At 39.8% G+C, this 72,089-nt stretch overlaps 2 protein-coding genes across 2 annotated transcripts; both read right to left on the bottom strand.

Annotated features, from left to right (window-relative positions):
* Nucleotides 1-41,634: 41,634 nt before the first annotated feature.
* LOC142173918 (premnaspirodiene oxygenase-like) lies at nucleotides 41,635-44,313 on the bottom strand. The gene is made up of 3 exons (XM_075239849.1): nucleotides 44,053-44,313; nucleotides 43,319-43,703; nucleotides 41,635-41,852 (listed from the first exon to the last, which is right to left on the bottom strand). The coding sequence occupies exons 1-3, from the start codon at nucleotides 44,239-44,241 to the stop codon at nucleotides 41,830-41,832; spliced, it is 597 nt and encodes a 198-aa protein (XP_075095950.1). The 5' UTR covers nucleotides 44,242-44,313; the 3' UTR covers nucleotides 41,635-41,829.
* A 19,146-nt stretch (nucleotides 44,314-63,459) lies between these two features.
* On the bottom strand, nucleotides 63,460-67,095 carry LOC142173362 (zinc finger BED domain-containing protein RICESLEEPER 2-like). Its single transcript, XM_075238943.1, has 5 exons — nucleotides 66,921-67,095; nucleotides 65,198-66,538; nucleotides 65,045-65,113; nucleotides 64,000-64,085; nucleotides 63,460-63,522 (listed from the first exon to the last, which is right to left on the bottom strand). Exons 1-5 carry the CDS (start codon nucleotides 67,093-67,095, stop codon nucleotides 63,460-63,462), a joined length of 1,734 nt encoding a protein of 577 aa, XP_075095044.1.
* Nucleotides 67,096-72,089: the final 4,994 nt, after the last annotated feature.

Raw genomic sequence — 72,089 nt, 5'->3', positions numbered from 1 at the left:
GACGCGATGGAATAATAAGGACGCAACAAGAGCCACTAACATCCTAGAACAAAATACGTCCAGACTAGCTTCTTACAACCTAACCTACAACCCTAATGTTGTACTAAGGACACAACCTAACCACTAGCAACCTAAAATAAAACACTATCAGACTAGCCTCTTATCTCCTAACCTACAACCCTAATGCTCGACCTCCACAACTTCCTATCAAGGGCCATGTCCTCGGAAATCTGCAGTCGCACCATGTCGTGCCTGATCACCTCTCACCAGTATTTATTAGGCCGCCCTCTACCTTTCCACATACCCGTCAAGGCCAACAGTTCACACCTCCTTACCGGGGCATCCAGGCTTCTCATCTGCACGTGCCCGAACCATCGAAGCCTAGCTTCTCGAATCTTGTCTTCCATGGGAGCCATGCCCACCTTCACCTGGATATCTTCAGCCCTAATATTATCCAACTGAGTATGCCCGCACATCCATCTAAGCATACTCATTTCAACAACTTTCATCTTTTGGATATGAGAATTCTTGACTGGCCAACACTATACACCATACAACACGGTCGGTCTAACCACCGCTCTATAGAACTTCCCTTTAAGTTCTGGGGGCACCTTCCTGTAACACAAGACGCCAGACGCTAGCCTCCATTTCATCCACCCCACCCCTGTACGGTGCGTGATATCCTCGTCAATCGCCCCACCCCCTGGATAACCGAACCTAGATACTTGAAGCTCCCTTTCTTGGGGATGACTTGAGAGGCAAGCCTCACGTCCATGTACGCTTCTCCCGACCCGCCACTGAACTTGCACTCCATGTATTCTATCTTAGTCCTTCTCAGCTTGAAACCTTTAGACTCAAGGGTCTGTCTCCAAACCTCCAACCTCTTGTTAACACATACCATGGAACCACCCCTTGAAAATGATGTGTCAGTGCATCCATCGCCAGAGCGAATAAGAACGGGCTAAGCGCAAATCCTTGGTCTAACCCCATAACAACCAGAAAATGCTCCGAGTCACTCTCACTATCCTAACCCGAACCTTAGCTCTATTATACATGTCCTTACTCACTCTAATATAAGCCACCGGAACACCTTTCACCTCCACGCATCTCCAAAGAACTTCCCTAGGGACCTTGTCAAATACTTTTTCCAAGTCAAAATAATAATAATAATAATAACTATAATAATAATAATTAAAAAAAAAAACAACAACAATATATAGTAAATGAAAATTAGCATGGGAAATAAAGTGTTTGATGTAATAATAACTTAGAAGCTCAAGAAAATTAATTGGAAGAAAGAATGGACTAAATTATATTTCAGTAGTTATCATTTTGTCCCTATGATCGCAAGTTCTTTTCTACGGTCGTGATGAGTAAATCACTGGGCAGATTATATGTACTCTATTTCGAGGTCTTTTGATATTCTTTCACTTTTTGAGTTAGATAGCTCGAATTTGGGCGATTTTGGAAGGGATTTTCACGTGTTGGTTTAATGTAAGTGTCACGACCCAAAATCTCACCTGTCGTGATGGCTCCTATCTCAATACTAGGCAAGTCGACAATCTCAATAAACCACCACATCTATTAAGTTTGAAAATATAATAACTAAATTCAGCGAAAGAAATCTCACAAATACAAATATAAATATTTCCAAAACCCGGTGTCACTGAGTACATAAGCATCTAAATGAATACAAAGTCTGACTGATAAAAATTACTGTCTTAAATATATAACAGTACAATAACTAAAAAGGAACCGAAATTCAATCTCGACATCGCGTGCAAGTCATAATACCTGAACTGAAACTGCTCCGAAATCTAGTAGTCGTCGTATCTGGATGTACCTGGATCTGCACATGAGGTGCAGAGTGTACTGTGAGTACAACCAACTCAATAAGTAATAAGACTAACCTCTGGGCTGAAAATAGTGACGAGCTCCGTAGGTACAGTCCAGTATAAATAATAGTACAAAAATGTAGGCATGCTTTCAAGTTCAATAGTTAAACTCAGTACAAGTGAAATGGATCAATACTGCATGATATGAGGAATATGACATCTTAGTAGAAAGGCCTCCTGTAAATACTAGTCACAAATTATTCGGTCACTCAGTACTGTTTATGGCTAATCAAGCTGTCACAACTCAAAATCCAACTAGTCATGATGGCACCTAACCTAACCCGCTAGGTAAGCCAATTACCAACTATCCAATTCCAATGAATTTAATAAGGCAAATAATTAAAAGAAAATATATAAAACTAATACATTTCCCCAAGAACTGGTAGTACAAATCATGAGCTTCTAAGAATAGAGTATACAAAGCTAGTATGAAGTAATACATCATCTGTTAGAAAAGAACATAAACAGAGTTTTATGAATCTAAGGCTACCATGAACAAGAGGCAGCAACATCTGAAACGCAGGTACATCTTCAGATCCAGCTCCCAACGAACACAGCAACATCAGCAGCCTACATCTGCACGGAAGGTGCAGAAGTATAATATGAATACAACCGACCTCATGTACTCAATAAGTAACAAACCTAATCTTAGGTTGAAAGTAGGGACGAGCTTGTACCAAGGTCGGATACAAACTTCAAAAACCAACAATAGTTCATAATAACATAAAACAAGTAATACCAGAAGTAACTCAACAATTAAATGCTCAACAAAAATATGATTTCTGAAAATAGTTCTGCCTTTCAAGTACATCAATGAAAACACAAATCGTTTACCGGAGTTGCCAAAAATATGAGTAAGTTTGAAAACAATAATTTTCCCAAAATCCTTTCAATGATAATTAAGATGTCTCATTTTCTTTCCAGATAACTAGTGTAAAACAAATGCATCACTATGCCCATATGTCAACACGTGTGAGAAATCATGAATGGCATGATACCGTACAGCATGAGAAAAATACACCTCTATGTATGTATGTCATGTGTGCATGTCAATGCAATGCTGTATGTGATTGTCACGACCCAAAAATCTAACCTGTCGTGATGGCGCCTATCGTGGAACTAGGCAAGCCAACTCCTTTCCAAAGTAAAACGATAATTTCATTTCAAAGATAATTTCAAGTTTATTTAACATAAAACCTCCAAATTAAAGAGTTTAAATCAAAGAAAAACAGAAGTGCGGAAAAGAAAAGCCCGACATCGGGGTGTCACTAGTCATGAGCATATACTACGATCTGTCTAACAACGTCAAGGCTAACTCAGCCTGGAAAATAGCTAAATACAACTAGAGGAAGACAAGAGGGAGAAGAGCAGGGGCTGCGATCGCCAAACAGCTACCTTGCTATTTCCAAGAAAATCTGCAACCAGAACACTCAATAACCGCTACCGTGTCCAGCCACACCTGATTCTGCACACAAGGTGCAGGGAGTAACGTGAGTACGCCAACTCAATAACTAACAACAATAAATAAAGACTGAGCAGTAGTGACGAGCAATAAAACATATAACATTCATATCAGGAAATCTCAGTAAAATACCACATGCTTTTAAAAATCACGATTTGAATCAAACATCTCGTTTAAACCCAGTTCCAGTAAAAAAGAAAATCATTTAAAGACATCTTTCCAACAGTTTTTCAAACAAAGGCTCAATGCAAAGGTGAGCAAAAATGATGAAATCATAAACAGCCCCTCGGGCAAACCTCACAGTCACTCTTGCCACTCGGGCAAACCTCACAGTCACTCTTGCCACTCGGGCATACCTCACATTCACTCTTGCCACTCGGGAATACCTCACAATCACTCATGCCTCCCAGTCACTCATCACTCGGCACTCGCACTCAGTAGGTACCTGCGCTCACTGGGGGGTGTGTACAGACTCCGGAGGGGATCCTTCATCCCAAGCGCTATATCAAGCCAAATCATGGCATAAATCACTCAGGTATGCTGCAGGCGGGCAGCCCCGATCCACACTCATCCTCACAATTTAGGCCCTCGGCCTCACTCAGGTATGCTGCAGGCGGGCAGCCCCGATCCACACTCATCCTCACAAATCAGGCCCTCGGCCTCACTCAGTCATAAGTATCTCAAGCCACTCGGGCATTTCAGTAAAACAGGGCATTCGGCCCAAAACATTTATATGCATCAAAATAGAGTCACAAACTGAGTTACGCGGTAAACAAGCATAAACATGACTGAGTATAGATTTTCAATCGAAAATAATGAGAGGATGGTAAGAAACAGCCCCTAAGGGTTCAAACAGCATTGGCGCAAGGCCCAAACATGGCATTCAGCCCAATTTACATAAATCTTTCTAAATCATATAAGTATCAATGGTTTCAACAAAGTATGCAACTTTACAGTTGCTACGGGGTGGACCAAGTCACAAATCCCCAACAGTGCATGCCCGCACGCCCGTCACCTAGCATGTGCGTCACTAAAAATAGTAGAATGATACAAAAATCCGGGGTTTCATACCCTCAGGACTAGATTTACAATCGTTACTTACCTCAATCCGAGCAATTCTTTATTCCAATAAGCCTTTCCCTCGCGATTCGACCTCCAAACGCCTCGAATCTTAATCAAAATAATTCGATACAATCAACACGAGGTGTAGGAATCAATTCCATATGAAAATGCCAAATTTCACAAATAAATCCGAAATTAACTCAAAAATCAACAGTGGAGCCCACATCTCGGAACCCAACAAAAGTTACAAAATATTAACGCCCATTCAACCACGAGTCCAACCATACAAAATTTTCTAAATTCCGACTCCGATTCGGCCTTCAAACCCTCAAATCAATTTTTGAAACATTTCTATTCTAATCCCCCAAATCATGAAATAAGTGCTGGAAATAATGTTAGATTCATGAATAACGGACCAAATCAAGTTAAAATCACTTACCCCAGTCCAATTTGTGAAGTTTGCCTCTGAAAATCACCCATACCGAGCTCCCAAACTATTGTTTTGTCAAAAATGGCCAAAAGACCCGTTTATAGAGCCTCTGATGTTTTTGAGCGTCACAGGTAGCGTGGGGCGCTGCCTGTGGCGCACTTTCCAGTACCCTTAAATATCCCAGCGCCAGGGCTAGCGCCCCACGCTACCCTGGGCGCTCGCGGCGATGGAAAATCTTTTCCGATACGAAAATGGGCATAACTCTCTCATACGATATCCGAATTAGACGATTCTTTTTGGTATGGCTCAGAAATTTCAATACGGATCTAATTCTTCAATTAAATATTAATTTGGAACACATTTGCTTAATTTGATACCACTTATTCTCGAAGTAACAACGTCGAACGTTCTTGAAATGCCAAAATTAAATTTCATTGACCACCCGAAATTCACCCGAGACCCTCGGGATCTCAACCAAATATACCAACAAGTCCTAAAACATCATACGGACTTACTCGGGGTCTCATATCATGTCAAACGACGCTAAAATTACAATTCACACCCCAATTCGATCTTTTGAGTTTCCAAACTTTTAAATTTACAAATCTTGTGCCAAAACATGTTAAATGAATCCGGAATGACTTTAAATTTGGCACACAAGTCATAAATGACATAACGGAGCTATTCCAATTTCCAGAATCGGATTCCGACCCCGATATCAAAAAGTCAACCCCGTGGTCAAACTTCTCAAAAATTAAACTTTCGGCATTTCAAGCCTAATTCCTCTACGGACTTCCAAATAATATTGCGTACACGCTCCTAAGCCCAAAATCATCATACGGAGCTATTGGAATCATCAAAATTCAAATCTGAGGCCGTTTACACATAGGTCCATGTCCGGTCCACATTTCTAACTTAAAATTTTCAATTATGAGACTAAGTATCTCATTTCACTCCGAGTTCCTTCCGGACTCGAACCAACTAACCCGGTATATCATAATATAGCTTAAGAGGATAAAGGAAACAGAAATGGGGGAAACAGGGCTATAACTCCCGAAACGATCGGCCGGGTCGTTACAGTGATGCACCATGCTGACAGTTTCATCCTCGAACGTGCCGAGAGTTGTTCCAAAAGCCAAGAAACGGCTGTGTAACTCTCCCATGCACATACCCGGGGGTGATCCCACGTCACCCTATCCCATACAGGTCTGATAGCACAGCATAACTAAAATTCCTCAATTCAACCTAGCCCACAAGCCTTCGAATCAAATTTCCGACATCCGAAATTTCTTATAAGATTAGAAGTTCACATCTACATACCGTATAAGTCAGAACAAGCTGTACCAAAAGCCGTAACCATATCTCAAATACTCAAATTCAAATACCGCATAGCTCGAATGCTCGAAGCAATGATTTCAAATCACAGTATCGACTCAAATAAACCCAGTGCTGGTAATAAACCTCATATCAGACAAAACCTCGTTCTTAAACCTTCGTATACTGTTGATGATGAAGGAAACATACCGAATTCATAACCATTCATTAGACCAACAGGTCATGGAGCTCCCGTTCCTTTAACAAGAACTATAACCAATTTCAAAGCCGACTTCCAATATTATCCTCCCAATTATACCACAATCAAATCCGATAGCATCCCTTCTAGGCCCAATGACCTCGTCTCATCCCACACGACCACTCTAGTGACATGACACATCACTACAATCTAAATCCATAACTCGTGCAATCCGTGCACCAGATAGCAACATTCCAAGTGTACCCAATCGTAACACTGACCCAAACAGGAGAACTGTTCCGCAAGCTCGATGAGTACCACCCCGACGCAATACTAAGAACCCATCACACACCGCAGAACCATAACATACAAATCTTACACAAGGGCTCATATTTCTACATAACTCTGCTGCAATACGCGACCCTATCCAAATACTGGTCCATATGAAAACACCTCAGGCCACCCTGCTAAATCAATAACCATGCGCAAATCGACATCAAGTACCCAAAGTGCATTACCATAACCACAGAGAAGCAAACTACACCATGCCACATAAAACCCGAAAGAGCATAACCAATACGTCATCAACCAAGCAATATCCAATACTATTCTCGCTCAAATTCCGCTATAAGGCCACAATAAAGCCGCACCTTATGTGCATATAACCAATGAATCACAACTCCTCATAGCATAGAAGAGTAACTCGCAGATCATTTCAGAACACGAATAAGCTTCACATCAACCGAATGGCACATCCTTCAACAATAGTAGTATGGAGTCAATCAATCCGTCTCGGTGTAGAATACACATCCTAATTGGGCCTACCAACGGGCCCCCAAATCAACTATGGTCAGCCACCAATAGATAAACAACCTCCGAAAGTCCACAATGACGTAATCATAATACCTTCTATCATCTGGCAAGCTCCAGCCACAACTTCACAATCCAAAACCATGAAACAATCTGCTCATGAGAACTCCCAATCTTCAATTCCATAGAACACATGAATCACCCTATTTGATTCCACCTCCACTGCCCGAATGCCTAACACTTCTCTCATACACAATCCTCCCACGAGAAATACTTTGAAACTTCTTCCGTGCCACCTGGCAAAAAGTTTAATACCAACAGTCGATCAACCAGGAGAGTGCCGCAATACCAGTGAAGTACCCATAAATCAAAACACACTGCCCCTTCTGAAATGTACACTCTCATCAAGCTATACCAGATAGTAATATCATTTACCTAGTCATCGGATATCGTTCATGTTGCCTAAGAATTTATGTCCTTCCCTTCAAAACTGAACTGTGACCTTGTACATATAAATCCTATTCCCGCATAACACCATATCTAATATGCCATCACGTGACAAACATAAGAATTCTATTATCAACTCCGAGTCACTAGTAAATTACATACCTTATTAGTAAGAAACCTCTTTCTTGCTTCTTTCAAGGAGGAAATCATAACACACAACACGTTACGTACATCAGTTGAAAATATCCGGTTCAAACCATAGTAGAAACCATCATGAACACTTTGAAATCCATTTGCACTTAACCAAGCTATCTGAACTAAATTCCTCTAACTCCACCAAGCCACACAAGTTGCCAAATCCGAGAGCATTGCCACGAAACTCCACGTCATAAGTACCCAAGGAACCGATCATACCCATTACTGTGCTAACCCAACCTACTACCAAGCTGTCCTATTTCTCCAAGTCCTTTCCAAATTGCCTTCAAATTGTGATTTTTTTTTCATTGTTAGAAAACTACTATCCTTAACTAAAACTTGCCCCACGAACTCTAGCATAGAATCACGCCGCCCTAAGGCTTTTAAGCTGCCAAATTCCCTTTTTATGTATCCCAAAGGTTCCACAACCAAAAATGCTTACTCCGAAGAGACTTCATGTGAACCTAAAACTGTTTCCTTCACCTTCTTGATACTGAAATGCATAATTCACAATGATATAAGATTCCATGAGTCTCAACAATGTTCAATGCAACTCCCAGCTTTTTAGCCATATTTATAAATCTTGAATCCATTGGAACCATTCTCGAGAGTCATCCACTCTACTCAAATCGTGAATTAACCAACCAAACAGACCGAAACGACCTGTGCCCCATTAGCACACCAACACCCAAGGGAAATAAAGAGTAACACACACTCCTACGCAACCGAGCAAATTCCCGCTCCTCGTACACTACATTCTTCGTGAATAACCACTCAATTATTTTATGATCCTCCTATAACCATAGAGTGTAATACAACTTGTGTCCAAAAATTCCTTTACCCGAGTCATCCTCGATCTTGATCTCTGCAAGTCATAACTGATTCACCAGTATACCCCGAACCGAAACTAATACGACACATAACCGTGCAATCAACTCGTCGATAGCAGACTCCCCACTTAGCCCTAAGCTGCAATTATATAAAATTAGAGCCCGCAAGGATTTCTCCTTCTTAATTACCAAGATCTCGCACCGTTGATCTGCCAGACTTCTCGAAGTCTTTTATTAAGCTTTTCATGAACATTCTGACTCTCCAGCCAAAATCACACACGCGACCTCCTACCAGGTAGCAAGTAATATTCCTCGCAAAAGCTTCATCAACATCACGCCACCGTTAGCTGCACATAGGAGATAACTCACATGTGGAATTCCTTACTTGCATCTTCCAATGACACTGCACTGAGTGCAACGACCACTAAATCCGTAAATTCTCCTGAGTTCATGCTCGCCCACCATTTGTATGAGTCTGCACTTTCCCTATTGACATCAATTGTACGTCAACAATACCTTATGAACTCAAGTCATATTGCACCTGACACGATAATCAGATCTTCATGCCTCTATTCATTTCAAATACACTCCTTTCTGCCATATTCAATTTTTTTTTGAACACTAACCATTACTCCAAATAGAGTCTGCAGGACGATTCACATACTAACATGATTCCAAACCATTCTACACTCTCTCAATACGCACGACTACCCTACCATTGAATTCATATGCCAATCTACCACTCTTACTTCGGTTAAATCACCTCATTTAAGAAACTTCTCAACCTCTACTTCTCCCACTTGACCTGCTAGTACTTCAACGACCGCGAAATACTTCCCATCATGTCTTCCCTCATACTTTGCTACCCAACTGCTGCATCAAATCGAAAAGCATCTCTGTCGCACCTAAACCAATAAAATGTTACCGAATTTAAGTCTCTTCGAAGATCATCTTTCTCGAGCCATCAACATCAGAAATGCCCACCACAATTACTACACAATCAGTTACTCTTCTTGATTCCAAACTCATTTACAAGACATGAGAATTTAATTTGTCCCAAAATTTAACAACGTGAAAGATCCTATAAAACATTCACTCGAGACCGTATGTCACATCAAAATGAAAATCAAGCGTCCAATGGCGTTCCTTTACATTTCAAGGAAACACTTCTCGTCACATTCAAATCATCTTATCACATCCCGCAGTTACATCATACTCATCACAAAGCCATTCCACCGCTCATCGAGCCACAATTTCCACTCGTAGGGGCATTACCGGACATAGGAGTCCAAATGTATAGGTTACAACTGAAGCTACCGAGCCAAAGCTGTGGTCTAAACCTGGCCTCAAGTCCTCCAGACTGGCCCATTACCAAAATACATAACACATCTCAAACATCGTTCGTAGAATCACAAGTTGGCAATGTACAACTGATACCGAGCAATCATGTGCACATACGAGATGCGTGGAAGGAATTCAAAGAGTTATGTTTCAAGCTAAATCAATTTCGCACGATAGAATACAAGGAAGTGAAATTTTCCTAAGGGTTATGCAGCCTCCTGAAGATAAGCACAGACGTCTCTGTACCGATCTGCAAGACTCTACTAAACCTGCTCATGACTCGTGAGACCTATGTAACCTAGTCTCCGATACCAATCTGTCACGACCCAAAAATCTAACCTGTCGTGATGGCGCCTATCGTGGAACTAGGCAAGCCAACTCCTTTCCAAAGTAAAACGATAATTTCATTTCAAAGATAATTTCAAGGTTATTTAACATAAAACCTCCAAATTAAAGAGTTTAAATCAAAGAAAAACAGAAGTGCGGAAAAGAAAAGCCCGACATCGGGGTGTCACTAGTCATGAGCATCTACTACAATCTGTCTAACAACGTCAAGGCTAACTCAGCCTGGAAAATAGCTAAATACAACTAGAGGAAGACAAGAGGGAGAAGAGCAGGGGCTGCGATCGCCAAACAGCTACCTTGCTATTTCCAAGAAAATCTGCAACCAGAACACTCAATAACCACTACCGTGTCCAGCTACACGTGGATCTGAACACACAAGGTGCAGGGAGTAACGTGAGTACGCCAACTCAGTAAGTAACAACAATAAATAAAGACTGAGCAGTAGTGACGAGCAATAAAACATATAACGTTCATATCAGGAAATCTCAGTAAAATACCACATGCTTTTAAAAATCACGATTTGAATCAAATATCTCGTTTAAACCCAGTTCCAGTAAAAAAGAAAATCATTTAAAGACATCTTTCCAACAGTTTTTCAAACAAAGGCTCAATGCAAAGGTGAGCAAAAATGATGAAATCATAAACAGCCCCTCAGGCAAACCTCACATTCACTCTTGCCACTCGGGCAAACCTCACAGTCACTCTTGCCACTCGAGCATACCTCACAATCACTCTTGCCACTCGGGCATACCTCACAGTCACTCATGCCTCCCAGTCACTCAGCACTTGGCACTCGCACTCAGTAGGTACCTGCGCTCACTGGGGGTGTGTACAGACTCCGGAGGGGATCCTTCATCCCAAGCGCTATATCAAGCCAAATCATGGCATAAATCACTCAGGTATGCTGCAGGCGGGCAGCCCCGATCCACACTCATCCTCACAATTCAGGCCCTCGGCCTCACTCAGGTATGTTTTAGGCGGGCAGCCCCGATCCACACTCATCCTCACAAATCAGGCCCTCGGCCTCACTCAGTCATAAGTATCTCAAGCCACTCGGGCATTTCAGTAAAACAGGGCATTCGGCCCAAAACATTTATATGCATCAAAATAGAGTCATAAACTGAGTTATGCGGTAAACAAGCATAAACATGACTGAGTATAGATTTTCAATCGAAAATAATGAGAGGATGGTAAGAAACAGCCCCTAAGGGTTCAAACAGCATTGGCGCAAGGCCCAAACATGGCATTCAGCCCAATTTACATAAATCTTTCTAAATCATATAAGTATCAATGGTTTCAACAAAGTATGCAACTTTACAGTTGCTACGGGGCGGACCAAGTCACAAATCCCCAACAGTGCACGCCCACACGCCCGTCACCTAGCATGTGCGTCACTAAAAATAGTAGAATGATACAAAAATTCGGGGTTTCATACCCTCAGGACTAGATTTACAATTGTTACTTACCTCAATCCGAGAAATTCTTTATTCCAATAAGCCTTTCCCTCGCGATTCGGCCTCCAAACGCCTCGAATCTTAATCAAAATAATTCGATACAATCAAGACGAGGTGTAGGAATCAATTCCATATGAAAATGCCAAATTTCACAAATAAATCCGAAATTATCTCAAAAATCAACAGTGGGGCCCACGACTCGGAACCCAACAAAAGTTATAAAATATTAACGCCCATTCAACCACGAGTCCAACCATACAAAATTTTCTAAATTCCGACTCCGATTCGGCCTTCAAACCCTCAAATCAATTTTTGAAACATTTCTATTCTAATCCCCCAAATCATGAAATAAGTGCTGGAAATAATGTTAGATTCATGAATAACGGACCAAATCAAGTTAAAATCACTTACCCCAGTCCAATTTGTGAAGTTTGCCTCTGAAAATCGCCCAAACCGAGCTCCCAAACTATTTTTATGTCAAAAATGGCCAAAAGACCCGTTTATAGAGCCTCTGATGTTTTTGAGCGTCACAGGTAGCGTGGGGCACTGCCTGTGGCACACTTTCCAGTACCCTTAAATATCCCAGCGCCAGGGCTAGCGCCCCACGCTACCCTGGGCGCTCGCGGCGATGGAAAATCTTTTCCGATACGAAAATGGGCATAACTCTCTCATACGATGTCCGAATTAGACGATTCTTTTTGGTATGGCTCAGAAATTTCAATACGGATCTAATTCTTCAATCAAATATTAATTTGGAACACATTTGCTTAATTTGGTACCACTTATTCTCGAAGTAACAACGTCGAACGTTCTTGAAATGCCAAAATTAAATTTTGTTGACCACCCGAAATTCACCCGAGACCCTCGGGATCTCAACCAAATATACCAACAAGTCCTAAAACATCATACGGACTTACTCGGGGTCTCATATCATGTCAAACGACGCTAAAATTACAATTCACACCCCAATTTGATCTTTTGAGTTTCCAAACTTTTAAATTTACAAATCTTGTGCCAAAACATGTTAAATGAATCCGGAATGACTTTAAATTTGGCACACAGGTCATAAATGACATAACGGAGCTATTCCAATTTCCAGAATCGGATTCCGACCCCGATATCAAAAAGTCAACCCCGTGGTCAAACTTCTCAAAAATTAAACTTTCGGCATTTCAAGCCTAATTCCTCTACGGACTTCCAAATAATATTTCGTACACGCTCCTAAGCCCAAAAACATCATACGGAGCTATTGGAATCATCAAAACTCAAATCCGAGGCCGTTTACACATAGGTCCATATCCGATCCACATTTCTAACTTAAAATTTTCAATTATGAGACTAAGTGTCTCATTTCACTCCGAGTTCCTTCCGGACTCGAACCAACTAACCCGGTATATCATAATATAGCTTAAGAGGATAAAGGAAACAGAAATGGGGGAAACAGGGCTATAACTCCCGAAACGATCGGCCGGGTCGTTACAGTGATGCACCATGCTGACAGTTTCATGTGCTCACACTCTCGAATACTCAACCACTCGGTACTATATATGGCTCATACGGCCCAGAGAAGATCCACCCCGGAACATATACATCACTGACTATAAGTCACCCAGTACCAAGGAAGGCCAATCCAGCCCTGTGGAGAAGATTCATCTCCAGGTTCACACTCTCAAATACTCAACCACTCGGTATAGTATAGGGCCGATACGGCCCAGGGAAGCCTAGGGAAGATCCATCCCAGAACATATACATCACTGATTATAAGTCACCCAGTACCGAGGAAGGCCAATCCGGCCGTATGGAGAAGATCCATCTCCAGGTATATAGTGCTTCGGACAAGATCCATGTCCAGGGAAGATCCATCCCCATATATATAGTCGACTGCGCTCACTGGGAGTGTGCAGACTCTGGAGGGGCTCCTTCAGCCCAAGCACTATCATAAATCAGTATTAACATCAGAATCAATCAGGCCCTCGACCTCATTCAGTCATCAATCTCTCCAGTCTCTCTCTCATGGGCTCAAAATGTCATGAAAATAGCTCAAAAATGATGATATGATGTATCAATATATAACAACAGAGACTGAGATATGATATGCATATGAATGCGTATGACTGAGTATGTAATGCAATGAAAGCAGATAACTTAACAGTAGAAATGACCTCGGTGGGTCCCAACATGATAAGCATGTAGTCTAAACATAGTTTATAGTATGAATCACAGTTTGATAACTCTAGTACGCAGAGATTTCATGATTTCAGACAAGTTCAGATAACTACACAGTACCCCAAAAATAACTGTCACAGTTCACACAGTGCACGCCCACGCGCCTGTCACCTAGCATGTGATTCACCTCAACACCAAATACATAACATGTATAATCAGGGTTTATACCCTCAGCTCCAAGATTAGAAGAGTTACTTACCTCGAACAAGACGAATCCAAAGTCGAGCAAGCTAAACAATGCTCCAAAAATCGCATTCTGTACGTATCAACTTCTGAATGGCTCGAATCTAGCCATAATAAATTTGATTCAGTCCACACAATTTATAGGAATTAATTCCATATTAAAATACCAATATTTTCCCACAAAATCCGAAATTACACTTCAAAAATCACTTGTGGGGCCCATATCTCGGAATCCGGCGAAACTCACAACATCCGACAACCCATCCAATTACAAGTTTAACAATACTAATTTCACTCAATTCTGACTCCAAATCGATGTTCAAAACTCAAAAATTCGTATTATGAACTTTAGGCCAATACCCTTAATTTCCACTTTAAATTCGTCAAGTAATTGCTAAAAATGAAGATAGATTCGTGGAATATAATCACAAGGGAGTCAAGAACACTTACCCCAAGTTGTGTGGAAAAGTTCCTCTCCATAATCGCCCAAACCGAGCTCCAAAATGTCCAAAATGAGAAAAATCTCGGAAACCCTCGTTTTTAACACTGCCCGGGCATTTCCGCACCTGCGGTGTCTGGGCTCGCACCTGCGCATCCGCTTTTGCTGAAAGAATTGTGCTTTTGCGGACATCTCTTGCCCAGCGAGCCTCTGCATCTACGATGCCAAGGACCGCATATGCGGTCGCGCTTTTGCGCAACAGGCTCTACAACTGCGACGACCCTCGCACCTGTGATTATTGCACCTGCGCAACCCAGCCACAAGTGCGATCATACTAGAACCAGCATACCTCTAGCAGTGCAATATGCAATGAAAATGATCCGAACCTCATTTGTAACTCACCCGAGGCCAGTCGAGACCCAGACCAATTATACCGACAAGTCACATAACATAACATGGAGCTACTCGAGGTCTCAAATCACATCAAACAACATCAAAACGACGAATCGCACCTCAAATCAAAATCTATGAACTTTGAACTTTCAAATTTTATATCTTGTATTGAAATACATCAAATCAATCCGTAATGACTTTAAATTTTGCACACAAGTCATAAATGATATAACAAAGCTATTCCCATTTCTAAAATCGTATTCCGACCTCGATATCAAAAAGTCAACCTCCCGGTCAAACTTCCCAAAAATTCAACTTTCGCCATTTCAAGCCTAATTCCACTACGGACCTCCAAATAATTTTTCGGACACGCTCCTAAGTCCACATTACCATACAGAGCTATTGGAAATATTAGAATACAAATCCGAGGTCGTTTACACATAAATCAACATCCGGTCGACTTTTCCAACTTAAACTTTCCATTATGAGACTAAGTGTCTCATTTCACCCCGAAATCCTTTCGGACCCTAACCAATTTTCCCGGCAAGTCATACAACAACTGTAAAGCATAAATTGAATAGTAAATGGGGGAACGAGGCTATTATACTCAAAACAATCGGCCGAGTCATTACATTTTCGCCCACTGAAACATACGCTCGTCCTCGAACGTGCCAAGAGTTGTTTACAAGCCATCAAATCACTATTCCATCTTACCACACGTGTACCCTGGGGGGATCCCATGTTACCATATTCTATATAGTCCTGACAACACAATACAACTGAAAATAATTAATTTAATCTTAGCCCATAAACCTTGGGATTCAATTCCCAACCTTCAGAATTTCTTTTCAAGACACAAATATTACATTTGCACATTGTATGAGTCTGAACAAGCTGCATCAAGCCATAACCATAACCACGGATATAATCACCTCACATATTACACAACTCGCATGCTCGTAGCACCATTCCTGATCACAGTGGCTGCTCCAAAACCAACCAAATACTAGTATTAAATCCATATCAAACCAAACCCCATCCCAAAACCTTCGTACAATTTTGATAATAAAATAAACACGCGAAATTTCATGACCACTTACCAGATCAACAAGTCACAGAGCTCTCTCGCCCCAACCAGAACCATAATCGCTTTCTGAGCCGACTTTCAATATTATCCTTCTGAATATACCGTAATCAAACCTGATAGTACCCATTCTAGGTTCAATGATCATATATTATTAAACACAACTATACCACAAACATGACACACCAGTATAACTCAGAGTCACAAACTGTGCAATCCATGCACCAATACGCAACCGATCATGCAATACCCAAATACTCATCTCACTCAAATTCTGCCATAAGGCCCCCAATAGGACCGCACCATGTGTACATATAACCAATGAATCACAACTCCTCGTAGCATATAAGAGTAACTCACAGATCATTTCAGAACATAAATAATTCCAACACCAACTGAATGGCACGTCCCTCAATATTAGCAGTATGGAGCCAACCAATCTGACTCGGTGTAGAATACATATCCTAATTGGGCCTACCAATGGACCCCCAAATCAATTCTGGTTACCCACCAATAGATAAATAACCCTTCAAAAATCCACATCAACTGAATCATAATACATACTATCACCTGGCTAGCTTCGGCCATGCCTTCACAACCCACAACCATGAAACAATCTTCTCCTGACAACTCCTAGTCTCCAAATCCATAGAACACACGAATCACCATTTCTGATCCTATCTTTACCGCACGAATGTCTAACACATCTCTTAAACACGATCATCCCACGAGGAATACTTCTCCCATTCTTTCGTGCCACATAACAACGTCTTAAAATCAGCAGTCGATCAATTAGGAGAGTGCCACAATACCTATGACATATCCATAATTCAAAACATAGTGCGCCTTCTGAAATGTACACTCTACTCACGCAATACCAAATAGTTATAGCATTCATCTAAACATCGAAAATCGTCCCTTCCATCTAAGAATTTATGACCTCCCCTTCAAAACTAAATCGTGACCTTGCACACGCCAACCTTAATCCCACACAACACCGTATCTATCATGCCATCATGTGACAAGCATAAGAATCTCATTATCAACTTTGAGTCACCAATAATTTACATACCCTATTAGATAGAAACCTTTCTCTTGCTTCTTTCCAAGAGGAAATAACAATGCACAACACGTTCCCCACACCGGTAGAAAATATCTGGTTCAAACCATGGTAAGAACCATCAAGAACACTTTGAAATTTATTTGCACATAACCACGCTATCATAACTGAATTCCTCTAACTTGACCAAGCCACGCAGATCACCATCCCAAGAATATTTCCACTAAAACATCCGTAGAGCCTCACCACTTCATATGTACCTAAAGAACCGATCATACTGTACTGGTCCAGTCTACTACCTAGTTGTCCTATTTCTCCGAGTCCCTTCTGAATTTTTCTTCAAATTGATACTTCTCCTTGCTAAAACACCACGATATTTAACCACAACTCACCCTATGAACCCTAGCATAGAACCACAATGTCCTAAGGCCTATAAGCCACTGAATTCCCTCATAAGTACCCCAAAAGTACCACAACCGAGGCATCTACTCTGAAAGACATTATGTAAATTTAAAATTGTCCCCCTTTCGTTTCTTATACTGAAATGTAGAATCCATAGTCATACAGAATTACCGCATATCCCGACACCATCCAATGTAAATAACCGATTCTAGTGATATATGAATCCAAAAAATTTTCAATTGCCACTTATACGTTTTGAATCCATTAGCACCTTCTCGAGAGTCACCCATTTTGCTCAAATCTAATTTGCTTCGCCTTAAACAGGCCGAAAGACATGTGCTCCTTTAGCACAATCAACACTCAAAGAAGTAACCCTACCTTAATACCACCGATCAAATTCATACTTTGTGTGCACTACATCCTTCAGAAATAACAGCTCACTCATCCCATGATTTTTCCTATACTCCTAAAGTGCCATAACATGTATCCAGAAATTTCCTTACTCAAGTTATTCTCGAACTCCACCTCTGCAAGTCATCACTGATTCTCATGTATACCTCGGACCAAAACAAAAATGTGACATATAACCATGAATTGAATTGTTAATAGCAGACTCCCCCACTTGAGTCAAAGCCATAAATTTAAACACTCAATAACTCGCAATACCCATACTTTATTACTGTCATAATACTGCAATCAATACAACAAAAATTCTTCTCAAGCTCATGCAACACCAACCATAAAATACCTCAATCATCCGCTAAGCTCGCATTTATTCTCTTGACAGTCAAGTCAACTTTCTCAACCAGATTCCAATTCAAATCTCAACACATACGCTCCACTAGCAGAAAAGAAACTCTTCACTCACATTATAAGGAACATACCTACGTAGATTACTCCGTAGAGGATAACCCACATTCTTAGCCTCAAATTGGTATCTTGTTATACCCTTTCGCAGTTACAATTACTATGAAATCACTTAATATTTCTGAGTCCATACTCATTAACCAGGCATGAGAATTTAATTTGTCCCAAAATTTAACAACGTAGAAGATCCTTCAAAACATTAATACTCGAGACTGTACGTTACATCAAAACCAAAATCAAGCACCCAATGGCTTTTCCTTTATATTTCAAGGAAACACTTCTCGTCGTATTCAAATTCTCTTAACACATCCCGCAGTTACATCATACTCATCGAGCCATGAATTTCACTCATAGGGACATTACCGGACATATGAGTCTAAATATACAAGTTACAACTGATGCTACCGAGCTTAAGCTATGGTCTAACCCTGGCCTCAAGTCCTCCAGACTGGACCATCACCAAAACACAGAATACACATCTCAAACACCGTTCACGTGATCATAAGCCAGCGATGTACAGCTGATACCGAGCGCTCATGTGCGCATACGAATGCGTGGAATCAATTCAAAGAGTTATGTCTCAAGCTAAATCAATTCCGCACAATAAGGAAAGAAACATGGGAAAGTTTCCTAAATTCCTTTTAGCCTATCAAAGATAAGTATGGACGTCATCATACCGATCCGCAAGACTCTACTAGACACTTGCTCCTGACTTATAGAACCTATGAACCTAGGTTTATGATACCACCTTTTCACGACCCAAAATCCAACTAGTCGTGATGGCACCTAACCCAACCTGCAAGGTAAGCCAATTACCAACTATCCAATTCCAATGAAATTAATAAGTTAATTAATTAAAAGAAAATATATAAAACTAATACATTTCTCCAAGAACTGGTAGTACAAATCATGAGCTTCTAAGAATAAAGCATACAAAGCTAGTATGAAGTAATACATCATCTATTTGAAAAGTACATAAACAGAGTTTTATGAATCTAAGGCTACCATGAACAAGAGGCAGCAACATCCAGAACGCAGGTACATATTAAGATCCAGATCCCAACGAACACAGCAACATCAATAGCCAACATCTGCACGCAAGGTGAAAAAGTGTAGTATAAGTACAACCGACCCCATGTACTCAATAAGTAACAAACCTAACCTTAGGTTGAAAGTAGTGATGAGTTTGTACCAAGGTCGGGTCCCAACTTCAATAACCAACTATAGTTCAAAACAACAAAAAATAAGTAATACCAGAAGTAACTCAACAACCAAATGTTCAACAAAAACATGATTTCTAAAAATAGTTCTGCCTTTCAAGTACATCAATGAAAACCCAAATCGTTTACTAGAGTTTCCAAAAATATGAGTAAGTTTGAAAACAGTAATTTTTCCAAAATCCTTTCAATGATAATTAAGATGTCTCATTTTTTTTCCAGATAACCAGTGTAAAACAAATCCATCACTATGCCCATATGTCAACGCGTGTCAAAAATCATAAATGGTGTGATATCGTACAACATGAGAAAAATACACCTCTATTCATGTATGTCATATATGTATGTCAATGCAATGCTATATGTGATGCACCATGCTGACAGCCGCATGTGCTCACACTCTCGAATATTAAACAACTCGGTAATGTATATGGCCCATACGGCCCAGGGAAGATCCATCCCACAACATATACATCACTGACTATAAGTCACCCAGTACTAAGGAAGGCCAATCCAGCCTTATAGAGAAGATCCATCTCCAGGTTCACACTCTCAAATACTCAACAATTCGGCACTGTATATGGCCCATACGGCCCAGGGAAGATCTATTGCAGAACATATACATCACTGACTATAAGTCACCCAGTACCGAGGAAGGCCAATCCATCCCTATGGAGAAGAGCCATCTCCAGGTATATAATGCTTAGGACAAGGTCCATGTCCCGGGAAGATCCATCCCTCAATAATATCAATCGCGCTCACCGAGGGTGTGTGCAGACTCCGAACGGGCTCCTTCAGCCCAAATGATATCATAAATCAGTATCAATATAAGAATCAATCAGGCCCTCGGCTCACTTAGTCATCAATCTTTCCAGTCTATCTCTCGTGGGCTCACAATGTCATAAAAATAGCTCGGAAATGATGATATGATGTATCAATATATAACAACAGAGACTAAGATATGATATGCATATCAATGCGTATGACTGAGTATGTAATGCAATGAAAGAAGATAACTTAACAGTAGAAATGACCTCGGTGGGTCCCAACAGGATAAACATATAGTCTAAACATAGTTTATATCATGAATCACATTTTGATAACTCTAGTACGTAGAGATTTCATGATTTCAGACAAGTTCAGATAACTACACAGTACCACAGAAATAATTGTCACAGTTCACACGGTGCACGCCCACATGCCCGTCACCTAGCATGTACGTCACCTCAACACTAAATACATAACATGTATAATCAGGGTTCATACCCTCAGCTCCAATATTAGAAGAGTCACTTACCTCGAACAAGACAAATCCAAAGTCGAGTAAGCTAAACAATGCTCCAGAAATCCCATTCTACGTGTATCAACTTCTTAACAACTCGAATCTATCCATAATAAATTTGATTCAGTCCACACAATTTATAGAAATTAATTCCATATCAAAATACTAATATTTTACCACAAAATCCGAAATTACACTTCAAAAATCATCCATGGGGCCCACGTCTCAGAAACTGACAAAACTCACAAAATCTGACAACTCATCCAATTACAAGTTCAACCATACTAATTGCACTCAATTCCGACTCCAAATCGATGTTCAAAACTCTAAAATTCATATTATGAACTTTAGGCCAACACCCCCAAGTTCCTCTTTAAATTCGTCAACTAATTGCTAAAATTGAAGATAGATTCATGGAATATAATCACAAGGGAGTCAAGAACACTTATCCCAAGTTGTGTGGAAAAATTCCTCTCCAAAATCGCCCAAATCAAGCTCCAAAATGTCCAAAAAGAGAAAAATCTCAGAAACCCACGTTTTTAACAGTTCCCAGGCATTTCCGCACCGGTGGTGCCTGGGCTCGCACCTGCACATCCGCTTTTGCGGAAACAATTGTGCTTCTGCAGACATCCCTTGCCCAGTGAACCTCCGCTTCTACGATGCCAAGGACCGCATCTGCGGTCGCGCTATTGCGCAACAGGCTCAGCACTTGCAAAGAACCTCGCACCTGCGAGTTTATTGTGCCTTCTGCGACCATCGCACCTGCGCAACCCAGCCGCAGGTGCGATCATACCAGAACCAGCATACCTCTAGCAGTGCAATATACAACGAAATTGATCCGAACCTCCTCCAAAAAGTCAGTCGAGGCCACTTGGGACCCCGACCAATTATACCGACAAGTCCCATAACATAACACGGACCTACTCGAGGCCTCAAATCACATCAACCAACATCAAAATGATGAATCGCACCTCAAATCAAAATCTATGAACTTTGAACTTTCAAATTCAATATCTTGTTTCGAAACACATCAAATCAATCCGGAATAACTTCAAATTTTGCACGCAAGTCATAAATGACATAACGAGGCTATTCCCATTTCCAGAATTGTATTCCGACCCCGATATCAAAAAGTCAACCCCAGGTCAAACTTCCCAAAAATTCAACTTTCGCCATTTCAAGCCTAATTCCACTACGGACCTCCAAATAATTTTCCGGACACGCTTCTAAGTTCAAAATTACCGTACGAAGCTATCGGAAATATCAGAATTCAAATCCGAGGTAGTTTACACATAAATCAACGTCCGGTCAACTTTTCAAACTTAAGCTTTCCATTATGAGACTAAGTGTCTCATTTCACCCCCAAAATCCTTCCACACCCGAACCAATTGCCCCGGCAAGTCATACAACAATTGTAAAGCATATATTGAGCAATAAATAGTGGAACGGGGCTGTAATACTCAAAATGACCGACCGGGGCATTACACCAGCCTAGGGATATTCTGTCTCGTATATATATATACACATCGACTAACAGTCAGTAACTCAGTATAGTATGAGGCCAATCCAACCCTGGGATAATTTATCCCCAATGTAAATGATATGGACAAGATCCACGCCCAGGGAAAATTCATCACAACATATAAATAAGTAAGGCAAGTCCACGCCCTGGGAAATCCATCCCGAATATACATAATCATCTACGCTTACTGGGGGTGTGTACAGACTCCGGAGAGGCTCCTTCATCCCAAGCGCTATATAAAGCCAATATGGCCTACTGTGACGTGCAGTCCGATCCCATAATAATAATAAAGCCTATAAGGCCTACTGCAGGCGGGCGGCCCCGATCCATATAATAAAAATATATATAAAACCAATATGGTTTACTGTGGCGCTCAACTCGATCCTATAAATATCATCACAATGGATGAATATGATTGAGTGTGAAATGTACATTTTTAAAACAATTAATTCAACATCAACACGACCCCATGGGTCCCAAAATATGGCACGTAGACTAAACAAGATCTTTAATAAGAGCCTCAGCTCAATTTCTCTAACACGTGGGAAATGTTCTGATAATAACATAATTCCTTAATTTTACAACTTCACAGGATTTATTCAAGTCACAATTTATATGGTGCACATCCACGCACTCGTCAACTATCATGTGCGTTACCTCCAAACAATTATTATAACACCAATTCGTGGATTCATACCCTCAGAACCAATTTTAGAAGTGCTACTTACCTCAAAGTCATGTAATTTCTTACTCCGCTATGCCCTTGCCTTGTGAATTAGTCCCCAAACATCCTGAATCTAGCCACAAGCAGTACAGTATAATCAATATAGGCTAAAGGAATCAATTCCACAAGAAAATACGAAATTATAGCCAAAAATCCGAAATCGGCTCAAACCCGGCCCCCGATCCACGTCTCGAAATTCAATAAAAGTCAGAAAACCTGAAATCCCATTCACTCATGAGTCTAACCATATCAATTTTACTCAAATCTGATAACAAAATCCCATTCAAAACCTCAAAATTCTAGTCCAAGAACTCTTCCACATTTTCCCCAAATTTCCATCTCAAAACACTAATTAAATGATGAAAATAATGATATATTCGTGTATATTGACCAAATCTGAGTTAGAATCACTTACCCCGATGTTTTCCTTGAGAATCTCTCAAAAATTGCCTCTCCCCAAGCTCCAATTTTAAAAAAATGGAAAATGGGACGAAACCCCCGTTTTATAACTTAAAGTTTCTGTCCAGGCGCTGCCCTCGATTTTCATGACTTTTATTTTCATGACCTCGATTTTCCATACCTCGATTTCCTGACCTCAATTTTCATGCCCTCGATTTTCCTGACCTCGATTTTTATAACCTCGATTTTCCAAACCTTGATTTTCTAGACCTCGATTTTCTGACCTCGATTTTCATGACCTTGATATTTTTCCAGCAGAAAAATTCCTGCAATCTTTTAAGTCCAAATTTTGATCCGTTTACCATCCGAAACTTACCCGAGGCCCTCGGGACCTCAACCAAATACGCCAACAAGTTAAAAACATCATACGAACTTAGTTGAAACCTCAAATCCCATAAAACAACGTTAAAACCACGAATCTTACCCCAATTCAAACTTAAGGAACTTGAGAATTTTCAACTTCTACATTCGATGCCGAAACCTATCAAATCAATTCCGATTGACCTCAAATTTTGCACAAGTCATAAATGACATAGCAGATCTATGAAAAATTTTCTCAACTGGATTCCGACCCCTATATCAAAAAAGTCAACTCCCTAGTCAAACTTTCCAAATATTCAACTTTTGCCATTTCAAGCCAAATTCCACTACGGACATCAAAAAAAATTCCGGACATGCTCCTAAGTCCAAAATCACCATACGAAGCTATTGGAATCATCAAAACTCTATTCCGGGTTCGTTTATACATAAGTCAACATCCGGTCACTATTTCAACTTAATTTTAAACCTTGGAACTAAGTGTTTCTATTCATTCCTAAAACCTCACCGGACCCAAACTAATCACCCCGGCAAGTCACATAACAACTGTGAAGCAATAATTGAGGAATAAATGGGGGGATGGGGCTACAACTCTCAAAACGACTAGCCGGGCCGTTACATCCTCCCCCTCTTAAACAAACGTTCGTCCTCGAACGGGTTTAGAATTATACCTGGAGTTTGGAAAAGATGAGGATAACCGCTACGCATATCATGCTCGGTCTCCCAAGTCGCCTCCTCAACCGGATGACCCCTCCACTATACTTTTACCAAAGCAATGGTCATTGATCTTAGCTTTGTAACATGTCTGTCCAGAATGGCCACTGACTCCTCAACATAAGATAGATCTTGATCCAACTGGACTAAGCTGAAGTCTAACACATGAGAAGGATCGTCGTGATACATGGAAACATGGAACACTGGATGAACTGCAGAGAGATTAGGTGGTAGTGCAAGTCTATAAGCCACCTCTCCAATTCTTTCAAGAATCTCAAAAGGCCAAATATACCTAGGACTCAACTTGCCCTTATTCCCAAATCTCATAACATCCTTCTTGGGTGAAACCCGGAGCAAGACCACTCACCAACCATGAATACAACATCACGAACTTTCCGATCCGTATAACTCTTTTGTCTAGATTAGGCTGTACGAAGCCGATCCTGAATCAATTTAACCTTTTCCATGGCATCTTGAACCAAGTCCATACCCATTAGTCTAGCTTCTCCAGGATCAAACCAACCCACTGGAGACCGGCACCGCCTACCATATAAGGCTTCATACGATGCCATCTGAATGCTCGACTAATAAATGTTGCTGTAAGCAAATGACGCAAGTGGAAAGAACTGATCCCAAGCACCCCCAAAATCTATCACACAAGCACGAAGCATATCTTCCACTATCTGAATAGTGTGCTCAGACTCCCTGTCCGTCTGAGGGTGAAATGATGTACTCAACTCTACAGGAGTACCTAACTTTAATTGTACGACTCTCGAGAACCGTGATGTAAATTGCGTACCCTGGTTAGAGATGGTAGATACCGGTACGCCATAAAGCCTGACTATCTCACGAAAGTAAACCTGAGCCAGTTTCTCCGAAGAGTAAGTAGTAACCACAGGAATGAAATGAGCTGACTTGGTCAACTGATCTACAATCACCCAAACAACATCAAACTTTCTCAAAGTCTGTGGGAGCCCAACTACGAAGTCCATGGTAATACGATCCCACTTCCACTCCGGAATTTCAAGTCTCTGAAGCAATATACCCGGTCTCTGATGCTCGTACTTCACCTGTTGACAATTTAAACACCGAGCTACAAACCTAGCTATCTCTTTCTTCATTCGCCTCCACCAATAGTGCTGCCTCAAATCCTGATACATCTTCGCGGCACCTAGATGAATGGAGTACCACGAACTGTGAGATTCTTGGAGAATTAACTCATGCAAACCATCTACATTAGGCACACATAGCTTGCCCTGCATTCGTAATACACCATCATCCCCAATAGTGACTTCCTTGGCATCACCATGATGAACCATGTCCTTAAGGACAAGCAGATGAGGGTCATCATACTGACGTTCTCAGATACGATCATAAAGAGAAGACTGAGAAACCACACAAGTCAAAACTCGGTTCGGCTAGAAAACATCCAATCTGACAAACTGGTTGGCCAAGGCCTGAACATCCAAGGCTAAAGGCCTTTCTGCTACCTGTAACTATGCTAAGCTACCCAAACTCTCCGCTTTACGACTCAAGGCATCGGCCACCACATTGGCCTTTTCGGGATGATAGAGAATGGTGATATCATAATCCTTAAGCAACTTCAACCACCTCCGCTACTGCAAATTAAGACCCTTATGTTTAAACTGATGTTGTAGACTCCGGTGATCAGTATAAACCTCACAATGGACACCGTACAAATAGTGTTGTCAAATCTTCAAGGAATGAACAATAGCTTCTAACTCAAGGTCATGAACTGGACAATTCTTCTCATGTACCTTTAACTTTCTGGATGCATAGGCAATCATCCTACCGTCTTGCATCAGCATTGCGCCGAGACCAATATGCGACGCATCACAATACATAGTATAAGACCCTGAACCAATAGGCAAAACTAGAATTGGAACTGTAGTCAAAGTTGTCTTGAGCTTTTGAACGCACTCTTCACACTCATCCGACCACCTGAACGGAGCACCTTTCTGGGTCAATTTAGTCATAGGCGATGCAATAGACGAGAAACCCTCCACGAAACGACGATAATAATCGGCCAAGCTGAGAAAACTCTAAATCTCAGTAATTGATGATGGTCTGGGCCAACTCTGAACTGCCTTTATCTTCTTTGGATCCACCTTAATCCCTTCACTGGACACTATGTGTCCCAAGAATGCCATCGAACTAAGCCAGAACTCAAACTTAGAGAATTTAGCATTGAGTGTCTCCTCTCTCAGCCTTTGTAATACAAGACCCAAGTGTTGTGCATGTTCCTCCTGACTACGTGAGTGCACCAGGATATCATCAATAAATACCAAGACAAATGAATCAAGATACGGCTGGAATACATTATTCATCAAGTGCATAAATGCTGCCGGGGCGTTGGTCAGCACAAAAGACATCACAAAAATTCATAGTGACCATAACGGGTCATGAATGTCGTCTTTAGAATATCCGAATCCCGAATTTTTAGCTGGTGATACCCGAATCTCAAATCAATTTTGGAGAATACCTTCGCTCCTTGTAACTAGTCAAATAAATCATCAATACGTGGCAAAGGATACTTATTCTTGATTATAACTTATTCAGTTGCCTGTAATCGATACACATCCGCATAGTACCATCTTTCTTTTTCACAAATAGAACTAGTGCACCCCAAGGTGACACACTAGGCCTAATAAACTCCTTATCAAGAAGTTCCTGAACTTGCTCTTTCAATTCTTTCAATGCATCTGGTGCCATACGATACGAAGGAATAGAAATTGGCCGAGTGCCTGGCACCATGTCAATACCGAAATCAATATCCTTATCGGGTGTCATACCCTGCATGTCTGCAGGAAATTCATCCGAAAAATCTCTCACTACCGGTACTGAATCAAGAGTAGGAGTATCTGCATCGACATTTCTCACAAAATCCAAATATGACAAATATCCCTTCCTAACCATACGTTGGGCCTTCAAATAAGAAATTACCCTGCTAAGAACATGATCTAGAGAACCTCTCCATTCGACCTTCGGCAACCTCGACATTGCCAACGTCACAGTTTTTGCATGACAGTCCAAAATAGCATGACCTGGAGACAACCAATCCATACCCAGAATTACATCAAAATCAACCATACTAAACAATAAGAGATCTACTCTAGTCTCCAGTCCCCCAATAGATACCACACATGACCGATACACATGGTCCACAATAATAGTATCGCCCACCGGCGTAGATACATGAACAAATGAAACTAATGACTCACGGGGCATATCCAGATAATGAGAAAACTACAATGATACATACTAATAAGCGGAACCAAGGTCAAATAATATAGAAGCATCCATGTGGCACACTGGGACAATACATGTGATTACTGCATCTGTAGCAACAACATCTGGCCTGGCAGGAAAAGATTAGAATCGGGCCTGACCGCCACCTGATCGACCTCCCCCTCTTGGGAGATCCCTAGCTGACTGAGCCCCACCATGAGCTGGCTGGGCGGGTGGTGGATCAATTAGTGCAGAAGTAGTAGCCTGACTCCTCCGCTAAACTTGACCTAGAGTAAGGCGGGGACAAAATTTCCTCACATGACCTAGCTCTCCATACTCATAGCACTCCCTCTTGAAGAATGGTGGTGAGTTTTGAGGCGGACCTCGAGGACCGGAATAACTACCAGAAGAACCTGGTATAGATGATCCCTGAATTGATGATTCACGGGGCATACTCTGGGCTGGAACTGCACTAAGAGATGACTGACCCTGATGAGAACTGTATGAACCATGGCTGGATGATGCACCACGGTAAAATAGAGGACCCGTCTGAGCGTGTCTGTAAGGACGACCCCTGTTGTGGTAGGACTGTCCTCCAGAACCTCCCGAACCTCGAGGTCTCTTGGCCTCCCTCTGAATATGTTCCTGGCTACAGACCACCTCTATCTGCCGAGCAACGTCAACTACCTCATCAAAACTGGCACCAGATACCCTCTCCCTAGTCATAAGGAACTGCAGGTGATATGTGAGGCCATCAATGAACTTCCTAATCCTCTCCCCATTAGTGGGAACCAACCAAACTGCGTGATGAGCCAACTCAAAAAATCTCATCTCATACTGCGTCACAGACATACCATCCTGACGTAACTGCTCAAACTGTATGCGCAGCTCCTCTCTGCGAGACTACTGCACGAACTTCTCCAATAAGCGAATGGAGAACTCCTACCATGTAAGTGGTACTGCACCAACCGACCTGCGCCACTCATAAGCATCCCACCATCTGAAGGAAGCCCCATAAAACTGAAAAGTAGTGAAAAAGACCCCACTGGTCTCCAGAATACCCATTGTCCGAAGCATCCGCTGGCACTTATCCAGAAAACCCTAAGCATCCTCTAACTCAGCACTGCTAAATGATGGAGGTCGAAGCCTCCAAAATATCTCAAGTCTCTTCTGCTCATCATCTGCCATAACAATACTACCGGGGCCTGAGCAGTTGCAACTGGTTGGACTGGTAGTGCCCTCGGTATCTGAAGTCTCGGTACTATCTGATCTGGAGTACGGGGAGGTGTGAGTACCTCCCCCGGCCTGAGAAATGGCAGGTGCGGCCTGAGCATAAACCACCCGAGCAAGGCCAGTGCAAACTGTCAATATCTGGGCCAAAGTCTCCTGAAGTCCTGAATCTTAATGGCCACAACTGGTGCCTGAGCTGGTACTGTCGGCTCCGCTATATCTGGAATATGCTCCTGAGCTGGAGTAACTGGTGGTGCTACAGGTGCTTCTCCAACTGTTGTACGAGCTACACCTTGACCTCTACCTCGGCCCCGGCCTCTACCACGGCCCCGGCCTCTCGCGGCCCTAACTGTTGGTACTGGTGACTGACCATCCGATCCATTAGTACGTGTCCTCACCATCTGTGAGAGAATAGAATAACAAAAATTTAGTTTCCGGAATCAACAAATTCGCACGTCAGAATACAAGAAAGTGAAATTTTCCTAAGGGTTCGTCAGCCTCTCGAAGATAAGTACAAACTTCTCCATACCGATCCGCAAGACTCTACTCAACCTGCTCATGACTCGTGAGAGCTATCTAACCTAGGCACTGATACCATCTTGTCACGACCCAAAATCTCACCTGTCGTGATGGCGCCTATCTAAATACTAGGCAAGACGACAATCTCAATAAACCACCATATCTTTTAAGTTTGAAAATATAATAACTAAATTCAGCGGAAAAAATCTCACAAATACAAATATAAACATTCCCAAAACCCGGTGTCACTGAGTACATGAGCATCTAAATTAATACAAGGTCTGACTAATAAAAATCGCTGCATGAAGCTACCTCGATAGTCTCCAATAGAAGTAACTCCGAAATCTAGTAGTTCTAGTATCCGGAAGCACCTGGATCTGCACACGAGGTGCAGAGTGTAGTATGAGTACAACCAGCTCAATAAGTAACAATACTAACCTCTGGGCTGAAAGTAGTGACAAGCTCTGCAGGTACAGTCCAGTATAAATAATAGTACAAAAATATAGGCATGCTTTCAAGTTCAACAGTTAAACTCAGTACAAGTGAAATGGATCAATATTGTATGATATGAGGAATATGACATCTCAGTAGAAAGGCCTCATGTAGATACTAGTCACAACTTATTCGGTCACTCAGTACTATTTATGGCCAATACAGCCCAGGGATATTCCGTCCCATATATATATACACATCGACTGACTGTCAATCACTCAGTACCATATAAGGCCAATCAAACCCTGGGGTAATTTATCCCCAATGTAAATGATACGGATATGATCCATGTTCAGGGAAAATTCATCACAACATATAAATAAGTAAGGCAAGTCCATGCCCTAGGAAGTCCATCTCGAAATATATATAATCATCTACGCTCATTGGGGGTGTATACAGACTCCGGAGGGGCTCCTTCAGCCTAAGCGCTATATAAAGTCGATATGGCCTACTGCGGCGTGCAGTCCGATCCCATAATAATAATATTAAAGCCTATAAGGTCTGCTGCTGGCGGGCAACCCCGATCCATATACTAATAATATATATAAAGCCAATATTGCCTGTTGCGGCGCGCAACTCGATCCCAAAAATATCCTCACAATGGATGAATATGACTAAGTGTAAAATGTATATTTTTGAAAAAATTAATTCAATAGCAACACGACCCCATGGGTCCCAGAATATTGGCACATAGCCAAAACACGATATTTAATAAGCGCCTCATCTCAATTTCTCTAACAAGTGGACAACGTTTAGATAATAACATAATTCTCTAATTTTACAACTTCACAGGATTTATTCAAGTCACAATTTATATGGTGCACGTCCACAAGCTCGTCAACTATCGTGTGCGTCACCTCCAAACAATTATTATAACACTAATTCGGGGATTCATACCCTCAGAACCAATTTTTGAAGTGTTACTTACCTCAAAAGCCGCGTAATTTCTTACTCCGCTATGCCCTTGCCTCGTGATTTGGTCCCCAAATATCCCGCATCTAGCCACAAGCAGTACAGAATAATCAATATTGGAAAAGAAATCAATTCCACAAGAAAATGCAAAATTATAGCCAAAAACAGAAATTAGCTCAAACCCGACACCCACACCCACATCTCAAAAACCGACAAAAGTCATAAAACCCGAAAGCCCATTCACTCACGAGTCTAACCATATCAATTTCGCTCAAATCCGATAATAAAATCCCATTCAAAACCTCAAATTTCTACTCCAAGAACTCTTCCTCATTTTTCCCAAATTTCCATCTCAAAACACTAATTAAATGATGAAAACAATGATATATTCGTGAATATTGACCAAATCCGAGTTAGAATCACTTACCCGATGTTTTTCCTTGAGAATATCTCAAATATTGTCTCTCCCCAACCTCCAATTTGTCAAAAATAGAAAATGGGACGAAACCCCCGTTTTATAACTTAAAGTTTCTATCGAGGCGCTGCCCTCGATTTCCTGACCTCGATTTTCATGACCTCGATTTCCTGACCAAATTTTCAAGACCTCGTTTCCTGACCTCGATTTTCATGACCTCGATTTCCTAACCTCGATTTTTCTAGACCTCAATTTTCTGACCTCGAGTTTTTTCCAGCAGAAACATTCCAGCAACTGTTTAAGTCCAAATTTTGATCTATTAACCATCTGAAACTCACCCGAGGCCCCCGGGACCTCAACCAATTACACCAGAATTTACTAAAATATTATACAAACTTAGTTGAAACCTCAAATCCCATAAAACAATGCTAAAACCACGAATCTTACCCCAATTCAAGCTTAAGGAACTTAAGAATTTCAAACTTCTACATTCGATGCCGAAACTTATCAAATCAATTCCGATTGACCTCAAATTTTGCACACAAGTCATAAATGACATAGCGGATCTATGAAAATTTTCAGAACTGGATTCCGACCCCGATATCAAAAGTTAACTCCACCGTCAAACTTCCCAAAAATTCAACTTTCGCCATTTCAAGTAAAATTCCACTACGAACTTCAAAAAAGATTTTTGGACACGCTTCTAAGTCCAAAATCACCATACGGAGCTAATGGAATCATCAAAACTCTATTTCGGGTTTATTTACACATAAGTCGACATCCGGTCACTATTTTAACTTAATTTTAAACCTTGGAACTAAGTATTTCAATTCATTTCTAAAACCTCACCGGACCTAAACTAATCCCCCCGACAAGTCACATATCAATTGTGAAGCAATAATTGAGCAATAAATGGGGGATTGGGGCTACAACTCTCAAAACGACTGGCCGGGTCATTACAGCAAGTGTTCTTTATTCGGATTTTAATATATTTCATGATTCCATCTTTGTTTTAATATTAAATTAGTGATTTGAATGGAAGAAAATGAGAATTTTTGTATAAACTTTGAAAAAACATAAAATGAGGATTTGAAGGCCGATTTATGTCGGAATTGGATAATTTTGGTATGGTTGGACTCGTATCGGAATGGGTGTTCCGTTTTTGTAACTTTTGTCGGGTTTCGAGGAGTGGATCCAAGGTTGACTTTTTAGGTTGTCTTTTAGTTTTCATTAAAGATTGAAGTTTTATTATCCGAAATTTATTTCCTTTGGTTTTTATTTATGGTATTAAGTTATTTTGGCTAGATTTGAGTCATCCGGAGGTTGTTTCACATGAGAAGCTCGTTTTAGAGTATCGATTTAGCTACTTTGAGGTAAGTATCTTGCCTACATTGTGTGGGTCGACTATCCCTTAAGATTTGAGTCATTTGTGCTAGTTGTGTTATGTAAACACCGTGTACGCGAGATGACGATTACGTACCCGAGAGTATTTGTGGAAATGTGTAATGACCCGACCAGTCGTTTTGAGCTCTAGCGCGTTATTCAGTGGTTTGAGGCCATGAGTAGCTTCACTTCGGGTATTATGACTTGTACGTGTGGTCGGAATTGAAATTCGGGGAGTTCGGAGTTACTTTTGAGGGAAAATTCTAATTTCAGAAGCTTTAAGTTGGATGAGCTGGCTCAGGGTTGATTTTTGAGTAAACGACCTCGGAATCAGGATTGAAGGCCCAACAGGTTCGTATGATAATTTTGGACTCGGGCGTATGCCTGCATCAGGTTTTGGATGACCCGGGAGCATTTCAGTGCCTATTATGGAAGTTGGAATTTTGGAAGAATTTCATAAATTTGAGTTGAAGTGCATTCCAATGTTATCAATGTCCGTTTGGGATTCTGAGCCTGGGAATAGCTCTGTATGGTGATTCTGGTATTGGGAGCGTGTCCGGATGTGGATTTGGAGGTCCGTAAGTCATTTGGCGAAAGTTGGAATTTGAAGGTTTTTGAGAAGTTTGACAGGGAGTGGACTTTTTGATAGTGGGGTCGGATTACGATTCCGGAAGTTGGAATAGGCTCCTAATATCAATTACGACGTGTGCAAAATTTGAGCCAATCGGACGTGATATGATAGGTTTCGGCATCGATTGTAGAAGTTTGGAATTTCAAAGTTCATTAAGTTTGAATTGGAGGGTGATTCATAGTTTCGATATTGTTTCGCGTGATTTAAGGCTTTGACTAAGTTCATAATGTGTTTTGGGATGTGTTGGTATACTTGGTTGAGGTACCGAGGGCCTCGGATGAATTCCGGATGGTTAACAGATCGAGTTTGGACTTGGAAGGAGAGCTGAAGCATCTGTTTTCTGGTGTAACCGCACCTGCGAGATTTTGGCCGCAAATGTGAAGCCACAAAAGCGGCCAGGGTGTCGCAGAAGCCAAGTCCGCAGGTGCGGACCATTTGGCGCAGAAGCGGAGGGGCCAAGGCTGCTGAGGACCACAGACGCGACACGTCTGTGTGCAGAAGCGCATCCGCAAAAGCGCATTTGGCCCGCAGAAGCGTGAGCCCAGGTACGCTACCTTGGGCGCAGAAGCAAGGGCTGTTGGTTTGAGCTGGAGACGCATCTGTGATGCGTTTTCTGCAGATGCGTAGCCGCAGGAGCGACTAGAAGACCGCAGAAGCGGAATTCGAGCTGAGTAGTGAGGTTTCTTTAAAAACGCGATTTGGCCCATTTTCTCCCATATTTCACTTGGTTGGGCGATTTTTGGAGAGCTTCAAGGAGGATTTTCATCATCATCATCATGTGTGCTCGTATTTGCGGGGGCTACATACGCACAAGGTGATGATAGTCTATGCGTAGCTACTAATTATGCCTATGTCCGGGTAGTTTTAGGTTTACACCATGCCTTGTTGATTCCCTTATTTGATTACGTTTATTATTTTCCTTGAAAAGAGTTAAGATTTGAATATGATTATTAATTGCCTTGAAAAGAGTTGAAATTGAGGATTTCGAAATTTGAAAGTTTTCATTTGATTTTCGTATTTTGAAAAGAATTGAGGAATATTATAATAACTTGATAAATCTATGTTTAACCGCGTCGCAACTATATTCCTTGAGAGGGGTAAATTTTTACTACTCTCATGGGAGCGGGCCGTTCACCTCGGCAGGTTAATAGATGCATCTATGGTTCGCGTCGTTCGACCCTCGGCAGTGCACAGTTTAAATATTTATGTTGGATCGGGTCGTACAACCTCGACATGACTTGCGCATGATAACTCTTTGGAACTAATAATACTTGACATTGCTTCATTGGATTGAGATATAAATTGTTAAATGATGAAAATAAGATTCGGGAATTACTATTAGTAAGAGGATTGTTTATTATTTCCGGTTATTGAGTTTTCAGCTATATAATGGAAATGCATGCTTAATTATAACATCGGTATTTTATTGTTAGCCCATAGTAAGTGTCGGAGTCGACCTCTCGTCACTACTTCTTCGAGGTTAGACTGCATACTTACAGGGTACGCATTGAATTACGTACTCATACTACACGTGCTACACATTTTGTGTAGGTACATATATGTCTAGTGGCCTTATGAGTCCTAATATCTTGTTTCACATGTGAGTGAGTTTCGTGATTTTGAACTCTACTTATGTGTTTACCCCTGTTGGGAGATTCTATTGTGGTAGCCAATGTCTATCATTTTGTTTTGTTTACCATTCAGAGCTATACGACTATATTGAACTTTCTGTTACTCATTACAGTAAGTTTTGATGTGATTCTTAATGGTTTGGCTGGTATGATATGTATTCTACTTGTGATTCAGAGCTGAGAGTGGGATCCTCAAGTTTTCATGTGGTTTGATATGTTTGAACTTGGCTATGTGCCGCGGTGTGGTTATATTAGGATGAGATCCTTGTGATTAGTTCATATGTTTTGATTCTCCCTTGTAGAATTGATTCGTAGTATGGTACTAATAGGGAGTTGTATCAGTCGGGCTTATTTGATAGTTCTCTCATGTGTTTCTCTATACATATTCAGTCATATTTGCGTTGTGCTTGTTAAGTTATAGCTTGTGAGGTGTGTGCCCAAGAGACGTTAGATGCGACTTATTAATTTGAGTGAATGGTCATGGAATCTTCATGTTTCTTGCATCGCTGCCAGTGTTGTGAAGGTTTGGAATGGGGTTCTAGATAATATAAGGTTAATTGCCAGTGCTGGATTTGATTATGGGTTGCTATAGTGGTCAGAGATGTTGTTATGGGCATATGTGTGATGTGTTATGTCGTCTGGTTGTATCTTGTAGGTGTACGCATGAGTTTTTGCAGCTGGTTAAGGCCGATATCGTGTGTTGATGTGGGAATCGGGTCTTGGGAAATGATCGGATGGTGAAAAAATTGGTTATAAGGCTTATTAGTGTGGGTGGAAGGAATAATTTTCAGTTGAGATGGTATTGTCGGGTCTTTGTGGATTGGGGTGACATGGGATCACCCGCAAGTATATATAAGGTGAGTTCATTTAGTGATTTGATGACTTCGGAATGGTTCTTGGCACGTTCGAGGACGAACGTTTGTTTAAGAGAGGGAGAATGTAACGACCCAACTGGTCATTTTGAGAATTAATAGCCTGTTTGATGGATTAAGGTCTCGAGTAACTTCATATTATGTATTATGACTTGTGTGTGGGGTCACGTTCGGTTTTCAGATGATTTGGGATTGCTTTGGAAGAATAGTTCTTGTTTTAGAAGTTTAAGTGAAAAGAGTTGACCAGAGTTTGACTTTTTTTTATGACGACTCCGTAATGGTATTTTGATGATTCCAATAGCTTCGTATGATGATTTTGGACTTAGGCGTGTGTCCGGATTTGGAGGTCCGTAGGTTGATTTGATGCATTTTGGTAAAATTGGAAAGTTGAAGGTCTGGACGGTTGAGAGGTTTGACTGGGAGTTGACTTTGTTGATATCAGGTTCGGATTTCGATTCTAGGAGTTGGTATAGATCCTTTATGTCATTTGAAATTTTCATGCAATATTTGACATCATTCCGGGTTGACATGATATGATTCGGCGCGAGTTGTAGAAGTTGAAAGTTCATAAGTTTATTAAGTTTGATTTGAGGTGCGATTTTATAGTTTTGATATTATTCGATGTGATTTGAGGCCTCGAGCAGGTCCGTGTTATGTTATGGAACCGGTTTTTATGATTGGACGGAGTCCCGGGAGCCTCGGGTGTGTTCGTGATGGGCTACAGGCCATTTCCTTCTATTTTGGACTGCTGATTTTTGTCATCTAGTGTTCTTCATTGCGTTCACGCTTGTTCTTTCACGTTCGCATAGTGTTATGGTGGTCTCAGGTACTTTGTTCTTCGCGGTCACGAAGAGGCGTTCGCGTTCGCATTTTGAGTTACGTGATCGCGTATAAGGGAAGCTGGAAGGGGCCTCGGGCCTTTGTTGTCCTCGATCGTGTGGGTGAAACCGCGTTCCCATAGTGAGCTCGAGACTGTGTGTCGCTTTCACGACTTCTGTTATGAGTTCGCTATTAAGGTTTTGTAAGTTGTTATCATTTTGTCTCCGCGATCGCGAGTGATTTTCCGCGATTGCAATGAGTAAATTACTGAGCAGATTATAAGTATTCTATTTCGAGGGCTTTTGATATTGTATCACTTTTTGAGTTAGAGAGTTCAGATTTAGGCGATCTGTTAGGGGATTTTCATGTGTTGTTGGGGTAAGTGTTCTTTATCCGGATTTGATTACATTTCATGATTTTAACATTAAATTAGTGATTTGAATGGGACAAAATGAGAATTTTTGTATAAACTTTCAAAAATGTAAAATGAGGATTTGAAGGCCTATTTGATGTTGGAATTGGATAATTTTGGTATGGTTGAACTTGTGTCAGAATGGGTGATCGGATTTTGGTGAATTTTATCAGGTTCCGAGGTGCGAGCCTGGGATTGACTTTTTGGGTTGACTTTTTAGTTATCATTAAAGATCAAAGCTTTATTATCCGGAATTTGTTTCGTGTGATTTTTATTTATGATATTAAGTTATTTTGGCTAGATTTGAGTCGTTTGAAGGTTGTTTATAATAGTAGTTTAGCTTTTTTGAGGTATGTATCTTGCATAACTTTGTGTGGGGGAACTACCCCTTAGGATTTGAGTCGTTTGTGCTAGTTGGGTTATGTGAAAATCGTGTACACGAGGTGACGGGTACGTACAGTGAAAATTGACCAGTTTGGACTCTTAGGCTTCTTTCATGTATTTATTTGGAATTGTTAGCACATGTTATATCTGTTATTCACCATGTCTACTATCACATGCTATATTTGAAGTTTTCGTTACATGCCACATCATTTACTTGTAGAGTTTGCTCTTATATGCATTTTTTGAACTTCTTACCACTTTTATCATTATGTGATCACTTTTATGGTTGAGTTACTCTTAGTTGAAATTGTTGTTACATGGAATCCTTTTGTTTCCGGGTTGTTCTCATGCAATTAGACGTAGTACTAGTTCGTGTAATCTCTTTCATTGTTAGCCTAATTCATACACTACAATCCGAAGTTTTCCATTTTATGGAAGTACTTTCACTATCGAGTTTATCCTTAAATAATTAATTGGAATTGAGGTTATCGAAAGTCATTAATCAACTTTAATTGAAGTTGTGTATAAAGAGGGTGTGGTTCCTTGTTGAGTTACTTTCCCGTTCATTTCATTGTTATTGAGATTCTATACACATTGTATTTGAGCCGTGGGCTATTTGCTTTGGAAGTATTGATATTGTTGGATCCTTGGAAAGGTTATGTCCTTTGGGCACTTGCGGTACGAGTTCATATGTCGTGTTGTTGTGATATTAGCACATGTGAATTCTTTTGTGGTATGGTTGTTGTTATACGGATTATAAGGGTGGCACTTTACCGTTGTTGTTATGTGGGGCATAAGGGTGGCATCTCATTGTTGTTGAATGTACGTAGTGATTCATGAAGCTATTGTGCTATTGTCCGGACGGAGCGATAAGGGTGGTTATGATATAGAGTGATACGTGCAGCTATCAGAGTAATACGGGTAGCTAATGACATTGTCAGGACGGAGTGATACGGGTGGCTATCAGAGAAATAAGGGTGGTAATGTCAAGGATGATGTGATATGGCTTGGGGACATTTTGTTGGTGATATTCGTGTGATGGTGTATTTTTCCTTGTGCATGTCATACACCTTACGTGATTTGTTGTGTTGCTTCGATGCATTACTCGATGTCTTTGATATTACTTGTTGACTTGGGCTATAGTCGCACAAACGCCCAAGCACACACTGTAGCATGCTAGTTATACTAGCTTAGGAGTATGAAACTTGACATTTATTGATCATGCCCATGTGTTCTTGTATTATTTGTTTCCACGTTGATACTGAGCCTGTGACTATGCCAGGTGGACTGTGATTATGAGCTTGTGACCACGCAGGATGGATTGTGATTATGAGCATGTGACCAAGCCAGGCGGATTGTGATTATGAGCCTGTGACTGCGCGAGGCGGATTGTGATTATGAGCCTGTGACCATGCCAAGCGGATTGTGATTATGAGTATGTGACCATGCAGGGCAGATTGTGATTGTGAGCCTATGGCCATGCCGGGCAGATTGTGATTGTGCGCCTGTGAAAAGGCCGGACGGATTGTGAATGTGAGCATGCACTACAAAAAAAACTTGAATTAGCTACGAATGTCGTCGCTAATCTGTCGCTAAATCGCCCGTAGCTAGCAGAATTTATTGATAATCTGTCGCTAATCCATCGCTAAATGAGATTAGCGACGAAGTTTTCTGTTTAGCTACAGAATTTATCCGTCGCTAAAACCAGATTTGTTTAGTAGTGATGTGATCATGCCGGGCGGATTGAGATATTGACACGTGAGTTGTCCGTGCGGTTGTGATTTGAAATGTGAGCACAAGGTGTCGTGAGCATATGATAGTGGGTTGAGACCCGTGACTTGTGACTATGAGATTATGTATCTCGGGTAATTTTTGTTGCAAAACTTGTGTTAGAACGACTTGATTAATTGGTTGTCATTTGTATTCCTTGTTTGGTTTCAATGGTATTTTATTGGTGTTTTTATTGCTTTACTGTTTATGTCACATGTTGATTCTTATTGCCATTGACTGATTCCTGCTTTCATTATTAGCTTTATACTTCGATACTGCACATGTTATGTTGTCTAATGAGTGTCTTGACTTGTACCTTGTCACTACTCCACCAAGGTTAGTCTTGATACTTACTCGGTACCGACCGTGGTGTACTCATCCTACACTTCTGTATATTTTTGTGCAGAGCCAGGTATTAGAGATATCGGACTCGGGCGAAGTTAGCTTGTTGATCGCGAGGATTAAAGGTATAGCTGCTTGATCGTCGCAGTCCCTTGGAGTCATTTCCTTATATTGTAGTGTCAGCTTGTCAATTGAACAGTATTGTATTTCGATCTTTGAGATCATTCCATGTATTCAGCTAGAATTCTTGACTCTGTATTACCAAATATTGGGAGGTTGTTATGATTATTGCCGCGTAGGCTTATTCCGCTTTTGGTTCGTTATTATATTAAACTATATTTTTAATTATTATTGTTAAAACTGGCCTAATCATTGATAGTAATCGACTTACCTAGACTTAAAGATTAGGTGCCATCACAACGCCTGCGGTGAGATTTTTTGTCGTGACAATACTAATTATATCTTTTGAATGTTGTGGGAAAATATGTTATCGCATTTCTATAAGGGAGTGTTATTAAGGGTAATACAAGAATGTTGAAATAAATATTTACTAAAATAAATTCTATATGACATTTTCTTTTAAATAGACCAAAACAATATATATTACTATAAAACACATAAATTGAAATGAATAGGGTATGTTCCGTTGATTGCATTGCAGTAATGATCTATCAGTTGCATCCAATCCAGATCTTTGTTTGACTTTAAATTTAGCTCCTAGAAGATAGCTGAAATTGTCTGATTTCTGATCTCTTTATTGTTACTAGTAGTGTTTGCCAAATGAAGGCCAAACACATAGATAACCCTTCAAAGTTGACATCAATTTTTATTTAGACGCTCTATTTTGGACTTGTTCTAGTTGAACTCTTTAACACCTAATAAATTGTTTAAATTAAACACTTGCTGCTGATATGGCATTGTGAGCATATCACACACTCACCTCTTCTCCTTCGGATCCTTTCATTCTTCACCTCTAATACCATTTTGACTCTCTCTTTCCATAATCAGATTTTCCCCATTATCAATAATTCTTCTCCATTTCACTAGATATTAATCTTCTCCATTTCACTACTTTTCAATTATCATTCTACCATGCATAAACTACTGAGCACTGATCTTTTACCGCCGCATCCCTGTAACATTTTCTCCACCAAAAAAAAACTTCGTTCTTTTTCTATTATCACAGCTATTTTTTGGAATAAAAGTTTCTCATATACCAGGGCAATTCAAACATTAATAGCAAACTTCACTTTTTCACAGCTTGAACAACCCCATTATTTACTTTTTTGTTTACTATTAAAGTCAGAAGATTATATTAATAAAGTAAAGCAGCAATTCATAATAATAGTCATATGAGAGCCACCAAGCCTTTAATTATTGCATAACATCTCTTCTGTATAATAGGGTATCGAATTGAAGAGAAACATATCTCTCATTCTCTTGCATCCACATCACGACAAGAAACATGGGATATAGCGACATTATATAAATGTCGCCATAAGTCAATTAAATTAAATGTCGCAAATTTATTTAGCGACTTTTATTTTATACTTAAATTAAATATTAGAAATTTTAATGTCGTTAATTTTACGATATTTAAATTAGTATCGGTAAAAATCTAGTGACATTTATTTAACGTTTATCAAATGTCAACAATTTGAGCTCTTAAACTAACTTGTTTGCGACATACATAAAAATGTCAGATAAATCGTTTGTTTTTGACATATTATTTGAATATCAAAATCATTATTTATATTATGATATTAAGAAAAAAAATATTCCCTTTTTGTTCCTTTAAGTATTATGTAGAATGTGTAGTAAGAAAGTAGAAAATAAAGAATTAATTATTGCTGATCTTACAATACTACAAACATTTTTATTCATTTCAAAAGTTTCAAGAGTTGTACACCACATACGATTCAAACAAAATAATGAACTACTTTAACATATGACTACATAACCATAACTTTTCTCTTATAATTTTCAAATACACCAACATAATTTAAAGCTTCAGCATCCATGTATTTCTCTTGATGAAGTGTTCCATACTTTCACCAAATCAGGATTCCTTCACATTATTTGATCTCGCGACCTTCAAAATCTGATGTATCCAAGATCTGAAATTAAAAAAAAAAAAAAAAAAAAAATCACCAAACTGATTAAGGGAAAAGGGTAAGTAGCAATATAACATTTTAACCTCATATGGAGTAATATCAACGCTTCTAGACTCTTTTGCAGGAAATTCACCTTCAAAAAGAAAACAAAAATAAACAACAAGAAAGAAAAAAGTTCAAGAATTTCAGTAACCAAAATATCACAAATCTGATTTCACTCGAAAAGAAAAGTCCAAACGTACATAACACGAGTTAGAGTAGATGAATCTGATTGCAAATCGAGATTCTGACAGCGGTAATTGCTGAATTTTAGTCCTAGCAGGCGGCACTTCTAGGTCTGAAACGAATCAAAAGGTTCAATAAAAAGAAATCTCAAGACTATAGATGGAAAATCTAGGGTTATCAACAAACAGTCAAAAGCAGTTAAGAAACAAAATACAGAAGGTTGAGATTTATAATACTTATATTGAAGCAAAATCTTACCAGCGGATTGTGATCAGAATGAGTGAAAGATATGGAGATGAACTAATGAAGTTTCATAGTTCTTACGGTTGCGGCTTGAAGAGTTGTGGAGAAATAGGGTTGACTGTTATTTTTAACTTTCTTTTGTATTTCTGTAAAAAGAAGAGAAGCTTAAAGGCCCATTAAAATGTTTAAAGTTATTTTTTCTTGTTGGGGAAAAAATTATTTTTGACATTTGTTATAAATGTTACTAATTAAATGTTGTTATATTCCTAATAATATGACATTTAAATCAAATGCCAAAATATTTTTTGAAACAATAAATGCGGATATTCTTATCACATTTTCTAACAAATGTCACTAAATTAAATTTTTTCTGACATTTATTATAAGTGTCACTAATTAAATGTGACCGTATCACATATTTCTTGTAGAGCATTCAGCTTTCCCATTTTCTTGTTCGGATGTTTTGATTTTATATATTAATTTGGCGCTCTAAAACTAGTAAGTGAGTTGAGGGGTGAGGGAGGAAGAAGACGACCATGGTGGATTAAGAAGTAGATCGACTTTGGGGGGATTCCAAAATTTAACAGAAAAGCATTTATTTGATATTCTCTATGTAAAACTGTAATGATACATTTTCTATAGATAAGACATATGCATTATAAATAAGTAAAAACATAGAGCACAACAGGAAAGAAAGTACAGTGGTGAGGGTGATAAGTAAATAAGAAGAAAAGATAAGTTTAAAACATGTTTGATGCCACCAAATTACTCCCGTGAAGGTGGATAAGGAGTTGCAATCAAATAAAAGTCACTCTTTCTAAGAACAGCTAATCCAGCCGATTCAGCTAAGTCCAAGTCACTTGGATTGATTCCGGTAGGAAGATTCCAATCAAAGTGGTACAATAGTTGAGCCAGTGGCAAATAAATATTAGCTAAACCAAATGATATTCCAGGACAAATCCTTCTTCCACTACCAAAGGGAAGAAATTCAAAATTATTACCAGTAAAATCCATAGTGCTATGCTGAAATCTCTCGGGCTTAAAGCTTTCTGCATCAACCCAATATTTTGGATCTCTTCCCATCGCCCAAACATTAACCATGATTGTGGTTTTTAAAGGAATGGTGTAGCCATTTATATTTGTTTCTTCCCTACATTCTCTTGGAATCAACAGTGGAAGTGGAGGATGGAGTCTAAAAGTTTCTTTAATTACTAACTTTAGGTATTTCAACTCCTCTACATCATTTTCATCGAAAGTTTCTTTACCTTTAAAGGTATCTCTTACCTCAGATTGAGCTTTGATGAGTATACTTGGATTCTTCATCATTTCTACCATGGCCCAAGTAACTGTTGATGATGAAGTTTCTGTTCCACCAGCAAACAAGTCCTGCATGATGAGCAAGTTTAATAATATGTCTTGATTGCTAGCTATTTGTCTTTATAATCTTTTCACCAATTTCTACTGAAATATTTAAATTTCTTTTAACTTCAAGGCCAAAATTATTTTCTAATATATGATATTTAGCTATTATTTCACTACCCTAGAAATAATAAATTGTGGTGGCTGACATAATTTTTTATTGTTATCTTTTTAATGTGTAAATTTTATTAAGTCCTCTGCTTGCCACTATATCAACTCTCTAGGTACCAAAAATGATCATGCAATTTAAAAATGCAAGTGCATGCATACTTGAATAATAATGAGGGTAGATTTATGCATTATATATAGTACTTACAATAAAAATGGCCTTGATGTTGTCAGTGGTGATTGGAAATTGAAGGCTTCCATCCTTCATAAGTCTTAGCAATACATCAATTAAATCTTCACCTCCTAACTGACCATTGAACTTGCCAGTTGCAAGATTTTGCTTGTGCTCATTGATGACATTCTCAATAATAGTATCTATCTTATGGTGGAGATACATTGTTTTACCCTTCTTTCCACTGAGCACATGAAGAACCTTCTGTGAAGGGAATATGTCAGCCACATCAAACCCTCCTACTGTTGCGACCAAACACACTCACGCAAGTATACGCGGTCGTCAAGTAATAAAGTGACTAAAAGTCGGATGTCGAACCCACGAGGACTTATGATTAACTATTAACTAAATTAGACTATCCCAATTATCTAAACAAGAATTAAATTCAAAAATATTTTATTCTAACTAATTAAATAAGAAAAATATAAATAATAAACTTTGAACAGAGAAAGAGCAGATTTTAATGATATCAATGTAATGAAAACGATCTAGGGTTATGGGCTATCTAACAATCCTATTGTATTCGTCAATTGAATTGACCGACTAATTTATCTAGCTTATTGGTTGACAGGGTTACTGCTCATAAGAATCTGTCGAGTTCTTACTCGCCTATTCAAGCTAACCTAACGCCTATATGTCTATGGAGTTAGAATCAACAAGAACGCATTTATAATTCCTGTAAATCAACCAAGCAAGGCAATTAGGTATATGTCTATCCTAACTACGAATCCGTTCCCCGATGCCCGAGTTCAAGAACTTGCCCTACTCAATCTTATATGCAATATAGAATTCCCACTTTCGAGTTCAATTCTAGATTCGTAGATAATATTCAATTGGTGATCAAGCAATTAAATAATTAAGTGCAAGATTGAATAAATAAACTAATATGATAAATCAAGAAGTCAAAATTAATATCCGAATAACAATATTCATGAAAGAACCACAACCCTAGAACGTGAAGTTTAGCTCCACATAGACATGGTAGCCAAACAACAAATCATATAAAGAAACATAAAAATTACTAAGTTTGGTGGGAGAAAGATGGAACTTGATGAATTCCGGCCTCCACAGCTTTTTCGTGGCTTTTTCCCTCTCTCCAATATGTTAGATGACCTAAAAGAGGCGTTTTTAGCTTATATATTGCGTACAAAAGTCGTGGGCCAAAGTTCTCCTATTTCTAATCCAAATCAGCTTCAGGGATTGATGCTAGGGTGGATGCGTCGCATCCACCTTGTCCTCCACTTCTCAGCTTCGGATGCTACGGTGGACGCTATGGGCCGACTTCACTGCTAAGGGTGCATGAAATCTGATCTTTTTCTAGATTGGATGCGACGCATCCAACCCTTCTTCCTCTGGCTACACCACCTTTTCTTCATATTTTGCACTCCGAACACCTTAAATCGTCACACATAACTTAATTAGTCATCAAACCAATAATTACACCATGTTGGGTGTTTTAAAGATTAAATAACATCAAGAAATGGTTAAAACATGGGTAAAGTAACATCAACACATATCGAAATATGCCAAACATCACTACCCCACACTTAAACCTTTGTTCGTCCTCGAACAAGCCATCCTATAGTAGACGAAACAAAATTAAGCTCTTATCATTCAAAGCACACTGCACCTATGACCGTGGTTATTTGCAACAATTAGGCTCTAGGCTATGCATCACATACCCTTCCCTTTACTTATGCCCTTCTTTAAACATATTCTAACAAAGACAACATGCTCACAACAATCCTAACCTCAAAAATCGACTCAATGTCACTATGCACTCATGGCTTGAACACCCAACATCATGGAGAAGTCTAATAACGTTACCTATCCCTCGTGAAACCATGTGCCCTTACAACAAGAACAAGAGAGCGAGTTCAATCCACACATTCGAATCTCATGATCACAAAGAAAATCGCTCACTCTCACAAAAGAAGTCACATGCATGTAGTTGGTATCATATGCTTGCCCTTAATGTAAATCTCTACTAATGTAAGCTCGCTCGATCTAAAATCAATTAGGACTTTTTCATGGTTGTAATGTGGGCTAAGGGACGGGTAGGATATATTTAAGGAATAGTGACTCACCCTCCTAAGCACTTTAACACATCAACAAATAACTTAAGCGCGAATTCTTCAACACCCTTTCAATTTCACCAATAATATCACTCCAAACAATATTTCCTCTTTCTTTAAGCACTACTTTAATTCATACCCACTAGCAAGAACAAGATAACAATTTATTCATCTATATTTTTCTTTTCTTTTTTTTTTTTTCTTTTCTTTTTTTTTTCTTTCAATTTTCGCTAGTGGCGTATTATTTTACAAAATAAGTGCACCTTTTTTTTTTTTCATTGGTTCCACTCAAAAGTCACCCCACACTTAGTCCCTTCTTACTTCTTTTAGCGCTCATCTAACAATTAAAGTGCTTTAAGAGGTAAAAGGATCAAAACAATGTCAATTAAGAATAAAAAGGGTATAGGCTTGTAATGTGGGTACCAAATAAAAGGTCTACAGGCTCAAAAGGTTTAACTAGGGATAGATTTTATTTGTGATAAGCAATAAGCTCAAAAAGATCAAAGAAAGCCTAAAATCATTTTTCAAACCGAGCATCACCTAAAATTTTGCTTCAACTCACATATCGGGCAAGTTCTAGACACAAGTACAATACATGGACACTACAAACACCTTACCACACATGGCACATGACTCATTAAGGACGGTTACATTCCGACTCTCAAGTAATGCAAGTATTCACAGAGCAACGAGATATTAAGCATTAAGCGCAAAGTGAACACAAGTCAAGAAAATGAGAAATAGGCGCCATAAAACATGCTATCCGTTTTAACAAGGCATCATCAATAATTTCAGAGTGAGAAGGGTCCCTTCTTACTTCTTTTATTCCCTACATTCCTACTCTAAAAAGAAAACAAAATTACCCGGTTCAAACTACATCCCATGGAAAAGAACCGAGGCACAAAGAAAAACCACAGGGGATTATTACTATCTACAAAGATACTATATATATATATATATATATATATATATATATATATATATATATATATATATATATATATATATTTTTCATAATGATAAACTGATAGATAAACTGATAATTACTCCATATAGATGAATTTACTGCTATTTTATGCCATTAATCCAGTGAATATATTAGTACATTCATCCATACATCAAACATAAATCACCCCCACCCCACACTTAGGACTGTGCGTTGTCCCCAACGCACACAAACAAGGTAAAGTAGGGTGAGAAGAACTCCCTCAAGTCAAGGTGGAGGGCTCATCCGCAGTCTGTGGAGGAGCATCTGCATCCATAGCATTCCTATCATCAACAACTGGTGCGGATTCTGTATCAGGTGTTACAGCGACCTCAATAGGCCTGTTGAGTGGAGCCTCGGTGACTATGGGAGGAACAGGAGTGGATGGTCCGGCAGTGGATGATGCAATCAGCTGGGAGATGTCTGTACCTGCACATTGAACCAGAGCTCTGAGGAGTAATGATATCTCCTTCATCATCGTGGCCTGCTCGGTCTGAACTCGGCTTAGATCCGCACGAGTCTGTCTCAACTCATCCCTGGTGGCACTCAACTCGACACGAGTCGCTATCAGCTCAGCCCTGTTCTCTTGCATATCTGCTTGCATATGCTCAAATAATTGTTGGATGGTGAGCTTAGAAGACCTTCCCTTGTTCGGCTCTAGAACATGAGTGACATCATATGGTCCTGGAGCTTTAGCCTCAATGTCGTCATTCTCCTTGTCCCATAGTACTCCCCTCTCTGTTAAAAAAGCCGTTAGGGTATTAGCAAAGAACAGCCTCCACTTGTAATTCATCCTGGTTCGCTGCATTTGATCATGCATGATGGCTCCGAAGTTGAGTGGTATCCCCTCTAATAAAGCATATAATACGAGTGCGCGGTAACGAGGGACATCAGTTTTATGTTGGCATGGCAGCAGGCGGTTACAAATGAAATTTAGAGCCACACGTGCTAACGCACTCATGAATTCCTTTGCTATAGAGTGGTACTCCATACTCCCATGCTTCCATTCTGCATCCTTCCTGACCAATGTTTCCTCCTCCTCTTGCTCTGAATCATCACTTAACTGCCTAGGCAGCAGTTCCATTTCCTTCTCCGTCCGCTTCCTTTTTTTCTGTGGATTTGGACCGCCCGCTGCCCTTCCGGTAGGCTTTTTGGGCGGTTGCTTGTTACCATCTTTGTCTTGTTGCTTGGATGGTTTACTCGCTGCTGTCATTTTACGAATCTAAGTACCTGCAATGCAAAGAATTCAACAATTAGCAGATGAAACAGTGAAGTTCAGCTTGAAAGCAATTGCAACAGCTTGCAGACTTCAATTTATTCGTAAAGTCATGCCATTCACTCTTCATGGAATTGTAGCTCATGACTTTCAGCAAGTATGTGTTAACTCTCTTCAAAAATTCAATTTCACATAGCCCCTCACTCGACCCCACACTTATTCTCAAGCATACACCAATGTTGCTCGGTTACTCAGACTTCACCGACGCCTAAATTTTCCTCAGGGACAATTCGTCGAACATGTGGTATGCAACAAGTGTGCCTAGTTCATTCTATCAGTTGAGCAATGCAACTACCCTCCCAAAGTTGGACGAGATGAAGGGAATTATAGTTTATCATCTCTCAACCATTACAACTACCAAGAACGACAACCCTAAAAATCTTGAAATTGCAAAACCTACTTGTTGCTACCATTGAAGGAGGGAGGAGAGACGAATTAGGAGAGAAGCCAACGGAAGAACGAAGAGGATGATGCGTACCTGTCGCGTTTGAGCTTATTGCGTTACAATTTCGATGAGAGAATTCTGTTCTGCGTTCGTAGGCGTCGCCAAAACGAGACGAGTGGATGCGTCGCAAGAAACGTTTTTGTTCGAATAGGTTATCTTAAGATGTGTTAAAATATATATTACTTACCTGTGCGTGCGAGCTTTGACGCGACGCATCCCCTTGTCTTCCTTCAAAAATTTTCGGACGCGATACGGGCGCGATAGGCAGACTTCACTGCCTTGAGCAATTGGCCCGTCAAAACAATTTTTTTGCTGAGGGGGACGCGACGCATCCGCCTCGTTTTCTCATATCTGGGGAACTTTTTAGTTTTATTTTTTTTTTTTTTTTGAATAAGATCTATGTCCTACGAAAAGAAAGAAAAAAAAATTTTAAAATAAAATAAAAATAAACTAACTAACTTGGGTGGCCTCCCAAGAAGCGCCTGATTTAACGTCGCGGCACGACGCAACATGTTCTTCATGCCTCCACTAAATCCATTGTGGTCTTGTGACGTGCAATGTCACCACCCCAATAGTGTTTTACTCTTTGGCCATTTACCAAGAATGTCGTATTGGACCCCTTATCACACAATTCTATCGCACCATGAGGTTTCACACTAACCACTTCAAACGGACCCGACCATCGAGATTTAAGCTTTCCTGGAAAAAGCTTTAGCCTTGAATTAAACAGTAGAATTTCTTGACCTGGTTCAAACTCACGATGTTGGATATGCTTATCATGCCATCTTTTGGTCTTCTCTTTATACAATTTGGCATTTTCATACGCATGCAATCGAAACTCATCAAGCTCGTTGAGTTGTAGCAATCTCTTCTCACCGGCCAAGTCCATCTCCATATTTAGCTTTTTAATCGCCCAATATGCTTTGTGTTCAAGCTCGACGGGCAGATGGCAGGCCTTCCCATAAACCAACCTGTACGGAGAAGTGCCTATTGGGGTCTTGTACGCAGTGCGATATGCCCATAATGCGTCATCCAGCTTCCCGGCCCAGTCCTTTCTATTCATACTTACTGTCTTTTCCAAAATCTGCTTGACCTCTCTGTTGGAAACTTCTACTTGACCACTCGTTTGGGGATGATAGGCAGTGGAAACTTTGTGCTTGACTCCGTATTTTGCAAGAATATTATTCAGCAGTTTGTTACAAAAGTGAGTTCCCCCGTCGCTTATCAACACTCTTGGGGTCCCAAAACGTGTGAAGATGTGCTTCTTTACAAAGCCTACCACAACTTTTGCGTCGTTAGTAGGAAGAGCTATGGCCTCTACCCACTTAGAAACATAGTCGACCGCCACCAAGATGTATCTTTGTCCGTTAGAATATGGGAATGGTCCCATAAAATCAATCCCCCAAACATCAAAAAGTTCTACCGCCGGTATATTTTGCAAGGGCATCTCGTGTTTCCTCGTGATAGTTCCAGTTCTTTGGCATCTATCACAATTTTTAACGAAGGCATGTGCATCCTTAAACAATTTTGGCCAATAAAAACCTGATTGTAGCACTTTTTGGGCGGTTCTATCCCCGCCGTGATGACCTCCATATGGTGACGCATGGCAGTCATGTAGTATAGCCTTCATCTCTTCCTCAGGAACACACCTTCTCACCAACTGATCTGCACACTACCTATATAGGAATGGCTCATCCCACACGTAGAACCTTACATCATGTAGGAATCTTCTTCTATTGTCAGCTGTCCATTCTAGTGGCGTTACCCCACTTGCGATAAAATTCACATAATCTGCATACCATGGGGCTTCACCTGAGGTGATTGCTAATATTTGCTCATCCGGAAATGTTTCTTTAATTGACCCTCCTTCAGCTACATGGTTCCGGCTCTCTAATCTGGACAAATGATCGGCCACTTGATTTTCTGTCCCTTTTCGATCTCGGATCTCTAAGTCAAATTCTTGCAAGAGGAGGACCCAACGAATCAGCCTCGGCTTGGCGTCTTTCTTTTCAAATAGGTATCTGATAGCTGAATGATCTGTGTAGACGATGACTTTGGTTCCCACTAGATAGGATCTGAACTTGTCAAACGCCCACACCACTGCAAGCAACTCCTTTTCAGTCACTGTATAATTTATCTGAGCTGGATTCATAGTTTTGCTTGCATAATAAATGGAGTGAAAGATTTTATCCCTCCTTTGCCCCAACACCGCTCCAATTGCTATGTCACTTGCATCGCACATCAACTCAAATGGTTGTGCCCAATCGGGGCCAATGATAATTGGTGCAGTCACCAATCTTCCCTTCAGCTCCTCAAATGCTTTCAGACATGCATTATCAAACTTGAAGGTAACGTCTTTCTCTAGAAGCCTGCACAAAGGGGAAGAAATTTTCGAAAAATCTTTAATGAAACGACGATAAAAACCTGCATGACCCAAGAAACTGCGAATGCCTTTGATGGATGTCGGCGGGGGCAATTTTTCGATCGTCTCCACCTTTGCTTTATCCACCTGTAGACCATCTTTTGAAACCTTGTGCCCCAAAACTATACCTTCACGTACCATGAAATGGCACTTTTTCCAGTTTAGCACCAAGTTCGTCTCTTCACACCTAGCTAGCACTTTATCAAGGTTCATCAAACAACTATCAAAAGAACATCCAAACACAGAAAAATCATCCATGAATACTTCTACATATCTTTCAACCATGTCAGTGAAAATAGCCATCATACACCTTTGAAAAATCGCAGGTGCATTACAAAGACCGAAGGGCATTCTCTTGAACGCATACGTGCCATAAGGACATGTAAATGTAGTTTTCTCTTGGTCTTCTGGGGCTATAGCAATCTGATTATACCCCGAATAACCGTCCAGGAAACAGTAGTATTCCTGGCCAGCTAATCTATCAAGCATTTGGTCAATAAAAGGAAGGGGAAAGTGGTCTTTCCGGGTGGCATTGTTCAGTTTTCTGTAATCTATGCAAATTCTCCATCCAGTTACAGTTCTTGTAGGAATTAAGTCATTATTTTCATTAACTACTACGGTTATCCCCCCTTTCTTCGGCACACATTGAACGGGGCTTACCCATTTACTATCAGAGATTGAAAATACAATACCTGCATCAAGCCACTTAATCACTTCTTTCCTTACCACTTCTTTCATGATTGGATTTAGTCGGCGTTGGTGTTCTACACTTGGCTTGTGTCCGTCCTCCATGAGGATTTTGTGCATGCAGAAAGCTGGACTAATGCCTTTAATGTCAGACATTGTCCACCCAATTGCTCGCTTGTGCTCACGTAGCACCCTTAATAGCTTTTCTTCCTGTAATTTAGACAAGTGAGCAGAAATAATAACAGGTAAAGTGTCAGAACTTCCCAAATAAGCATATTGAAGGTGAGGGGGTAGGGGTTTAAGTTCCAAATTTGGAGCTTTTTCAATTGACGGCTTTGGTGGGGGGCCACTTGGCCTATTCAGGGGCTCAAACGGGATTATTCCTTGCATGTAACCACATGATGTATCTAGGATTCCCTTCATCTCCTCAACCTCATCATCCATCTCCAAGCTATCAAACATCATGATTGCTTTTTCTAAACAGTCGCCTAGATATACACTCGTGTCAAGAAGTTTCTCATCCACCTCCACCACAGATATCATAGAGAGCTCCTCATAGTGGCGGGGGAGTTGGATTGCTTTGTAGACATTGAAGACTGCCTCCTCGTTGTCCACTCTCATAATCATTTTCCCTTCTCTCACTTTAATTATTGCATCGCCAGTAGCCAAGAGAGGTCGTCCCAATATGATTGGAACTTGTTCATCAGCCTCGAAGTCTAGAATAATGAAGTCAGCTGGGAAGATGAATTTTCCAATTTGCAGCAGCACATCTTCAATCACTCCTTCGGGGTAGGCTATGGACCTATCAGCTAATTGCAACATCACGGTGGTTGGTCTCGGAGCTCCCAGACCTAATTGCTTAAACAAGGATAACGGCATCAGATTTATGCTTGCGCCCAAATCACACAGAGCACGTCCCACGTTAATATTACCGATTTGTACTGGAATGGTGAAGCTGCCAGGGTCCTTAAGCTTTTGGGGAAGCTTGTTTTGGACCCTTGATGTGCACTCCTCAGTAAGTGCAACCGTCTCGAACTCAGTCAATTTCCTCTTATGAGCCACTATGTCTTTTATGTACTTAGCGTACTTTGGAATTTCACGAAGTACATCCACTAATGGAATATTTAATTGAACCTGACTCAACATGGAGAGAAATTTGTTGAACATGCGATCGTCATTCCTTTTCTGCAATCTTTGGGGGAAAGGTGGTGGTGGCCTTGTAACCTCCATTCGCTCTGAACTTGCATCATCTTCCTTTGACTCTTGTGTTGCCTTAGGTGTCAACTCCCCCCAGGTATAGGTTTTTCTTTTATCTTCCTTGGCACTTCCTCTAGTTCCCTCCCGTTTCTAAGTGTAACTGCATTAATTTGAGGGTTCTTCTCTGTATCACTGGGAAGTGAGCCTGTAGGTCTAGTATTTTGGTTTGCTGCTAACTGCCCCATTTGCCTCTCAAGATTTCTGAAATCGGTCCTGAGCTGTTGATTGTCTAGTAACAACTTTTTCAGCAAGTCATTCGTACTTTCTTCCATTTGTTGGGGTGGCTTCTGAGGTTGAGTAAAATTCCCTTGAGTCACGCGGGTGACCCGGGTTCGATCCCCGGCAACGGCGCCAAAAACTTGTTGCGACCAAACACACTCACGCAAGTATACGCGGTCGTCATGTAATAAAGTGACTAAAAGTCGGATGTCGAACCCACGAGGACTTATGATTAACTATTAACTAAATTAGACTATCCCAATTATCTAAACAAGAATTAAATCAAAAAATATTTTATTCTAACTAATTAAATAAGAAAAATATAAATAATAAACTTTGAACAGAGAAAGAGCAGATTTTAATGATATCAATGTAATGAAAACGATCTAGGGTTATGGGCTATCTAACAATCCTATTGTATTCGTCAATTGAATTGACCGACTAATTTATCTAGCTTATTGGTTGACAGGGTTACTGCTCATAAGAATCTGTCGAGTTCTTACTCGCCTATTCAAGCTAACCTAACGCCTATATGTCTATGGAGTTAGAATCAACAAGAACGCATTTATAATTCCTGTAAATCAACCAAGCAAGGCAATTAGGTATATGTCTATCCTAACTACGAATCCGTTCCCCGATGCCCGAGTTCAAGAACTTGCCCTACTCAATCCTATATGCAATATAGAATTCCCACTTTCGAGTTCAATTCTAGATTCGTAGATAATATTCAATTGGTGATCAAGCAATTAAATAATTAAGTGCAAGATTGAATAAATAAACTAATATGATAAATCAAGAAGTCAAAATTAATATCCGAATAACAATATTCATGAAAGAACCACAACCCTAGAACGTGAAGTTTAGCTCCACATAGACATGGTAGCCAAACAACAAATCATATAAAGAAACATAAAAATTACTAAGTTTGGTGGGAGAAAGATGGAACTTGATGAATTCCGGCCTCCACAGCTTTTTCGTGGCCTTTTTTCCCCCTTCCCAATATGTTCCCTCCCGTTTGGGTTGTAAGTGTTACCATATTGCGCATGTTGATTCATAGGACCTCTGTTTTGTTGCCCCACATAGTATATAGATTCAGGATTCGTGGGGCACATGTCAATCATATGACTGTCTCCGCATAGTTCGCAACAAATAGACATCTGCTGTACATGTTGCATTTGTTGTGTTGTCATTCTATTCATCTGATTTGCCAATTTTGCTATATCGGCTCTCATGGCGGAAAAGTCATCAAGCTCAATCAAACCGGCGGCCTTCTGTTTAATTCCCCTTCGTGAATCACCCTCTCCTTGCCAATTATGGTCATTAGCAGTGAAATTATTTAGCAAGAGTTGTATTTCACTATACGGTCTTGCCATGCAACTACCCTCACAAGCTGAGTCAAGATTCATCTTTGATGCTTCATCTAACCCATCAACAAAAGTGTGACCCAATACCTCATCAGTTTGACAATGATGCGGGCAGTCTCTGAGTAGCTTCTTGTATCTTTCCCAAGCTTGACGAAGTGTCTCGCCATCCCGTTGTTGGAACCCAAGAATTTGGCTCCTCAACGACTTTGTCTTCTTAGTTGGAAAAAACTTGATCAGGAATTTCCTTGCTAGATCATCCCAAGTGTGGATAGAGTTCGCGGGCTCCTTTTGCAACCATTCTTTAGCTTCCCCCAACAGTGAAAAAGGGAATAGTGTCAGCCTGACATAGTCCTTGGAGACGTTCGGGTAATTGTAAGTGTCCGTGATTTCCAAGAAGTTCTGAATATGCCTCTGCGGGTCCTCATGAGATAGACCCACATATTGTCCTGTGGACTGAATCAGCTGTACCATGTACTGTTTGAGTTCAAAATGCCCAGTGATATCAGGCTTCACAATAGCCTGAGTCATATTCGCAAGATTGGGCCTTGCGGCTTCAATTACCGGACGCTCTTCATTGCCTGCCATATCTATTGGCTGTGGTTGGACTGCGATGTCCAAATCTCTTTCTATTCTCGTTCTAGCTTCGTGTTCCCTTCTCACTCTATGTAGTGTTCGTTCGATTTCTGGATCAAGAGGAATGAGGTTGTTTGCACTTCTACTCCTCTGCATTCGAGAGAAAACCCTGCGTTGACACAAACCAGGCAAACTGAAAATTAAAACTTGAAAACAAATATCTAATAAAAGCTTAACTTAGTCACGTAGCTAATTTCTAAGTCCCCGGCAACGGCGCCAAAAACTTGTTGCGACCAAACACACTCACGCAAGTATACGCGGACGTCAAGTAATAAAGTGACTAAAAGTCGGATGTCGAACCCACGAGGACTTATGATTAACTATTAACTAAATTAGACTATCCCAATTATCTAAACAAGAATTAAATCCAAAAATATTTTATTCTAACTAATTAAATAAGAAAAATATAAATAATAAACTTTGAACAGAGAAAGAGCAGATTTTGATGATATCAATGTAATGAAAACGATCTAGGGTTATGGGCTATCTAACAATCCTATTGTATTCGTCAATTGAATTGACCGACTAATTTATCTAGCTTATTGGTTGACAGGGTTACTGCTCATAAGAATCTGTCGAGTTCTTACTCGCCTATTCAAGCTAACCTAACGCCTATATGTCTATGGAGTTAGAATCAACAAGAACGCATTTATAATTCCTGTAAATCAACCAAGCAAGGCAATTAGGTATATGTCTATCCTAACTACGAATCCGTTCCCCGATGCCCGAGTTCAAGAACTTGCCCTACTCAATCCTATATGCAATATAGAATTCCCACTTTCGAGTTCAATTCTAGATTCGTAGATAATATTCAATTGGTGATCAAGCAATTAAATAATTAAGTGCAAGATTGAATAAATAAACTAATATGATAAATCAAGAAGTCAAAATTAATATCCGAATAACAATATTCATGAAAGAACCACAACCCTAGAACGTGAAGTTTAGCTCCACATAGACATGGTAGCCAAACAACAAATCATATAAAGAAACATAAAAATTACTAAGTTTGGTGGGAGAAAGATGGAACTTGATGAATTCCGGCCTCCACAGCTTTTTCGTGGCCTTTTTTCCCCCTTCCCAATATGTTCCCTCCCGTTTGGGTTGTAAGTGTTACCATATTGCGCATGTTGATTCATAGGACCTCTGTTTTGTTGCCCCACATAGTATATAGATTCAGGATTCGTGGGGCACATGTCAATCATATGACTGTCTCCGCATAGTTCGCAACAAATAGACATCTGCTGTACATGTTGCATTTGTTGTGTTGTCATTCTATTCATCTGATTTGCCAATTTTGCTATATCGGCTCTCATGGCGGAAAAGTCATCAAGCTCAATCAAACCGGCGGCCTTCTGTTTAATTCCCCTTCGTGAATCACCCTCTCCTTGCCAATTATGGTCATTAGCAGTGAAATTATTTAGCAAGAGTTGTATTTCACTATACGGTCTTGCCATGCAACTACCCTCACAAGCTGAGTCAAGATTCATCTTTGATGCTTCATCTAACCCATCAACAAAAGTGTGACCCAATACCTCATCAGTTTGACAATGATGCGGGCAGTCTCTGAGTAGCTTCTTGTATCTTTCCCAAGCTTGACGAAGTGTCTCGCCATCCCGTTGTTGGAACCCAAGAATTTGGCTCCTCAACGACTTTGTCTTCTTAGTTGGAAAAAACTTGATCAGGAATTTCCTTGCTAGATCATCCCAAGTGTGGATAGAGTTCGCGGGCTCCTTTTGCAACCATTCTTTAGCTTCCCCCAACAGTGAAAAAGGGAATAGTGTCAGCCTGACATAGTCCTTGGAGACGTTCGGGTAATTGTAAGTGTCCGTGATTTCCAAGAAGTTCTGAATATGCCTCTGCGGGTCCTCATGAGATAGACCCACATATTGTCCTGTGGACTGAATCAGCTGTACCATGTACTGTTTGAGTTCAAAATGCCCAGTGATATCAGGCTTCACAATAGCCTGAGTCATATTCGCAAGATTGGGCCTTGCGGCTTCAATTACCGGACGCTCTTCATTGCCTGCCATATCTATTGGCTGTGGTTGGACTGCGATGTCCAAATCTCTTTCTATTCTCGTTCTAGCTTCGTGTTCCCTTCTCACTCTATGTAGTGTTCGTTCGATTTCTGGATCAAGAGGAATGAGGTTGTTTGCACTTCTACTCCTCTGCATTCGAGAGAAAACCCTGCGTTGACACAAACCAGGCAAACTGAAAATTAAAACTTGAAAACAAATATCTAATAAAAGCTTAACTTAGTCACGTAGCTAATTTCTAAGTCCCCGGCAACGGCGCCAAAAACTTGTTGCGACCAAACACACTCACGCAAGTATACGCGGTCGTCAAGTAATAAAGTGACTAAAAGTCGGATGTCGAACCCACGAGGACTTATGATTAACTATTAACTAAATTAGACTATCCCAATTATCTAAACAAGAATTAAATCCAAAAATATTTTATTCTAACTAATTAAATAAGAAAAATATAAATAATAAACTTTGAACAGAGAAAGAGCAGATTTTAATGATATCAATGTAATGAAAACGATCTAGGGTTATGGGCTATCTAACAATCCTATTGTATTCGTCAATTGAATTGACCGACTAATTTATCTAGCTTATTGGTTGACAGGGTTACTGCTCATAAGAATCTGTCGAGTTCTTACTCGCCTATTCAAGCTAACCTAACGCCTATATGTCTATGGAGTTAGAATCAACAAGAACGCATTTATAATTCCTGTAAATCAACCAAGCAAGGCAATTAGGTATATGTCTATCCTAACTACGAATCCGTTCCCCGATGCCCGAGTTCAAGAACTTGCCCTACTCAATCCTATATGCAATATAGAATTCCCACTTTCGAGTTCAATTCTAGATTCGTAGATAATATTCAATTGGTGATCAAGCAATTAAATAATTAAGTGCAAGATTGAATAAATAAACTAATATGATAAATCAAGAAGTCAAAATTAATATCCGAATAACAATATTCATGAAAGAACCACAACCCTAGAACGTGAAGTTTAGCTCCACATAGACATGGTAGCCAAACAACAAATCATATAAAGAAACATAAAAATTACTAAGTTTGGTGGGAGAAAGATGGAACTTGATGAATTCCGGCCTCCACAGCTTTTTCGTGGCCTTTTTTCCCCCTTCCCAATATGTTCCCTCCCGTTTGGGTTGTAAGTGTTACCATATTGCGCATGTTGATTCATAGGACCTCTGTTTTGTTGCCCCACATAGTATATAGATTCAGGATTCGTGGGGCACATGTCAATCATATGACTGTCTCCGCATAGTTCGCAACAAATAGACATCTGCTGTACATGTTGCATTTGTTGTGTTGTCATTCTATTCATCTGATTTGCCAATTTTGCTATATCGGCTCTCATGGCGGAAAAGTCATCAAGCTCAATCAAACCGGCGGCCTTCTGTTTAATTCCCCTTCGTGAATCACCCTCTCCTTGCCAATTATGGTCATTAGCAGTGAAATTATTTAGCAAGAGTTGTATTTCACTATACGGTCTTGCCATGCAACTACCCTCACAAGCTGAGTCAAGATTCATCTTTGATGCTTCATCTAACCCATCAACAAAAGTGTGACCCAATACCTCATCAGTTTGACAATGATGCGGGCAGTCTCTGAGTAGCTTCTTGTATCTTTCCCAAGCTTGACGAAGTGTCTCGCCATCCCGTTGTTGGAACCCAAGAATTTGGCTCCTCAACGACTTTGTCTTCTTAGTTGGAAAAAACTTGATCAGGAATTTCCTTGCTAGATCATCCCAAGTGTGGATAGAGTTCGCGGGCTCCTTTTGCAACCATTCTTTAGCTTCCCCCAACAGTGAAAAAGGGAATAGTGTCAGCCTGACATAGTCCTTGGAGACGTTCGGGTAATTGTAAGTGTCCGTGATTTCCAAGAAGTTCTGAATATGCCTCTGCGGGTCCTCATGAGATAGACCCACATATTGTCCTGTGGACTGAATCAGCTGTACCATGTACTGTTTGAGTTCAAAATGCCCAGTGATATCAGGCTTCACAATAGCCTGAGTCATATTCGCAAGATTGGGCCTTGCGGCTTCAATTACCGGACGCTCTTCATTGCCTGCCATATCTATTGGCTGTGGTTGGACTGCGATGTCCAAATCTCTTTCTATTCTCGTTCTAGCTTCGTGTTCCCTTCTCACTCTATGTAGTGTTCGTTCGATTTCTGGATCAAGAGGAATGAGGTTGTTTGCACTTCTACTCCTCTGCATTCGAGAGAAAACCCTGCGTTGACACAAACCAGGCAAACTGAAAATTAAAACTTGAAAACAAATATCTAATAAAAGCTTAACTTAGTCACGTAGCTAATTTCTAAGTCCCCGGCAACGGCGCCAAAAACTTGTTGCGACCAAACACACTCACGCAAGTATACGCGGTCGTCAAGTAATAAAGTGACTAAAAGTCGGATGTCGAACCCACGAGGACTTATGATTAACTATTAACTAAATTAGACTATCCCAATTATCTAAACAAGAATTAAATCCAAAAATATTTTATTCTAACTAATTAAATAAGAAAAATATAAATAATAAACTTTGAACAGAGAAAGAGCAGATTTTAATGATATCAATGTAATGAAAACGATCTAGGGTTATGGGCTATCTAACAATCCTATTGTATTCGTCAATTGAATTGACCGACTAATTTATCTAGCTTATTGGTTGACAGGGTTACTGCTCATAAGAATCTGTCGAGTTCTTACTCGCCTATTCAAGCTAACCTAACGCCTATATGTCTATGGAGTTAGAATCAACAAGAACGCATTTATAATTCCTGTAAATCAACCAAGCAAGGCAATTAGGTATATGTCTATCCTAACTACGAATCCGTTCCCCGATGCCCGAGTTCAAGAACTTGCCCTACTCAATCCTATATGCAATATAGAATTCCCACTTTCGAGTTCAATTCTAGATTCATAGATAATATTCAATTGGTGATCAAGCAATTAAATAATTAAGTGCAAGATTGAATAAATAAACTAATATGATAAATCAAGAAGTCAAAATCAATATCCGAATAACAATATTCATGAAAGAACCACAACCCTAGAACGTGAAGTTTAGCTCCACATAGACATGGTAGCCAAACAACAAATCATATAAAGAAACATAAATATTACTAAGTTTGGTGGGAGAAAGATGGAACTTGATGAATTCCGGCCTCCACAACTTTTTCGTGGCTTTTTCCCTCTCTCCAATATGTTAGATGACCTAAAAGAGGTGTTTTTAGCTTATATATTGCGTACAAAAGTCGTGGGCCAAAGTTCTCCTATTTCTAATCCAAATCAGCTTCAGGGATTGATGCTAGGGTGGATGCGTCGCATCCACCTTGTCCTCCACTTCTCAGCTTCGGATGCTACGGTGGACGCTATGGGCCGACTTCACTGCTAAGGGTGCATGAAATCTGATCTTTTTCTAGATTGGATGCGACGCATCCAACCCTTCTTCCTCTGGCTACACCACCTTTTCTTCATATTTTGCACTCCGAACACCTTAAATCGTCACACATAACTTAATTAGTCATCAAACCAATAATTACACCATGTTGGGTGTTTTAAAGATTAAATAACATCAAGAAATGGTTAAAACATGGGTAAAGTAACATCAACACATATCGAAATATGCCAAACATCACCTACTAATCCTGAAACATCTTTGATTAGTCGTATACATTCGTCTTGCTCTTTGATTACTTTCCCAAACGCTGATCTAAATATCATAGAGCTTGCGAATACATATATCCTTTTTGTTACATTAACTGGCTCACCGGCAGATGATCGAAAAAATTCAATGAGACTACAAACTTCATCACGTCTAATCGAGTTGAATGATCGAACATTTTTTGCACTAAGTAATTCCATGACACAAATTTTACGCATTTGTCTCCAGTAATCGCCATAGGGAGAAAAGGCAATGTCTGTCCCGTTATAGCCGACAATCTCAACGGCTACAAGTTTAGGCCTAGATGCAAAAGCAAGGTCATGAGTTTTTAGTACTTCTTTTGCCATCTCAGGAGAAGTAACTACAACTACAGACATTTCCCCTAGTTGAAGGTGCATAAGGGGTCCGTATTTTTTGGCTAAATTTGTTAGGACATGGTGTGGAAGTCCACCTAGCATATGAAGCATGCTTCCAAGAAAAGGCACTTTCCATGGACCTGGAGGCAATCTTTTTGTTTGGTTATTTGATTTCTTCCATTTCCTAAATAAAAAGAGAGAAGATACAAAAAGAAAAATGGAAACCAAGTTGAAGAACTGCATTTTGCTATGGAAGAGAGGGTTATTTTGTTAAAGAGTTATTGAATATGCTCCTTTTATAGGGTTTTGATTTGGTGGTTAGACCGGCCATGTTGTATGGGGTTGAGTGTTGGCCCGTTAAGAACTCACATATCCAGAAGATGAAAGTAGCAGAAATGAGAATGTTGAGGTGGATGTGCGGGCATACTAGGATAGATAAGATTAGGAATTATGTTATTCAGGAGAATATGCATGTGGCTCCCATTGATGACAAGATGCGGGAAGCGAGGCTTAGATGGTTCGGACATGTTCAAAGGAGAAGCCCAGATACTCCGGTACGGAGGTGTGAGCGGCTGGTTGTGGAGGGCACGAGAAGAGGTAGAGGACGGCCTAAGAAGTATTGGGGAATGGTGATCAGACAGGATATGGCGAGGCTCCAGATTTCCGAGGACATGACACTTGATATGAAGATGTGGAAGTCAAGTATTAGAGTTGTAGGTTAGGATGTAGTTAAGTCTTGACTTACTTCATACCATTGTGGGACTAGCCATGTAGGGTTTTTGTCTAAGATAGCTAGTGACAATGTTGTGTTTTACTACTTCGCTTTTCAGTGCATGTCCTATTTACTAGCTATCGTTTTTGCTTTGCATCTTTCTTCTGCATTTCATGGTGTTCCTATTTTTCCTATGATTGTTGTGGTGATACTAATATTGTCTCCTTTTGTCCTTTTATTTTCTTGAACCGAGGGTCTTTCGGAAACAGCCTCTCTACTCCTTTGGGGTAGGGGTAAGGTCTGCGTACACATTACCCTCCCCAGACCCCATTAGTGGAATTTTACTGGGTTGTTATTGTTGTATTGGATATAATTGTATTTTTATGTTATAACTTACTCCTACTTCATGCTTAACATAAATATTGAAATTATAAGTTATAACTTTAAAATTCAAAATTATAGTGGATATAATACAATACAATATTTTTTTATTTTGTTGTCGATTTACCATTTCGGTCTAAAAAGTTCAATTTTAATGTACTATAATTACCTTAAGTACGTTTTAATTTAAATTAATAATACATTTAATTTATTCGCATTTGAAACCAATCCTCAATGTAAAGTGTTGATTACTACATTTTTAATTATAAATTTATCATAAATTTAAATCTTGAATCATATTTCTCTTCCCTTTATTTTCTAACTCCTCTCTCACCCTCCACTTCCAACCAAGAGGTTGTGAGTTCGAGTCACCTCAAGAGCAAGGTGGGGAGTTCTTGGAGGGAGGGAGCCGAGGGTCTATCGGAAACAGCCTCTCTACCCCAGGGTAGGAGTAAGGTCTGCGTACACACTACCTTCCCCAAACCCCACTAATGAAATTATACTGGGTTGTTGTCGTCGTCGTGGTCGTCATCTCTCCCCTTCCTATCTTTTTGTAATATTAAAATGTTTGGCAGGGTTTCCCCTGTGTTTCTTAAAAGTTTAGATAGGCTAAGCGAAAGTGGGAGAACTGTGGCCCTCTCATCCGTCAGTTTTCCCATTTAATTTCCGATTAATTTTCGGTTTGACATTCCCTAGGCATGGTGATAGCCTTGTAGGGTTGGGTATGAATTAAATAGATTCAAACGTGCTCATGGGGTTCTAAAGCATGATATTTGATATTGGACAAAATTATTTCATATTTATAAATTTTAATGTTCAAAGAGATCAAATTTCCGAAAAAGGAACACTGAACTTGCACTTCAGCTAATGCGAGGAAGATAAATGCCCTGTCGATGATGAAGTTTCTGTTCCAGCAGCAAACATGTCCTGCATGATGAAGTTTCAATGTTTGTACTTTAGCTAGAATTTGATATTTTGCAATTAGTTCAAATACACGAATTTTAAATTGGAACAAATTTTGATTTCAATGTTTTGTTTGGGTAATCTTGATTATAAGATAAATTTATGTTGAATTTAATTTTTTATTAGATTTTGTTAGAATAATTGTTTTGATTGATATATAACTTGAAGTTCAGATACTTCAAAAAATTATCAAGCATAAAATATTCATTTATATCATTAAATACTCAATTTTTATCAAATAATGATTTTATTGTTTAAATTGACATGTTCTCACACAGTTCAAGAATATGCATGGCAAAACAAGCTCACACATGCTTTTAAGTTAGACATGGAAATTTTCTTTTTACATGCTTGAATGGCCTTTCATTCATTATTGTTTTTCCAATTTTCACTGCAGCTCATCAATCTTATGGTAGTTATCCTTATATGGTAGTTAACTACCAAGTGCCAATTATGTGCTCCTATTAAATTATCTCCAACTGGCTTTGCTTTTGCACATAGCTTCTTCGCAGACGATATTATCCTTACTGCAAAAGTAAATTCCAAAAGTTATCACGCAATTATTGATATGCTAAATTACTTTAATAGGAATGTAAATAGGGCAGGGTAGGGTAGAGCGGGGCAGGTCAAGTCTTGACCCGCTAAAATATTGACCCGCCCTGCCCTGCCCCATTTAGCTTTTGGTCAAAATTTTGTCCTGTCCCGCCCCGCCCTATTAAGCCCTGCCCCGCCCTGCCCCGTTTAACTCTTTTTTATTTTCTCTTTATTTTTTATTTTGCAGTATGCTTTTAATTTCTTTTACCTTTTCAACTATCTATTGAAACATTTAAAATATTGTTTTCCTTTGAGCTTGCAAATTGATCAAAATTTGATCTTTTGTCTGTTGTATTGGAATTTATGCCAAAGTTGTATCTTTAATAGATTAATTGATGGATGTTTCTATTATTTACATGAGAGTTTATTAAAAAACAGATGAAATAGAAATACTAAATACAAATTAAACTGTTGCTTTGACGTACTTTTATATAACTTTCTATCTCAAAGTACTAATTCATCAAGCAATAAATATTTGAGAAGACGCACATTGGAGAAACTATCTCTCATCTTCATTAATTTTACTACTACATACACAATACTTTTTAGGCAGGTTCAATGACAAAACCAAAAATATAGCACGAGAGTTCCAGTTTTGGCACTAAACTTTACTCTCTGCCTCTTGCATGAGAATAAAGAAGATAACAATATTGTGTCAAAATATTCTATGAAACAAACTAGTCACTAAGCAGAAATTGAAGGGTATAACAAATGCCAAGCATGGCTTTAATATCAAATTCAGTACAATTAATTCCAGCCATAGGTGCAAATCCAAAGTTATTGAATGGTCCACTGTCACTGCTAGCAAGTTATACAACAGAGAATATCCAAGATGATGAGAATAATGTTGCATGTTCAGGTATGACCTCTTAGCAATATTGCGATAAACTACTTGAATCCGGCTCTTCCTCTTCATCAAGCAATGTTGGACATGAAACTTTATCAATCGTTGAAGACAAACCTAATAGAAAAAATGCATAGTTCAATGTATCAATATACTATTAAATAATTGAACTATTAAGATAATAATGAGAAAATTACTTACCATTTAAGTCATTCCATAACCACGTGCGAGCACACATTAAAGCTTCCAAAGTAGTGGGATGGAGTCTACTCCGATGTGGGCTAATCAACCTCCCACTGGTGCTAAATGCCGATTCTGAAGCAACAGTAGACACGGGAATGGCTAAGAGATCACGTGCCATTTTTTGCAATGTAGGAAATTTCAATCCATTTGTCTTCCACCAACTCAAATTGTCAAATGAAGGAGTTCGAGGTAGTAGGCCTTCTTCTAAGTACATATCCAACTCTGATCTTGTCTCCACGGTAGCTCCACTCGAAGCAACAAATCTATCAAAGCTCGAAAGCCGATCACCCTCAATAAAACTAGTAACTTCACTAGAACTAGAAGCTAATGAATCATGTGGACCAGATAATTTACTCTTATAATCTTGAAAGAGATCATAACAATTGGATCGAACTTCTTGAATTTTAGTTGAAGCTTCTTCACCATAAATTAGTGGAAGAAAGAACTCTACCAACCTCATCTTGTACTGTGGATCAAAGATTGCAGCTACTCCCATCAAAATATGCACATCATCCCAATATTTTTTAAATTTCAACAACATCGCAGAAGCCATATCGCTAATCAAAGGATTAAACTCCTTCACCCAAGCTTCCAATTCAAGCTTAATTTCACAAACTTTTGTAAAGTATTGACTGGATGTTGGATATTGAGTTCCTGAAAATTGTTCGGTGATACGATAAAAAAGTATGAGCTTATCAGAAACATCTTCTGCATTACTCCATTGCTCTTCAGCTGGATAAGACTGATAATTTGTGTCAGTTAGACTCAACTTCCTAAACACCTCTTTGTATTCTATAGCCGTTCTCAACATCAGATATGTCGAGTTCCACCGAGTAGGACAATCATACTCCAACTTCTTATTACAAGAACAGTGAACCAAACGTGCAGCTTCTTCAAACCTCTCAATTCTGCCAGCTGATCCAATCCAATACAAGACACTATCACGCACTTTGCTAATACTATCTCCTATCACCTTTAACCCTTCTTGCACAATTAAATTTAAAATATGTGCAGCACAACGCACATGAAATACTCGACCAGTCAACAACAAATCTTTTTTATTAAGTTTCTCATCCAATAAAGTTTTAATCATAGCATTGTTTGTGCTAGAATTATCAACTGTGATAGTTGATATTTTTCGTTCAAGATTCCAATCAAACAAACAATTAACCAAAGCACCACACAAAGCATCTTTATCATGTGGAGCAGGGACATAAGCAAATCTCAGAATATGACTTTGAAGCCTCCATGAATCATCAATGAAATGACCAGTAATAGCCATGAACCCTTTTTTTGTTACTATTGGAAGTCCACATATCGGTTGTTATTGCAATTCTACTCGTGACTTTCTCCAACAACTTAGAAGTTTGCGATTTCAAATTGTCAAAAAATTTCATTATGTCATTCTTGATTGTATTTCTAGAAACCATCTTAAACATAGGTTGGAGACTCGCAACAAAGTTCCTAAATCCCACATGATCAACTATAGAGAGTGGATACTCGTGTAAAATAATGGCATGTGCAAGTTGTTTACGTGAAACATCTTGATCAAAATAACTACCCCCGGTATCACCCTCATTTTGTACATCTCTTGGCCTGTTAGGACACTTAGGTATGTGATCTAACATAGATTTTGTCCCACAATTCCTGGCATTTTTATATCGGCGATCGCAATACTTACAAAGACCATATGAAACACCATTAACCTTCACCGGCTTGAAATGCTTCCATGCTCGGGAATATCTTCTTTTTCCCAGTTCAACTTCATCTTGTTGTAAAGGCCTTTGACTCTCATCGTCTAAGGAAATAGCATTAGAAGATAAAGCTGGTAGATTCTCTTCATTTTGAGATGCCATAATTATCTAGTAAAACAAAAAAAAGAAATATCACTAAAAGCTGAAAAATAGTCATCTAGTATAAAAAGCAGACAAATGTACTAAGCATAAACTCTTGTAACTCAACAAGACTACCAGGAGGACTTTAAGAAGATCTAGAGCCACAACCTCATGTACTAGCAAGTAACATAATTGGCAGAGGAAGATGAACTAATTTTAAATGGTGTTTAGAATTTGGAAACATAGGTGCAAATTAAACAGTATATCCGTTCTGCAACTAGTAATAGCCCCTAAAATTGCAACACAAAAGAGACATCACCGGTGTGGATAGTTAAACAAGCAGAATGTACATAAACCTCTGAAAAGAACAAAACTATTGTAATACAACTTAGTGGATATTCAATATATTTTCAAGATTATAAGTGTAAATTATCTTGAACTTAGTATCTTCACCATTCTGATCAAAAGAGACATCACCATCCAAAGTTGAAAACTTTCTACTAAACAAGAACAAACAGTAAAGTTGGCGAAAATTAAGAAAAAGTGAAAAACATAGCAATAAACTAAAAATTAAGAGATAAATAAAAATTGTTACAAGAGAAAGAGAAGTTGAAAGCAAGAGAGTGTTACCTCGTAACTTATTGATTTGTTTCCTGTTGGAGAATGGAAATTGAAGTTTGCCTGGAAGAACTCAACTGAAGAAGAAGAGTTTTGGTTTCGTCCTTTACTCCTTTGGAAGAGCCGAGGGTTTGATTCAAAGAGGGGATTGAAAAAAAAAGAATAAAAATACGCGGGTCACTTATTCTTTACCCGACCCATCTATTAATTCGGATTTTACCCTGCCCTACCCTAACTTATTAATTTTTTTTAAATATAACATTTTGCCCTGCCCTGCCCTGCCCCGCCCTATTTAAATCTTCCCCTGCCCTGCCCCGTTAACAGTTTTCCCTGCCCCGCCCTGCCCTAGCCTGCCCCAATTGCCATCCCTAAGCTTGGATCAAAAGATAAACTTTTTAAAATCAAAAATTGTCATGACTTAAAATCCCTCCTTAGAAATCGTGACGGCACATAGTTTCTAAAACTAGGTAAGGCTAACACTTATTGAATTAATAACAGATCTTAATCAATCAACTATTAAACATGAATCCGAAATTTCTATACAAAGCCAACAATCCAAAGTAGATATACAACATCCCAAAACCGGTAGTACAAGTCACAAACTCTACCGAGTTTATTAGAAAATCTCTAAGTACAACTGTTCTGGAATAGAAATAAATAGTATAAAGTAAAACTTCATAAGGTGACTCCGAAACCTGCGAACGCAGGTATATCTTGAAGTCTCCACAACAATAGTCGACCAGCTATGTAATGACCAACACGCTCCTAGGTGTCTAGCTTTGCACAAGAATGTGAAGCAAGTGTAGTATGAGTACACCACGGCGGTACCCAATAAGTATCAAGACTAACCTAGGTGGAGTAGTGATGAGGAACAGTCACAACACCTACTAGACATAATAACCTAGATGGGTACGAATATAAAACGAAACATGGTATGAATAACAATACAAGTAATAATGATGTAAAGGAAGTAGAAACAATTGAAGTCCAGTGAAACCAAGTAAGGAAAACAAGTAACAACCCAATACTCAACCGCTCTCACATAAGGCTTATACAATAATTTTTTCGAGGTACCACACTTCATAATTTAAATTATACAGTTCCGACTACGGTCAAAATCCTAAGACCTAAGCTCCCCTTTTAGGAACTAAGTGTCCCAAATCACTCGAAATCATCCGTAATTCAAACTTGACCACACACGCGGGTCATAATACATATCGCGAGGCTGTTCGAAACCTTAAGTCACTGAACGGAACGTAAATTCTTAAAACGACAAGTCGGGTCATTACATTCTCTACCTCTTAAACAAACGTTCATCCTCGAACGTTTTAAGAATCTTTCTGAGGACTTCAAATTACTGAGTGTATTTTTACACACATACTTGTGGGTGATTCTATGTTTTCGTAATTTAATACGGGTCCGACAATACCATCTCAATTGAGATTATTTCTTTTCTCCATTCTTATAAGCTTTAAAGCAAATTCCCTAACTCTCCAATCATTTCCATAAGGCCTGATTTTCACTTTGACACACGGTATTAGTCTCAACTGGCTATAGTAACACGTGCCTACGCACACATCAACTTTCTTGATAGTGTTGAAGTACTTCAAAAAATTTCTGGGTTGCTACATTCTTCCCCGCTTAGGATCATTCGCCCTCAAACACATAACATATTTATCTCTTCCTTTGCAAATCTCAATCATCCAAATTTTACTAACTCCCAAATTTTTTTAGAAATTTCGGCAGAGTCCCCCCTGTAATTGGGCCTATCCACTTGCCAGAGTAACACCGAAACCACTCCTAACAACACATCCACAACACAATAAAATACCACAAGGTATATATCAATAACACCAATCTCAGCATTAGAAGCACTGCATTATCATAATGATATCAGGACATGAAGCACATCATATGTATGCTCATCACCACATCTCTGGTCTTAAAAGTTATTGATAATTAATTCCAGCATCATCAATTAATCTGATATTAACTACCACCTCATTTCAAATTTTCACAACACTGACAACAGAATGTGAGGCATGAAGACCTTATGATTGCTTACTCGGATTGATAAGTCACATTTAACGTCACCTAGGCACTCATCTCATAGGTTAAAACTCAATGTTTACAACACGAAAATGGCTCAATATGCAGAGAATAATACACAAGAATTATCAGATAAGCCTAACAGGCATGACTCCCTATTAATATTATTGTACAATTAAATTTCACAAAGGGAGAATTTTAAACTTGTAAACATTTCACCACAAGGACCTCGTCCTTATATAGCTTCCACCGCGGCTTGTAGTCCGGTTTAAATATTTCACATCATATAAAAATACGAGGATCTCATCCTCAACTCCGAATCACAAGTATTTTGCACATTGAGCCAACTGAAATTTTTAATTTCCTTTCTTTCTTCTTTTCAATATATTTCATAAATAATTTTCACAACATATAATGAACCCTCATACAGGTAGGGCATATAATTCATAAAATTAAAATCAATTATTCCAAAATCACATCAAAACTCACAGTATCGAATAATAAAAATTTTCTTTTGGACTTATAACCCTCAATGTTGCACAAAAATAAAATGACAGACACAGGCTCACATCTCTAAATCTCCCAATAGGGATACACATATAAGTGGGTCACAAATTTACGAAGCTCACCCATAAGTGGAGCATAATAAGAGGATTCACCTCAATATTCAGAACCGAATCAAATTAAGGAAAATATCCTTTTATAATAAAAATCAGGATTGTACCTGTAATGACACCATCTGGTGTATTGGCCTCAGCCAAATCATAGTGATTAAATCAACGGGTCGGGCCTCCACCTCTTAGGCGCCCACTACCCGCCCGTCCTCTACCTCTAGCTGACTGTGCACGTAGAGTATCAACTGGAATAAAGCTTGTAGCTGGAGTGTTCTGATGAAATCCACCCCTCCCAAGTCTGGGACAATATCTCATGATATGTCTAGTATCACCACACTCATAACAACCCTTCTGAGGTCGCGGCTGCTCGTACTAAGTCTGTACCGAATAACTGGAATAACCACTGTAAGAATCTCGTATCTGTGGTGCACTATAAACTTGAGCACCCTGAGTAATATGATGTGCGGATTGAACTGACCGACTGCTTGAGCCTCCGCTATAATGGGCTCTAGCTGAAGAGTAAAATCCAATGAACCCTCCAGATCTTCGAGACCTTTTGGCCTCCTTAGACTCCCTTTGCTCGCCTAAAACACCCTCAATCTTCCTGGCAATCTCCACTACTCGCTGAAATGAAGCATCAGTTTACAATTCTCGAGCCATGCATATTTTAATATCATAATCGAGCCCTTCAATGAATCTGCGAACCCTCTCTCTGATTGTAGGAACCAAGATAGGTGCATGACGGGCTAACTCACTGAACCTGATGGCATATTCTGACACTGTCATAGTGCCCTGACGCAACTGTTCAAACTCTGTGCACCGCGCATCTCTGAGAGTCTGGGGAACAAACTCTTTCAAGAACATTTCCGAAAATTGAGCCCAAGTTGGTGGTGTTGCATCGGCTGGTCTACCTTCTTCATAGATTTGCCACCACCGATACGCTGCGCCTAACAGTTGAAATGTAGTAAAGGCAACTCCGCTCACCTCCACAATACCCATGGTGCGGAGAATACGATGATAATTTTCTAGAAATTCTTGGGCATCCTCTGTAGCTGTGCCACTGAAAGTTGGTGGACTATAACTCTTAAACCTTTCAAGTCTCTTTTGTTCTTCTTCTGATACCTCGGGACCGACCTCAGACCGAACCGGAATAACAGGTTATACCGGTGCTACACCCGGAACCTGACCAACGTGAACCTGCTGCTCTGGAGTTGTGATAGGAGTCTGAGCTACTCCCCTAATCTGCGGAATGTTTGGTGCAACAGAGATCAATCTCGCCTGAGTAAATGTACCAAACATACTCAGGAACTGTGCCAAAGTCTCCTGAAGTCCAGGGGTAACAACAGGTACTTCTGGTACCTGTCCCCCAACTGGAGCTACTAGTGGCTCCTCAACTGTTGTTCTGATAGGTGCTCTAGTCGTAGCACGTGCCCTTCCTCGGCCTCTACCTCGGCCCCGGCTTCTTGTAGCCCTAGAAGTATGTGCGGATGCCTGCTCAGCTAACCCAGTAGCACGTGTCCTCACTATCTGTGAGAGAATGGAGATACAAAGGTTCAAATTTCAAATTCAACAAATTCCGCACGACAGGAATGAAAGAAATGGAAATTTCCCAACAGTTTTGTAGCCTCTCGAAGATAAGTACAGACGTCTCTGTACCGATCCGCAAGACTCTACTAGACTCGTTCGTGACTCGTAGAACCTATGAACCTATGGCTCTGATACCAACTTGTCACG

The sequence above is a fragment of the Nicotiana tabacum genome, chromosome 19 (genome assembly GCF_000715075.1).
Source record: "Nicotiana tabacum cultivar K326 chromosome 19, ASM71507v2, whole genome shotgun sequence".
NCBI lineage: Eukaryota > Viridiplantae > Streptophyta > Magnoliopsida > Solanales > Solanaceae > Nicotiana > Nicotiana tabacum.
This window is presented reverse-complemented; position numbering and strand designations above follow the sequence as displayed.

Excerpts from the sequence above, each read along its gene's own strand:
- LOC142173362 (XM_075238943.1), bottom strand. The coding sequence starts at position 67,095 with ATGGCATCTCAAAATGAAGAGAATCTACCAGCTTTATCTTCTAATGCT. Across the intron at positions 66,539-66,920 it reads TGGTGTTTCATATGGTCTTT|TAACAAAAAAAGGGTTCATG; the intron begins GTAAGTATTGCG and ends GACTTCCAATAG. Across the intron at positions 63,523-63,999 it reads GAGCACATAATTGGCACTTG|GACATGTTTGCTGCTGGAAC; the intron begins GTAGTTAACTAC and ends TTCATCATGCAG.
- LOC142173918 (XM_075239849.1), bottom strand. The coding sequence starts at position 44,241 with ATGTATCTCCACCATAAGATAGATACTATTATTGAGAATGTCATCAAT. Across the intron at positions 43,704-44,052 it reads ACATCAAGGCCATTTTTATT|GACTTGTTTGCTGGTGGAAC; the intron begins GTAAGTACTATA and ends CTCATCATGCAG. Across the intron at positions 41,853-43,318 it reads TAGCACTATGGATTTTACTG|ATCTTGGATACATCAGATTT; the intron begins GTAATAATTTTG and ends TTTTAATTTCAG.